The following is a 72,089-nucleotide window of genomic DNA, read 5'->3' as shown; positions in this document are numbered from 1 at the left end:
AAAGTCTCATTTGACTTAGTGTTTGGGTATGGGATTGGTGCTAATAGCTAAGTAGCTCTAAGAGCTACATGTGGACACTTGAATCACTCAAATTGGATATTGGACAGTGAAATGACATGCTCCAAAAATTAGCCCAGATGACAATGGTCACGTGTCACGGCACATTGTCCATCATGCCACGATGCGAGGCACAGAGAGGGGGCGTTCCCTTCTGTGCAGTCTGCCATGGCGGATGATGCACTGCCTTGCAACGTATCGTGCTTTTAAGGCTATAATTTTTTTTATATATTATAGCCTGATGAATTTCTTATGTTTCTGTTAGCTTAGTTAATTTGTTTTAAAATATAGTTTGAGTTTAAACAATTTTTTAAAAGGGTTTTTCTTGAGATCCCATTTTCTCAAATATTTTTTAACCCTTGTACTATGATAACCATTCACCTTAGGATTAGACTAATCCCAATTTTCATAACAGTGTTCTATATTTAGTATTCTGTGTGTTTGGTAATGTCAGGAATGCCATGACACATTGATTTAGGCTTAAAGCTTTGAACACTTCTTGATAATTCCATGTGTTGGTATTAATGGTTGAAGTTGTGAAATTTGTCCTTCATTTTTTTTTACTAGCCGTGAGTAGTATGATGTTGGAAATTATATTTTCTAGGAGTATTTAGATTTGATTTTTTGATTGTTGAAGAATTAAGATCTGAAAAGTTGGATTATTTCACATGTGGATATTAGAAACTTTAGGGAAATGAAATATATAGAAAAGGAAGCTTGGTTATGGTTAAATGAATCATGCCTACAAGATGTTTGATATAATGCCCATCAAAACCCATCAAAAGATTTTGCTTAAGTATGTGTCTATAATATTGTTGAGTTCTTAAGAAACATGGTTTGGATTGGACATTGTTATTTTTAAATCTAAATTGGGGTATTTACAAAGTAGTTTATTTAAGAAGTTTTTGAGATCTTATCTGAGCTATGAATTATTAGAAGTTATATGATTGATGATTTATAAAGTGTAGTGCAGTTTTAAAAGTCATACGTTGAAGCTTGGAAATGGTTGGGCAAGAGAATTAAAGGTTACAAGTTTTATTAAATGGTTTGAAATGTTGTATGTTAGGTGTTTGGTAAAAAGCTTAAGAAGAGACCAATATGTGTGAATTTTGTTGCTGGAGTTTTAAAGTTATTATTTTAATTCTGATTGAGTGGATTCTCTTGAAAAGAGACTTGGTTCAAAAGTAAAGTTTATTAAAGATCTTGTTATATATTATAAGGTGATTTATGTAGGGTGGCTCGATTGGAGTTGTAAGAAGTGAGTTTTGAGCTTAAAGGTATTACAGATAAGTGGATAGTGTCCTAACTGATTATCAATAAAATTATTTTTTTGAAATATTATGTTTTTATGTAGACTATGTTAATAACAACTTTTGTTATGAGATATTTTGTAATTTAAATTTCTTTATCTGGTGAAATTATTTTTATCAGCTTTGGTAAGTTTGGTTTCTCAATAATGTAAGCATGAACATTAGTTTTGAAATTTTATTTTGACAAGTTTTGATGCTTAAAACTATTCATGTGAGTTTGATTTTGAGAATAAAAACTGTATTTTAATAGTGATGACTTTCTTGTATATTTGAAAATAGATTTGGAGGGGATTTTGTATAAAACACTAGTTTGTAATGACAGTTCCATTAGCTCTTTGCGCACCATTGTCAATGACTAGCTAGTTTGATTTTCATGAGCTTTATGCTTATATTTTTATTCGTAGGTCTCGTACTCACATTTGTTTTTATGGCTTTGAGCCACATTTGGTTAGCATTACCCTTGTGAACTATGTATCCACATTTATTTTGTAGCTTCAGCTACGTTTGGTTACTTATCCTCGTGAACTGTATATCCACATTTGTCTTCATAGCATAAGCCACATTCAGTTATTTACCCTTATGGACTATGTGTCCACGTTTGTTAATTGTTTTGATAAATCCCCAGAAATGTGATTTTTAAATTATTTGGTGATTTCATACTCTGTTGTTTTAAATTAGTAAATATTACTCTATTTATTTATCTTAATTATTTATATTCTTGAGATCAAGTGATAAGAATATTAGATATTATAAATTTAATACTTGAAATTTATTTAAGGCTATATAGAATTTTTATTTTCAAAATTTGTGAAATATTTAATATAAGATTGTGGTCTCTTTAATTTTATAATCTTTGTTATTTATTCATTTTATTCTTTTAAATGTTATAAATATTGGGATGTTATTCACTAAAAAAATATTTTGTTTAGTCTCAGATGGCATAGCTAATATGGTACCTCCTGCTGAACTTTGATGGGCTCATTGTTGAATTGACTACAAGACTAGTTTATGAGTCTATGTTCCTTTTTATGAAATTTCTAAGCTTTATGTAGTATATCTTGGAAATACAATTTAGAGTGATCCACATTAACATAGTTGGGGTCCTAATTCTGTTTTGTTACGTTGTCTAATTGTTGCTGAGGAGTAGAGCTCCGTATTGCTAAATGTATATTGTAAAAATTTCTATTGTAGAGATTTTTGGGAGATCTTAATTTTAGAGGAGGTGCTGTCAAAATTTAAAAAAAAAGAGAGAGAAAGAAGAAAGAAAGGAAGTTTGAAATTTTGATTTATACATATAATCCTTCTGATACTGTGTCAAATGTGTTAATTCAAAAATTTTCTTAAGTAAGGCTTTAAGGATGTATGTTTGTGCATGTATTATGTGCTAGTCACTTCCATATTTCGAGCATGACAATAATGCTAGAAATGAGGCTGTCCTATTGGATGAAATTCTAGAGCTAAAGGAATGAATCTAGATGTGACAAATGAAGAATGAAGATGAAGGAATGGGTGTGGAAAAATGGAAGAAAAATATGGAAAAAAAATTGAGAGAAAATGAGGAGAGAAAATATGGAAAAGCTGAAAATAGGTGAAGAATGATGTTGAAAAATGAAAATAAGGCTTATTTAGGTGAGGAAAATGTGAAATGTGATAATAACAACATGAATGGTGACAAAAACAAAGTCGTCCAAATCTGATTTGGCTTGAATTTCTAGTTGGAAAAATGAATTAAAATGGCTGAATAATGGACTAAAAATGGTGCCTAAATGAGCTAGAAATTAGGCAAAGGAAATGTGACTAAAGTGTAGACAATGTAAATTATGCTCCTTAATTAGCTACCACCTAAGCTTCTTGGATTCATATTATAATTCCCACACAAAATGCTCTTCCCTTGCCTTATGATGATGTCATCCAATATACTTCCCATGCTCCTCAGCTTTTATTTATTTATATAATTCCTCCAAATGATTATGAAATTGACACCACAGCCTTTCCTTTCTTCATTTTTATTTATTTATCATCTCTTTAATTCTTCCAAGTAAGTTGACTTTGATCATTGATTCCAAGATTGCCTTCACAAAATCTAAAAATAAAAACACAAGACTAAATAAATTCTAAAAAGAGAAGTAAAAAGGAATAAAAGAGAATTAAAGCCTAAGATATCAATTTAGGGTTTGGAAGTGTCAAAACACTCATCCAATGGTAACATTAGGATTTACAAGATCACTATATAAAAGACAACTCAAAACCAAGATAAAATCCTAATATAGACAATTCGATGCTAAAAAAAAGTGTTTTAGTATATTTCATATGTGATACATTAACACCGTAGTTGTGAGTTATTGTGAAAAAGGAGTAAATTTTTGTAAAGGGTGTCTAACTTTTGATAGCAAATTAATTTGATTATGAAAATTGTGCCGTTAGCTAGAGTTAGGAGAAAGCTCTTTGTAGATATTTAGATTACCTCAATTAAATATCAAATGGAGAAATAGGACGTGTCAGATATTCATCTTGGGTGTTGTCATATGACAACAACATTTATTGTCAAAATTCATGTAATGCATCACAGCACATGTCATAGGGGCAAACACACCACGATGCACTTGTAGTAAGTTGCAATGCATGTGCTATTTTGTATATAGTTTAATGATTTGGTGTTTATATGAAAATGTTTAATTCTTTTTTATTTCCCATGCTTTTGAACATGTTTTAAACTCTGATTTATGAAAGTTGAAAGTTCATAGAAGTATATTTTAAATTGTGAAAACTTAGGATCCCTATTTATGTAACTTGATAAATGTGGTAATCCTTTTACGATTAAACCCTTGATTACCTTGGATGTAGTAGTTTATTAGGATTAAGTAAATCAAATCTTACATCTCATCAATAGGGCAACAACATCTTCACATTCTTTGGTTTCTCTATAGTTCATTTTGTATCATTTGGTTGCATTTGTCATTCCTAGTCCTTTTGCCTTTGGTGCATTATCATTGCTATGACTAGTATTACAGAGGACACAATCACTGCTTATGATGCCTTGCCAACTTCAAAAGCATAATCACTATTTTCCTTATGTCTTTCAATAGGGGGTTCTGATTCTACCATTGAAGACCACACTCCTATTATGTTGCTTACCTTTGCCTTTGAGAGTTTTTATAATTCCTTAGTGGTGCTTTTGATAGGTGTTAGTGAGCCAAATAACCTACTACTTATAAATGGCCTTAGGTTGGTGAAGGATCACTTGATTGTTATCCATATTGACACTGCTAGCCTGCCTTTTTCATTTGTGGCTATTACTAGTATTAGTTTGCATGATGATTTGCTTGATTTCCTAATTCTACCTTTCATTTTGACATCATTAGTTCTCTATGTTTTACTTGTCCTCGATTTAGCTCTACACCTCATGACAATGGTAGCTATATTGATGGATTTCAATTGATTACATCATTTGTCACTATTATTATGAGGTTCTGTCTTACTCTTATATGTACATTGAAGCCATCTCATGTCATCTTCAATAAGATGCAAATTTGTGAAATATTATAGGTTATTGTTTAGCTTATTTATTTTGGATTCACTAGATTGCTTGTAAATGTGATGACTTGATTTGTGATAGGAAAAAAGAAAAGGAATGCATATACATGAATTGATGACTCACATAAAACTAATGTCTCCATGGAATAATAGGATTTTTTACTATCTCACTATCAAGGAAGAAACATTTTTGTAGTGGTTTTTAAGCCACTTTTGTCATGGATTTAATAGCTACAAGTGGTTGTTAGATTAAATGGTGAAAAAATTGAGTTATATTTATAGGTATATGATGTAACATTGACTAAATTACTACCAACACCTAACCATAACTATACATTACCATGGTAATTAGGGAATAATGACCCTAATAATCTTATCATGATAAAAAGGAATTAACTGCAACTAAAAATAACTAATCATAATAGAAAATGAAAAGACTTAATTTTGAAAATCTACTATGGTTAATAGAATCAAGCTTATAAAGTTTTTAAAGAAAGGGATCATACATAAATAAAGTAGTTTAACATGAAGAAGTATGGGATACTAAACTAGGTTTAAAGCATTGTAAAGTAACATTTTTAAAAAGTCATTTTTGGATAAAACAAGCCATATCACCTGTGACCAACTAGAGATTTTGCCATGGTTGATAGCATAAAGACTATTAGCCTTGGCCAAAAGACTAATGAGCGACAACTTGTGAGGCTTTGTGTCGTGTTCTACAACATACTGCACAAAGATAACAACAACTTTGTTATTGTCAAACTAGATTTGAGCCGAATTTTCAACGTGCCTTAAATCTTTGTCCAACATCCAATTAAGTTGATCTAAGTGTCCACGAAAAGCTCATCCAGTGTGCTAGATAATAGCACTAGTTTCATATCTAAATTACATTTTACTACAAGGTTGGGCACCTAGAACTAAAACTACCATATTTTCATAATTTTCAAATCTCCAAGATATCCAAACTAAAACAAAAGTTCCAAAAGCCTACAAAACACTTAGACCATACTCAAGGGATTTAGGATAGCCTATACAATGCACCACAACGTACATATAATTGATAATTCCTATTTTCACTTCTAAACCCCAATTTCATAAAAAAAATCACAAGGGGAGGTAAACAACATGAAATCTCCAAAATCATCATTACAACCTATAAAATAATCATAAATCTATTTGTACTAGTATTTTAAGCCCCGTTTAAACAGTAATCCTCATATGTATAACTTAGGGCACAACATACATTCAACTAACACAAAGTAATGCAATGGTACAAGCATTCCAAAATAATTGTTCTAATTAGCAATATCATAATCAAATACACACTTAAATAATCAAGATAAGAGGCATATAGTAGGAATACATATTCCTAAGCCTTTGGTACCCTTATCTTATCCTTTTCAGAGTTAGTGCTTATAAAATGTTAAATAAGGGTGAGTACAATCATTTATTAACCAAGAAAACCCTAAATCATGAACATGCAAGTCAACTCAGTTAAGGCATGAAAAATGGGTGTTTAAAATCAATTGACTTTACAAAAACGTCACATGATAAATAGGATTCATAATCAATTACTCCTTATCTCCTCCTTATATTACTAACTGAATTCGGGGGCTAGCAATTCAAATAGCATCGTGTCCATATGAATGGACTAACTCAAGCTTACCAATTGTGATAAGCTACCTAGCTAAAAGTGCTGCACTCACTCTCGGATTATAGATTCCCTTATTTTTGAATCTCAGGGTGTTGTAAGCCTTGCCTTACATTCAGTCTAAGGTGATGTTAAGGGCTTAAGGGCTCATGTGACTTATGTTTACACCTATTAAATGGTAAGGTTTAGGAAGACCTGACCCTAAACGAAATACCAATGCCACCTATGGTATTGGTAACATCTATGTAAACAAAAATAGCACTAACTCCTAGGCCGAACTCCTACCTTATATATGATCATGCCAACATACTCAATGCAACAAGAATGCATCATTAACGTGCATGTTAGAGTTCATATCACAACTTAACTTTCTAAAATTGTATATTCAATTCAATATTAAATCATTGCTTAAATTTAAATTTTTCCATACTTGTAACATTTTTCAAATCATACAAATATCAAATTAAACATTAGAATTACTATTTCAAGTTCATAATAACCACTGATCAATTTAACAAGCATTAATACAAAGTAGAATCCTTAGTTACCTTAAACCTTTGATAACTTAAAGGTTACTCCTATACCACTTGCTTTTCAAGCTAGAGTTGAGCTCAAATAGTGTACCATAAGGTTAATCTATAATTAATAACCATAATCATCATTAATAATCAACATAAACACCACTTTCAGCTTCTAAATTCACACTTGCTTAAGCCAAACTCCTAACTACAAGTGCAATCTCACATCTAATAGTTTTAGTAACTCTCATTAACTTAAATAATAACAATCATAGAACCTCACAACCTAAAATCAAACTTAAAGTATCTAAGGTTGATCTAAAACCTTAGACCCAAGCTCTCAACCCTATAAAAACTTCTAATTTAGGTATGAAATGCTTAAACAACTCCTATTAATCCAATTTAAACTAATGGGTTTGGACCCATAACCGTAAGTCTAAAAATCATCATCTTCTAACCCCAAAACTTTTCTTCCAAAATGTGTAAAGAGAAAGAGAAGGAGTAGGGAAGATGTAACATCTTAAAAATTTAACCACCTATTACTCAAATTAATTAAGGATAAATAGGTGAGATTAGTATGGTGTATGGGTAGAGAGGACTAATAAGTGTTTTAGGTTGTGTTCTTAGCCCTAGATGTAGGTCTGGAGAGAAGTCGAGTTATCCGAACCTTAAAATGGGAGAAAAGTAAGGAAAAGTAAGATTGAAAAGGGGGTGATATTGATAATTGTGGATTTGATTAATTGTAGGTCAATCATCTCGTGCACCAATTTGACTTGGGAGAAAATGTTGGAAGCAATTATTGAGGAGTAACCTTTAATCACTTAAAGGTTTAAGGTAATCGAGAGAATCTATTTAGTATAATTGGATGTTAATTTATTTGAATTCCTATGTGTTTTAATATATAAAGCTGAAATTTCTAATTGCCATTATGAAATTTGTTTTATAAAGCATAATTGAGGCTATGAAATGGTATATATGATGATATGTGGAGGTTTGTGTTGATCATTATGATAGAATGAGGTGTATCTGTATACAATGCTTACATGTTAAAGCTTGATGTAAATCTATAAATGAGCTTACTATTATAAATTGATAACATACTATATATGAGCATGAGTGATTGCATGATCGTATTGGAAGGAGTTTTCTTAGAAAGAGGAGCAGTGACAAAAATACATGTGGTATGGGCTGCTTATAGTTGGAATTGAAAGCTAGCCTAGCTACCTACTGTTAGAATTAAGAAGTAGCCACTATCCTATTATTTGTCGAGGAACTGTCTAATTGTTTGTCAAGGGACTCTAATCTAGCTATCTCCACCTGTTTGTTGAGGAGACTAACTTAGGGCTTTACAACACCTTAGAGATTTGAGAATGGGAGAAACCATAGTTTGAGAATGAGTGTAGTGACCTTAGCTAAGTCACTTCTTACAATTAGTGAGCTTGGGTAGTCCATTTACACGGATGGAGCCCTATTTAATTGATAGCCTATAGTTTCAGTCAAAAGTTATAAGGAGGATAAAAAGTTGTCTTGATCATGTATATTATCTAATGTGTCATATAGTTATTAAGTTTATGGCAAGTCATGATATTCGAGTTGGCCATTGTCACATAGTTGTTATTATTGTGGCAATGTACATTGTATATTTGATTTGACCATTGTCACATGGTTATTAGTATTATGGCAATGTGCCTTATTATTTGACACGTGAAAAGATGAGATCATGATGATTTATACAAAATAACACGAGTTATATGTGAAGTTGTGATATATGTGATTACATGCCTCATATAAGCAATGCTTATAAAATTTCAATTAATTTGTAATTACATAGAATAGAGGAACCTTGGTTCCTGAGTGGTTATACTCACCCCTCTCTCTTAACATTTTTTAGGCTGTAGCCCTAATTTTAGAAAGGAAAAAGCTACAAAGGTTTAGGAATCTTGTTCCTCTTGATATTATAATGTGTAATTTATGATGCTAATGCCAACTAGGATCACGTTTTGATTCTTTACTTGCAATTTTTGATTTACATGACAAAATTTATTGTATTTTAAGGCCCTGGAACAAGTGTTTAAGTTTTAGTAAGCTTCCTGTAAGGAGAGAATATTAGTACAAGTGTTGAATTGAATTAGAATTTATTATTTGAGCAATGATTATCATGTTTCATGAAATGTTGGATCTCCCCTGTCTATTTTGATATTAAGGGTTTAAGAGTTGAGAATGATATATGTGAGTTATATTGTGCATGTGGTATTGCACAAGTAATCTTAAGCCTATTGAGTGTGTTCTAGGTGTTAGTTGTAGCTTATAGCATAAGTTTTAGGTTTTAGGCATCTTATGTATTGTGAAAAGTGTGAGAATGAGTTTAGGTGTTCCACTCCTTTGTGTGAAATTATTTGGGAGTAAGACCCGTGCCACTATCTGGTGTGTAAAAAGAGCTTTTTATAGCCACCTATTTTACCTCAATTTGATGTCAGATGAAAAATTGAGGCATATCATGAGTTGACCCCTGCTATTCTCAATCCTATGCAATGCACTGTAGTGCATAGTGTTTGCATCGTGGCACATACATAGAGAGGAGCATGCCAAGGTGTGTAGATGCCATGGCTCGACGCCTACCTTTGTTTCTTGCTGTCTAATTTTTCTCAAATTCTTGCAATGCTTTTAGTGTAAAGTGGTATCACATGCTTCTATAAATGTTTTAAACTCTATTTTGGTTTGACTGATATCCTTGAAAATAATTTTGAATGGCTTGAAAACTTGGGATCCCAATTTGTGAAAGAATACCATTTGAGTTCAACAGTGTTTTGAAGATGATTAGTTATGGTAACTCCTTGGGGTTAATCCCACGACTACCTAGAAGTGTTTGATATGTGGATCAATAAGGGAGACCTTACGTACAAAAGATATATCTAGATGGAACTAAACTCAAATCACTCCTAAAAAGCCATAGTAGAGCTTTCTTGCTCTCTCATCACTCTCCCTTTCTATTTCTTTCTCCCTTTGTTTTGCAGCTCACAAACGAGATGATCTTTAAAATTTTGACCATCTACCATGGTGCAAAGTGCATACAATGGCCAAGTGTGAATATTCACTCAATTTAGGCCTAGGTGGCTCAATACACCTCTAGACCCAATCCAAATACTATTACCATAACCAATAGACCCATTAGTCTTCTCAAACAATCCTCAAATTTTTTAACATCTAAATTCACATAATTAACCTCGATTAATTCATTAAATCTGGGAGTTAAATCCAAGATGTTACATCTAAGCATGATGATGTGGTGCATTACGTCCATGCAAGAATCTCTCTCATTGAATGATAAATTTATCATTTTTCAATTGAATTGACCAATTCATATTTTCATTTCTAATTACACCTAAAATTTGTGATACAAATATCTTTTGTGATGATCATATGGTTTGAAATGAATTTTTAATGTCCTAATCTAGTTTAAACCAATTAAAATGATTTTTCAAAAACATTTCATCATACAATTTTTTTTTTGGGTGATGTAGGAGATAGTCAAACACCCATATATATTAGTTTTATGTGAGTCATATGAATTTTTGTGTATGTTTTCCTCTTCATTTTTCTATCACAAATCAAGTCATCGCGTTTACAAGCATGTCGTGTGAACGAAGCAATGCTTGGTGAATCCAGAATAAGATAAGCTAAATAGTGAGCTACAATATTTCACAAATCAACATCAACATCTCATTCAAGATGCCCTTAAATATGGCTTCAATGTACATAAGAGGACGATAGAACCACTAAAGTCAATTGAGATGAGAACAAGTATGAACACCCCTACTCATAGTTATGGGCCAGAATAATGATAGGACCTAAATGCATAAAATCTATTGACAAGATGGACATCATATGCTTCATTGCTTTGATGAACTTTCTTATCCAAGGGATCAACTTGGTTGCCTTTTTCATCTCCATAGTTTTGATTGATTATTCCTCCTTCTTCACCAATCAAAATATCATTCTTTCCATAAAACAAAACAAGAATAATCCTAATAAAAAGAGCTCCAGCTTGACGAACAAAAGGAAGGCAAATTCCAAGTGAGAATCTTCCCAAAATACGAGCAAAATAGATGAAGAAAATGAAGATGAATCCAATGACACTTAGAATACATGTGAGTGATATATTATTTCTTATCGTCAAGCATATAGCAGCTAGAAATGCGACAGGCATGGTTAAAAGAGCCACATAAACGAAAATCTTAGCAAACCGATACACTCCTTCAGCAAAATGACGATCACCTAGTTGGACCCATAGAAGAATAATAGAACCCAAGGTGGAACTGTACATAGCGATTGTATTGAAAGTCATGAATATGTCGAATAGTGTTTGAGAACCAAAAACTGCCGTGCCTCTTTCTTTTGGGATTTTATCATCTGCACCATGTATGCCACCTGGAACTGAGAAACCAGCAGCAAATGTAACTGTGACTATTAGTATAGCCACAAGTATGAGTGCGTTGGCTGCTTCTTTTACGTTCCATTCTGTATTGATAGATGCTACATGCCTTGCACCCAGTATATTTGTCTTCAGGGGGACACCAGCACATTTCAAAATCACATCTGCTAGGAACTACATGGTAATAGAATCCAACAATTATATCTTTACTTGAGACGTATATATCATCATATAAAATAAGGAAAATATAATTGTTGGTCTTTATCCTTTTAGTGTGTTTTTGGTATCAGTCGTTATATTTTTTTTCGTTGTTTCTAGTCCCTTAAGTTTCATCCATATGTAATAGTAGTCCCTTGAGTTTTAAATATGGCCATAAGTAGTTTGAAATGCTAACATACACATAAACTCCATTACTTCTTATTGTGACTTGTTAAAATTATGATGAGTTATATCAGAAACTGAGTAGAAGACAAAAAGAAACAAGCAGGACATTAAATTAGAATCTTTAAATTTGCAATGGGTGATGCTTCAGAAGGAAGAAGACGGTTAGGAAAAAAGTCACAAATGTTAGTAATCCTTTTGCTCATACAATGTCTAACTCATTATAGTTTTATAAACTCAACAACATAATTAATAGAGTTATTTACATATTAGCAGATTTTACACTATCAGTCACAATAAGGACGAACACTGCAAATAAATGAAACTTAAGAGACTAGAAGCAACAAGGGGAAAAAAAAAAAAAAGGTATACGAAATAAAACCAAAACATGTTAAAAGTATAGGGATCGAACCAATTGTATTTTTTCTATAAAATATAATTAAAAAGTACGAGGACTATAAATAGTAGAACTAATCTAACAGTTTATGTTAAATATAATCAGTGTATTCTCTCCGGTTCCCTCCCTGCTGCACTTACGTGGGCGGGTTGGTTTAAAAAACAAAAAACAAAAAAAAAAAACAAGAAGAAACCTACCTAGAGGTGAGGGTAGAAGGGAGGAAGCTAGTGGGAAACAAACCTACTCAGTAAATATAAAACAAGCATTTGTTAAAATATTTTGTAAGAAATTCTTAAAAAAAAATTAAGAATACTTATAATCATACCTCTTGACGTCTCATTGGGATTTTACATTGCACTCGAACAATATCTCGAGCTGTGAAATCTTTATTATTGACGAGGTTCACATCAATCTTTTTGTCTTGTGACAGAAGGAGCAAAGTCCAAAGACAAAGGTTTCTTGAAGCCAAATGAAGTGGGGTATCACCATTAACATCTCTCTCATTCATGATTTCACCATGAATAATCTTGGGGTTTCTCAACAAGTGTTTCACCACATTTTTTTCTCCATTCATTGCTGCAATGTGAAGCATGTTTTGGCCATTATTGTTGAGCCAAAGTCTAACATCATGCCAAGGAAACTTTTCTTCAAGTAATTTTTTGACCACCTGAACATGGCCTCCCTCGCAGGCAAGATGAACTGGAAGATTGCCTTCTGAATTCTTTTGAAAGGCTGTCAAAGTAGATTTGTTTAACAGTATGCTCACACCTTCCAAGTAACCAACGCGTGCTGCACAATGAAGAGGAGTTTCTTCATTTTCATCTCTTAGATACATTAACTCTTCTCTTACGTTGAGTATCTCTTGCAATACATCTGTGCATAAAGGCAAACATATATCAAGTGAAAGTGAAAAATAAAAACACAAAATATTAATTAACAAGGAAAACTTAATTATTTGGTCCCAATAGTTTTGATTTAATTATAACTCAATCCCTGAACTTTGACTTGTATATCGGTTCTTATAGTCTTGAATCAGATGCAATTTAGTCCTTAAACTTTAACTTAGTAAAACTCAGTCCTTATAATTTTAACCATTTAAAATATTGGTCCCGTATTTTTGAAAATAAAACTAAAAATATTAAAATTATTTGAAAGTTTATGGACTAAATATTCTAAGTTACATTTAGTCCATAAACTGTCAAATAATTTTAATATTTATAGTTTTATTTTCTAAAATATGGGGACCAATATTTTAAATGATTAAAATTATAGGGAATGAATTGTAGTGAGTCAAAGTTTAAAAATTGAATTACCAAGTCAAAATTATAAGGATAGAGTTACAATGAATTAAAGTTTAGACATTGATTTACAATTGATATAAAACTATAAGGATCAAATGATTAATTTTTTCATGTTAATATCACAAACACATAAATACAAAGCACATACGAGGTTTGCGTTCTAATATGGCGGCATGAAGAGGAGAGTTTCCTCGGCACTTTGAAATGGACAGATTTGAAGGGAATGGAATTTGCAAGAGACGACGAAGAATTTCCACATCGTCTGTTAGGACTGCCAAATATATTGGCGATTTATTAGGATAAGGGTTGTTCCAATAAATAGCCAGAGCAGTATCATCATGGGCATTTAATAGTATATTAACACCTTCAAGATTTTTGCTCAGAACAGCTTCATGCAAAGGTGTGTTCCCAAACTCGTTCTCTGATGTTATCAAGTGACTTGTATCAATATTTTCAAACGTCAAGAGAATGATCTTCATCACTTCATTATTCTTGGTTCTAGCTGCAACATGAAGTGGAGTGTCGCCTTTTATATTTGCCTTGTAATGGAAATAAAGAAGACGAAGAAATATCACATCTAGAAATTGAAAGTTAGATTATGAATAAAGTTTAGGATATGTTTAATCAAATGATTTAAGTTATTTTGATGAAATAGATTACTCTCAAGCATACTTAATAAAAAAAAGAATTTAACATGATATCAAGAATCATTTGATCAGACACAAAAAACATTAAAAACAAAAACATGAGAAAAAAGAAAGAAATAAAGAAAGAGAGAATGAATGAAAGAAGAGAAAAACGAGATTAAAATAAAGAGGGAGAAGAAGAAGAAGAAAAATTGAATAGAAAACTCTTGACACTGAAAAAAAGTATAAGCCTAGATTTCTAGACAATATAAAGACTTGAATATATAAAACTTTAGATGTACCAAATGGTTTAAATTATTTTGATAAAATAAACTACCTCAAGCATAATTAATACCTTATACAGAAGCTTGGGAAAGAAACAAGCTACTAGCTCTCCGATCTCTTTCCTCCCAAATTCAGCAGCAACATGAAGCAACGAATCACCAGCAGGTGTGACTTGATCGACAATAATGGACAAGTCGATCTGCTGTTGTCCACAAACTTCGTCCAATACGCCGACAAAGTTGAACACATCTTGGTTCTCATCACGAACAGCCTTGTACAATTCATAAATCATAACATCATCATTCTGGGACGCAAATAGGAAACGATTGTCTGCAGAACCAGACCATCTACGTACCATCAGTTTGTCTACTCTTTCGTAGCATCTGGGTCTCCATCTTGCATCCAATTTTGTCATTGTAACTCAATCAAATGCAAATATATCAAAAAATATTGTTGAGGCTTGTAATTGCTTACCCAAGTTGAAGTTAGATTTATAGGCAGTAAGAAACTCAGGTCAATGTCAGTCTACTGAGTAATCAGGACACGGTTTCCGCTCTTCTTCCTTATTTTCTCAATGTAATTTCTACTCACAAACGTATACATAGTGGTGGACCAAGAATTCCGTGTTCATATTAATTGAGGGACGTGACAAAAGGGTAGCCCCTCCCCTAAATTTTCTGTAACTGAACCACAAGTTTCTTATAAAATTTCACACTTTTCCTATGTTTATTTTTTAATAGGTGTCTCAATTAGAAAATATTATTAATAACATGCACTTTGTAATTGAGGATATTTTTAAAATATCTTATCAATTGTATTTTGAAAGATTCAAAATGCTCTATATTTTTGGGAGAATTTCATTTAAGGACCACCGTAGAGATTTAATTTCAAGTAGTGGATCCAAAAAAATTCTAAAATGTCAGATCAGTTCAGTTCAGGAGAAAAAGTTAAAAGAATTTCAATGGTGAAAAGACCAAAATACCCTTCACTTATTATGCAGAATCACTAGTTGTTTATTTTCTTACTACACTTGTTAATTTACCAATATCACTTGTAAATTACATTCATTTATCATACAATCAATAACATTAGTTGTTAATTACTTTATTTATTAATTTACTAACATTAGTTGTAAATTACAAGATCTATCAATAATTTATAATTGATATTAGTAAATTATAAGACTTGTCAGTAACTTACAATGGATATTAGAAAATTAACAAGTAAAATTAGCAATTTAACAATTGATATTGCTGCTTATGATTGAATAGCTGATGCCAAGTTTTATGTAATTATTAACAAGTTAACTCATATAATTTGCAACTCATATTTGTAAATTAATAAATGAAGTAAGAAAATTAACTAGTGATTCTACATAACAAGTGAAGGGTATTTTGACCTTTTCACCATTAAAATTCTTTTGACTTTTCTCCCTCGGACTGAATTAAAATTTCATAATTTTTTTGGACCCACCTAAAATTAAGTCTCTACTATGGTCCTTAACTAAAATTCTTCCTATATTTTTTAACATGATACTTTAATTTGACAAAATGTCTTATATTATTAAATTGAGAAAGTATATATGTATTGTGTGTGTGTGTGTGTGTTTTTGTAATTTTACAAGTTGAATGTATCATTTCAATAACCAAGTTATCACTTTTGGTATTGTTCAAAAAACTATCCCAACCCTTCAAGGGATTATTTAAAGTTCATATTTGACTTTCATGATTATTGACTGATATAAATTTTATATAGAGATGCTTGATTATTATTTTCTCTAGAAAATAAGGAAGGAGAGGGAAAAATCCAGCACTGCATTGACTCGTAAAAAAAAAAGTCCTTAATTATTTGACTTCGTCATCTAACTACCCCAAAAGTTCACATTGAGTATTCAACATGCCAACGACTTTGACTCCCTTGTGGAACGCTGAAAGATTGTCTAATCCCCAGTTGCATTGACTTGAGTTGTACAGTGAATACATAAAGGATCTCCTTTGGCTGAAAATATAATTATAAAAATTCTCTTTATCTTATTTGCTGCATTTCATTTACTCCGTAAATTTCCCTGTGCTATCGGTGAATTGGAAAGCTAATGATGCTATCAGAGGATTCATTGCATTTGTATTAGTTATGTCATTGGTACATGGTTATATCCATTGTTTAAAAATACTTAATGACATATTCGGGAAAAATGAAAAGATTATATAAGAATATTCTACCATTTACTCTCACAACATCATTTTCTAGTAGGTTCTGTTCCTTTTTTCTTTTGTAAACTGTATTCTCTGCATGCATTTTAAAACCGCCTGCTTTATAATAATAAGAGTTAAAGGGCATTTTTATTCCTTAACTATTTATTCAGAAGTGTCTAATTTTTTAAATTTACATGAGATGTAATTTTTTGTTTCAACATTTGAAAATGATGCTCTAGACAGTCACACCTTAATAAAGTTGACTTTAATCATTAGTTGACTTGGAAAATTATAGAAAATAATCCATAAAAATTTAAATTAGTACCTTATAAAAAAATTAATATCGATTAAGTCAAATAATGTGATCATTTATAAGCTTTCTTCCAAAATTTACAAGTATCCTTTCAAAAATTTATAGTTAGTGTAAAAAGCACATTTATTTATAAATAATAGATAGTTGAGTTGTAAATTTCTAGAAATATATAAATTTCAAAAATTAACTTATAAATTATGTCTGAAGATTTGTAAAACAACTATAATATATTTTTAATTATTTTTTTGTGTTGATGCCAACAATTGTGATTTGTTAATTACCAAGTAGCTGGTTAAATTGGTTAGTCAAAATTGTATTCTAGCTTTTTACATGAATAAGAAATAACATTTGTATCATAAATAGGGTACTTTTATATAATTTTTTAAGTCATTTTTCTGTAATTTTTAACGTCTTTTTTTTTTGCAATTTTAACTAATGGCAAGGGGGACAAAGCACCATTTTTAAATGTTGAAAGAAAAAATTGTACTATATATAAGTTTAGGATATTAAACATTCTTAAGTGAATAGTTGAGAGACAAAAATGCCTTTTAACTCTAATAATAAAGCTAGTTTTGCTTAAAATATTCTCTTGTAAACCATACATTTTATTCTCTTGGAAAGTTAGTATAGTATATAAGGCCTTTTTGCTGGGAGAAAATTAAATACAATGTGAAAATATAATTTACAGATAATTAGATATTAGAGTCACAGTGGAAGTCCTTTATGAAATATCTCTCGTCATTGCTTATTGATCTAGTATGCAAAGTGTCCATAAGTAGCAACTTCAGATAAGAACATAGAAATCAAATAAGTTTTGTCAACAGAAAGATTATCTGGGTATCTTATGACTAGTCAGGGAATTCTCAGAGAGTAGAGAGTAGGTTTTCTAATAGACACTATACTTTCACTCAAACAGTTGTCATTTACTTACAGTTTCCATCTGACTGTTTTTACTTAATTAAATAAATGACTAATAATATCCTTTAACCTAGACTTAGTCAACAACTAACTAGTGGGACACATCCAAAACATTTTATTTAACTGAAAATAGAATAATTAATAATCAAATATATTGTATAATTTAATAAAATATCTAACACTTTTATCTATCTTTTTCTCAATTTAAGTTCATGTGAATGTAGAAAATATTTTTGAAAGAGCTGAGCCTCACGATGCTTAAATCTTACACAATCAAATAACTATATATAAAAAAAGAAGCAACAGAAAATTTCATTGGCTCCAATCCCGTACATTAAAGTGTGTGTAGAAACATGCACATGCTCGTTACTAATTCAAATTAAAAATGACAAAGGTAGGATGAGACATAAATATTGTAACGCCCTCCAAAAAAAAATTATAGAAAATATATATTTTTCAAATATAACCATGTTTTGATTTTATACAAATAACATATACATATATAGGATTATATAAGTAATAAATAGGTACAGTATAATATAATTAATAAGTATACATGCATAAAAATATGTACAAGAAAAGGAAATGCATGATAAGTAGTTGTAATAATATTTAATAGTCATAATTTATATATTAATGTATATTTAGTATGTTAAATAGGTTAATAGTGATATACATAATATAATTACCATTAGCAGTTAGTAGATACTGTAAATATGTATTAAAAGTTTTTGTTGGTTTTGACTTTTCCATTACTATACACTATTACAAAATTTTAAATATTTGATGATATTATATTTGACGGTTATTACAATGATTGTCAAATAAGATGAGGTGAAAATCACGTACCAGTTGTTGATATGACAAATGACGGTTGAGAGAATAACTGTCAAATTTAAGAAATAAAAATTTGACAATTGTTTACATAAACCATCATACTAATCAACAAATATAAAAGAAATTTAAAACTTAAAAATATATATTTACATAAATGACAGTTTAGCTGAAAATTGTCAAATTTATATTATTTTACTTGACGGTTCATGTCTTAACCGTCAGATAAGAGATTTCAAAATCGTCTTCCAAATTTCATATTCTAAGTTCTCCTCTCGGTGCCCTCAACATTCTTCTTTTGTCTTTCCCTTTTCTTTGTAGCCTCACCTTCCCCTCTCTTCTCTTTTCTACCAATTAGTGTATCTCTTTGATCAAAACCACAAACCCATTGGAATTTTGCCTCGAAAATAGCTAAATCTCGATGCAGCACCCACATTAGAACCGATCATGGCAGCGTACAAACGAGCATTGTAATGATTCAGGAAAATAATGTGAATAAAAATCGATAATTACATAATTCAACTGTATTCATATTATTGTTGGTACAGACTTCTTAAAATTTTCTAGTAGTTCATTCGTAACTACTATTTATGCTTATCTTCAGGTCCGATGTTCGAATCCTTGTGGTGTACAAAAGGAGTCTTTATTATTTTGTTTTTTCTTGCTTTTGTTTATTTTGTCTAATCTGTATGATATTACCGTTATTCCTTCCAAAAAAAAAAAGAGAGAAACAGAAATAGAGTCAGACATAAATCGCACGCGCACACAACTCTTCATTTTTTCCATTTTCAAATCTTCAAGAATCCAGTGAGAGAGGGAACCTTCTGATCAAACCTCCACCGTCTTCTCGCCTCCTCCATTTCAGTTGATCACTGGCATGGGTGTCGAGTTCACTATGAGTTCGCTCAAGATCTACCCACTCCATCTCTGTTCAAGCTTCAGCGTTGATTCCTTGTTTTCTCTTTCTCGTTGGCGTCATCTGGGTGCTGTGAGTGGAGTTCGTTTCTCTCCCTCTTCCTTCGTGCAATAGCACCTTCTCCTTCCTCCACCACTGCGTTATCGCTGACAACTGTGCTCCCCTTCCTCCTCTGTTCGAGTACGTCGTGGCAGTGCTCATGGGTAGCCATGGAAGCTTGATTCTATCCTCTCTCTAGTTTGATTCTGTGCACACATATGTATTGGTGAGTGAGGTACAAACTTTCCATTTCTCTCCTTTCTTGGCTGTCGTAGGTCTGTGGAAAAATAAAATTGAGCTTAACACTGGTTTGTATGAAAATACACACATATGTGTATACATATAATAAGAACAATAATAAGGAAGTTTGATGAACTCAAGTCTTGAATAGAAAGATAAATAAAAAGTGTAGTAGAGATTGAATAAATGGAATTGAATAGAAAAAAGCTTGACATTAGTTTGAGGATCAATGCTTGAGAGGTATTCGATAAAATGTCTAAATGTAAGTTTTGACATATGATGGCAAAATATGTGTAGTGAAAATGTTGTTGATTAATTAAACAATTATTCTTTTTAGTGAATGTTGGGAAAACAAATTACGTATGACCAAGTTTTTGGATAGAAAGTAATTACATAATTGTTGAACGGATCGAAGAAGCTAAGGCATATAGTATATGATTTGGAACTTAGTTTATTATGTTGTAATGACTTTGGAAGGGAATTTGCGTGATATGAGCAAAGACCAGTAATTAATTCTTTAAATATTTTACATAGGGTGTTGAGAAGAAGAGAAACTTTTTAGGAGTTGTAAGAAGTAAATCTTTGGATTTGGAACTATGACAGATAAGTTGACAGTGTCCCAATTAATTTATCAATTAATACTTTTTTTAGTTATGAAAATTTATATTTTTGTGTAGATTATTTTAATAATAATTATATTGAATAGTGGATACTTTGTTGACTAAATTTCTTCATTTTTAAGTTATAAGATGGTGATGAAGAACATTTACGTCATGACATATGAATGTTTTATCCCTTATGAGATATACTTTCAAGGTTGATAAAAATTATTTTTTCACTAGGATTGGTAGTTTTTTATTATTCAATAAATGCAACCATGAGCATTGGATATGAAATTTTATTCTAACAAATTTTGATGCATAAAAAGTATTCATGCGAGTTTAATTTTAATAATAGAAGTTATATTTTAATAGTGATGACTTTCTTGCATGTTTGAAAATGGATTTGGAGGAAATTTTATACAGAACACTGGTTGGTAACAGCAGTTCTATTAGCCCTTGGCACGTCATAGTTAATAACTAGCTAGTTCGATTTTTGTGAGCTCTGTTCTCACGTTTGTTGTTCGTGTGTCTCGTGCTCACATTTATTTTCATGGCTTCAAGCAGCGTTTGGTTAGTATTATCCTTGTGGACTATGTATACATGTTTGTTTTGTGGCTTCGATTGTATTTGTTTACTTATCCTCGTGGACTATATATCAATGTTTGTGAATTATTTTGATAAATCCTTTAAAATTTAAATTTTTATTTAATTGATGATTTCACACTCTAATGGTTTTTAATTAACAAATGTTATTATTTTTATTTATAAATTTATTTAATTATTTTGATTTGTCAATATCAAATGTTAAAGCTACTTTATTATTATAGATTTAAATGTTATTGTTATGAAGTTCTTTAAAATTTTTATTTCAAGTTTACAAATTTGTTATATTGAATTGCTTTCTCATTTAATTTATGTAATGGTTATATTTTATTTATTTGATTCTACAAAATATTATGGTTGGGACGTTATTCATTAAAAAATATTTTTGATCTCTAGATAGCCTATACCTTTGTCAAATTATTCAAGGGGTTTTGCTGCTGGATTGAAGTTGAGACGCCATTTTGTTTAATCTTTATATTTTTTATGTAAAATTTAAAATATATATATATATATATATATTGTACTTTTATAAATAATGTTATAGGTGCTCCACATAAGTTATAGTTGGGATCCTTGTTTTGTTAGATTCTTTGTTTCCTAGCTGGTAAGAGCTGAGCTTCTAGTTGTTATAATATTTGCTTGAATACTTGTATTGCAGAATTTTGGAAGATCCCGTTTACAAAGGAGATTCCGTTGGAATTTTCATTAAATATTAACGCTACATTTAAATGAAAAGTATATTAAAAAAATTTAAATTAGACTTAAGGGATGCATGTTTAGATACGTATCCCATGCCAGTCACTCCCATAAATTGAGGCATGACAAGCATCTCTTCAAAATCAACTATTCTGAACCGTTACTCATTCGAATCAACTACCGAAGGGTTAATAGGGACTTAGGCATATCCTATCTACTCACTGGGTTTGGGTATTTGAAGATAGACTCGAGTTATTCAAAAGAGCATAATTCCTATTATCTTCTTCAATTTTCCCATCTGCTGAAAGTAAGTTTCTCGTTTCCTATTCCTCTTCTTTTTTTATTTTGGCTTTGAATAATGCTGTCCATCGAGGTTCTATATTGTGTATTCATTCTATTTGAGACTTCTTATTGGTTTTCCCAAATGTTGCTCCTGCTATGGTGCTTTTTGTTGGTGTTTTGTAGTGAATATGATGATATAAGTAATTTGGTGCGTGACTTATTAATGTTAAAGTAGATATATTTGACATACATAAGTGTTGATATTTGTCTGTCCTACTTGAGAACAAACTAGGTAAGCTGATATATAAGACACGTATATAACCCCACAAGAGGCTTATCCTTATTGGTGATTATTTGAGATCTTTTTCAGGCATTGATTGGACTCTCTCTTTCAACTGTTTACCTCGCATGAATTATAAATATGAAGATGATGATGAGCATGATATTAGTTTGTTGTATCAATGTCTTAGTGGGTATGTTTGTGGGTTAATGGGTCCATTATTGTTTGTCAATGTTTAGTGGTCCTGATTTTTTTCATTTGTTTGTTAATACTTTTTCCATTTAAATGCTCCCTTTTGTCACATATTGCTGCAGCGAAAATAAAATGAATTTTTATAACCTTTGCTTTCTCCTTGTATCTATCTATTTTTCCACCGAACAACATTTATTTTCTATTTGGTAGATAGTATAAGTTAGTTGTTATTTCCATTTTTATAAGCACTTATCATCATTCATCATCCCCACTTTATTTTGTAAAGATTTTTCCATAGGATGATCATTTCTATCATGACCACTATTAGTCTGAAAAGCGTTACTTTAACCTACAAGATTCAACCTAAAGTGAGTGTCTTTTGTACTCCCAAAGTGAGAGCCAGCCTTTTATGTAGTCATCAAGTATCCCAACATGTGTGATATTGATGTTTTGATCTATCTGAATCAGTTTTTGGCCAAAAAAATCTATTTAAATCAGTTAATTGATCTCATATAATAATATGGCCCTTTCTTATGATTACATGAAAAAATAATTACTCTTGCATGTTTTAGTTGTTAATAATAGGTTTTGGTAAATTTAAAACTATCATCTATTTCCATAAAATGAAATCTTAAGATTCCATTTAGAATTAGAATATATTCATTATTTTTCATTTAAGTATATGGATGACTTGCCTCATCTAAAAAACTCGACTCTTCTATATAGTGTTAGTTTGCATTTGCCAAAGTTGAATTTAGCTAAAAGCAAAATACTCAGAATCTGTCTATGGATTAGTAGAAGCAAGAATATATGGATAAACATAGGAGAAGACAAATTAAAGAAGGAAAATAATCAATAGACCAAATGATTAAGTAGTTGAATTGTTACTAATCCACTGTCAAAGTTCAAAAGTCATTGCTAAAAGTTTTTAGTGGTGAGTTTTCGCCACAAAAAGGTCATCACTATAATTATCATTGCTAATAGTTTTGGTGGTAATAAACATTGTAGTTGCCAACAATTTTTTACCACTTGACCACCATGTGCCATGTCACTTGCTGTGTGTGCCACCTCATGTGCCATGTTACACATTTGTTGCAGAATATGTTAAAGTCAAGGTTTGAGTCCTTGACCTCCTACCTTCAAGCCTTAAATTTTTTTTTTGTCAGTTGAACTAAAATACATCTGCAATTATTAAATGCAAAATTAAATATATGTTATTTAACTACACATATATATATACCAAATAATATATTATTAAAAAGATATACATATATTTTATTTTATTTTCAATTATTAATATGAAAAAATAATTTATATGAATATTTAAATTATATTTTTAATAAAATATTATTTTTTTACTAGTAAATATTATTTTTTAGGAAAATAAACTTAAAATAAAAAATATTAAATATTAAATAATATTCTTATATACATTGTAACCAAATTTTAAAATTTTTTTATTTTTAAATGAAAACTATTTACTATATAATTTATTTTTAAAAATGTATTATATTAGTTTATGTTAAATATCTTTTAATTTTTTCTTCTCCATGTTTTTCTAAAAAATTAATAAATTAAATGATTAAATTTTTATCTTCTCTCAAAATGGTTAAATTTCTCCATCTTTTATTAAAATATATGTTGTCAATAATTTTTCAATATATTAAAAAAAAGTATTTTAATAACAAATTAATTTCAACCACATAAATTTTGTTAATAATCATTTTGAATAATTATAAATTTTTAATAAATATTAATAACTTTGGCAATACAAGATAATTTTAAGAATCTCACATGTAATTAATTTAACTAACCTCTAATCATTCTCTCTATCTCATAGCAAGGTGGATTTGAGTAATTTTTTGTTCTTCTTAGTAATAATTATTTATAAAAATTTATTAGTAATTTCTTTTTTTATAACAATGAAAACCTAAATAAACTAGGCATAATCATATGAAATTCTTATCCAAAAGTCATTAGAGCTCAACAAAAGAAGTAAACATTGTGTGTGTACCAAGCTAAACATCAAGTGCATAATATACCAAGTAGTCTACATTATTATTTGCATTTCACGACATCTGTACAACTTTAATATTCCAATGTCATTTATAAATTTGTATATAAGTAATAATTTATGTATAACTTAACCTTATTATAATTGAAAGTAATAACCCATCAAGATCTTAATTTATCATGTTAAAATACTAGCTTAATAACATATTTTTAAAAAAATATGAGCTATATATGTCTAAAAAAAGATTATGAATAATAAAAAATTAAAAATGATTTAATAATTAAACTTAACATTTCTTCACTATTATTTTTTTTTGTTTCACAATCCTATATATCATTTATTTCTAATTATATATGTGAGAAAAGAAATTTAATTTCATAAATATATTTTGAATGATTTTATTTAAATTTAAATTTTAAAATAATTCATAAAAAATTTTGAATAATTTAAATGATAATTTTATATGTTATTTCATATAATTTAAAATTATTTTAATTTTTTAAAAATACTTTTAGTGGAGACAAATGTTGTCACCAAAAGTAATTATACAAATTATTTTTAATTTTTAAATTATTTTTTATACAAATACTTTTGGTGGCCACTCTTGGTGGCGACTGCTAAATGTCACTAGCAAAAGTCTACTTTTGGCAGTGACATTTAATTGTCGTCATCAAAAGTATATTCTTCGTGGTGACTTTTTGAATGAGCTTCCAATTAACACGTATCAAGCAAGACAAATGTTACATTCTATTGACATGAGCTATCAAGAGATTTATGCTTGCTCAAATGATTGCATAGTATTTAGAAATAAATATGAATCATTAACTAAGTATCAAAAATGTAAGGCATCACACTTTAAAGATAACAGTAGGAAGAATTCAAAGAAGGCATTATGGTATTTTTCTATTGTGCCTAGATTCAGACACTTGTATAGTAGTAAAGAAGATGCAAAAAATTTTACTTGACATGCGAATAAAAGGATTAAAGATGGAAAGTTACGGCATCATGCTAACTCTCCTCAATGGGGAACCTATGCCTTTTCATTATCTACTAACATAATGAATCTACATGGACTCCAAAGTAGTTCCCACAATATTTGGCTAGTGATTTTGATAATTTATAACCTACTTCCATGGTTATGCATGAAATGCAAATACATGATATTGTCCATGCTAATTTCAAGGCCAAAACAACCCAGAAATGACATAGATGTTTACTTAACTTTTCTAATTGAAGACTTGAAATTATTGTGAGAGATAGGTGTTGAGGTGTATAATAGATACATGAAAGAGAAGTTTAATTTGAGAGCTTTGCTATTTGGTACCATAAATGACTTTTTGTAAATAGTAATTTGAAATTTAAGGGTACGTGTTTAAACATTAATTATTCAATTATATATTAAAAATTATTCAATATTTTAAGATATTTATAGTTTTTTTTTTCACAAGCCCACGTCAAAGACCTAATTCCATAAACTGTGGATATTGTGTGATGAGATTCATTAGGGTCATCGCATTTATGCCAGGACTACAATCCTTGCCAAGGTTCATATTTAAGTAAACTACATTTTATATATAATAAAATTTCATTAGTTAACTAACTTTGTTGTGGTTATTATTTAAATTGCAATACTATAATGACACTTATTGTGAAGAATTTAGGGATGCTCACATCAATAAGTCATGGAAGAGTGGTGTTAACAAGTATTCCAAATATGGATGATGCAAAATGCACACTTTAATCCTCAGTGAGTAAGCATTTGGCTTAGGAGCAAAAGGAATAAGATTTGTGATTTAGGATAGGATTGTGATTTAGGAATAAGATTTGTGACTTTTTGAGCAAAAGGAAAAAGTTTTATGATTGAATTTGATTTTGGTTTCAATGTATATATATGTTCTATTAATTTTGAAACAACATTATTGATTATAATACTTGTTGGATTGTTTGCGTCCATTCTGTATGTAAGTTTGTAAATTTTGTTTCACGAGGCTGCTTAAAACACAACTCTCAGATTAAAAAAAATTACCACAATATATTTGATAGTTAATGAAATAAATGTCAAATATTCATGTATATATATATATATATTATTTGATGGTTATTTCAAATAACCATCATAGTTAGGCATATTTGAAACTTTCAAATATGACCTTCCAGCTAAGTGAAATGAGAATTACCACAATATATTTAACAATAATTGCAATATATATATATATATATATTTGATGATTATTTTAAATAACTGTCAAATATAATAAGACATATTTAACGATTATTTTAAATATTTTTTCTAACTTTGTGAAATAAGAATTTTTGGTATGTTATGCATGATGGTTGCTTAATAACCAGCAATTATATGATGGGATTCTATTTAATGGTTGTTAACTGTTGAATATAATAAAAAATAACCATGAAACGTAACCCTTGTCGCCGTAGTGATAACATATTTAAAAGAACTAAATTATGATGGTGAAAGTAGAGGTCACATCAAAGGAAAGGAAAGGGGAAGAAAGGATGTGTTTTGACAGGATAATGAATTTGAAGTGACGAGATATTATGTACCTCAATAATAATAATAATAATGAGTAGACAAAACTTGGCAGATAAGAATGGACGTGCGTGGTAAAATAATGCGTGGTAAACATAAAATCTTTCAACAGTAAGTGATGATTGCGTGAAACCCTAGCCATTCATTTTCCTCAATCATCCACTTAAACTCATCCGTATAAATAGCACCTGATAATGTTGGAGGGAATAGAACAGAAGAGACTGAGGAAAGGTTCTGGACAATAAAAATGATACAGTAAAATCTTTGTTTATACCATACACAACCTTAGAGTTAGAATAAAATATAATTTTATTTTTGTTCTTCTTCATGTGTAGCTGTACAAAGTACCAAGGTTAAGAACAGACCAGGAGGACCAGTTTAATCGGTATGATTGGGAACTGGCCGCTTGTCCGATCTCGTTGTTGCTGTAAAACTGTGGACCAGATGAACAGATCAACCGGACTAACAAACAAGAAAAAAGAAAAAAATCGAGCCCGTTACTTGTTCAAGCAGCTCAAGTGATCTGATCTTAAAAAAAAAAAAAAACAGAGAGGGAAGCCAACAAAAAAGCCAGAGAAAAAATGAAGATGAAAAATGAAAGATATTCATTCAAAATCAAGAAAATATATATTTTATAGTAAAACTACCATCTTAAATGTGTTTTTCCGTTCACAAAACTACTTGATCTGCCATGAAATTATCTGAATCTAATAAGAGGAAACTCATTCATATTCTTTTGGCAAAGAAACGAATTCACGGCCGCAGAAAAATGTGGAGAAGAGAAGGATTGGAGGAGGGGAAGAGAGTTAGGGTTATTAGAGCAGCCAGAAGTGATTGAAATGGGAGGAACATGAAAATATTTATTTGTTTCTTGGATAATGTAAAAGTTTTTTATGGAAAAATTCGCACTTATATCGTTAAATGGTGCTTCTGGTAGGAAAAAAAATCTTATTAAATGTTATCCATACTAAAAAAATAAATAAATAAATTAGGTGAACGAAATAAAATGTAATAAAATATTATTTTGATAAAAAATTAACTGAGAAATTTATAAATAATTTATACACTTTCTTTGTTTCCTAGATGATTTTCTTAACTTACATATTATTTTTATTATTTTGGATGAATTTATTTTGTAGTATATGTATATATTATTTAAAAATATTAAAATAACCATATCAGTTTTGACTCCGATTTGGCTAGCTACCTCGACCAGTTCAATGACTAATCTAGTTTTTAAAGTTAAAAAGGCACAAAAATGGGTAAGTTACACTTACATACCCATACACATATTAAGGATTGTTAGCAGTAATTAATGTTTCTTATATAATATTTATATGAAATTTGTTTTTGAGAAAATATGCATGTTTAATTTAATGGTTAACATTTATTTCTTTCTATAATCATTAATTTTATACACACATATTGTTATTTAATGTTTCGTTTTTAGTAATAATTGTTTATTTACTCTATCAGTTTTTCATTTAATTTAATACTTTATATTTCTTTCTTTCTAATCTTGTTAGTTATATATACATATATACATAATTATTTAATGCTTCAGTATTAGCAATAATTTTGTATATTATGCATTGTCTTCTTAAATTTATTTATAGTAGTTACTTATTTAAACTGATGATTAATATTTGTTTTTTTATAATTGTTAGTTGTGTGTGTGTATACATTGTTATTTGTCATTCAATTTTGGCAATAATTGGTTATTGCTTCACGTATCTTGCGTTTTCTCATTAAATTTATTTATTTTATAAGTTACTCGTTTAGACACTTGATTAATATTTATTTCTTTCTATAATTATATAATTGTTATTTAATGGTCATTTTTGGTAGTTGCTTTATTATTGTTTTAATATTTATTTCAGCCAACGGACCAATTTATCCTAATATTATTCTATTATGATTATTATTGATGAATGAACATATAATTATTGTGATATAATCACACATATTTTTATCAAGGGAATTCCTTTTATGGAAAAAGATTTGGGATAAACTCAATAAAATTTCTATTTGGAAAGAAGATCTAGGGAAGAAAACAATTTTGTGTATCTACCCTAGGGGACGTATCTTAATACGGTTTCTTATGATAAAATGTAGTTAATGTAGAAATGTTTATTTTCATTTATTTAATAATGTAATAATTGTTTTTGGTGCTGCTAGCTAATGTAATTAATTATTTATGTTATAGTTTGTTATGTAACTGATTGTTTAGTATTGAAAAAAAAGAGTTTTCTACACTTGAGGAAATTGGACCATTATTAATTCAAATATAAGACCTTACTAAAAATTTTAATTAGAATTTTATTTGTTTATTTTTGTAATGTATGCTGAGTGAGAGGATGACTCTATCTCCTAACCTATTTAAAAGATAGAGAGAGAAGAATTTTTTAATCTTATTTATAAGTCATGTCATTAAATTATCATCATAAGTTTTCTCTTTTACCCTCCATTGAATGTTGAGAAAAAAATATGTTAATAAAGTACGTATATTTAATAGGAGTAAAGTTAAAAGCTTATTAAATTTTAAGACAGAGTTAATAACTTTAAAAAAAATTAATACTGATGAAATATGTTAAAAGTGACTTGTTAGTAGAATTAAGAGAGTATAGACATACACAGAATCCATACACACGTTTTATTGATCCACACACCCACCATTAATCACCCATCAAAGAAAAATCATGCAACCGAGAGATGGAAAAGAAATTCCTCCATCGAGATGACACTTATCATCAACTTGATCAAATTAAAATCCCAACCCCTAATAGGGATTATCAGGACACAATCTTCTTCTATTATCAGGACACAATCTTCTTCTTCAAGGATAGGTCTCAACAGTAGTAGAGCAAGACCCGGAATTAGGGATGCAAGATAATTTAATAAAGAATAATATTTTTAAAATAATAATTTAATAATTATAGTAAAATTAAAATTATAATAATGTAAATTGATTGATAATCAATTTTTATTTTAAAAAAATTATTTTAAACAGATTAACGTACACACAGAAGCAATTTCTTTCAATCGGCCACCCACACACACTTTTGAGTCTTTTAATATCTTTCATCCAATCATCTTTCGTCCATCTGCTTTCGTGCCACATGCTTAATTTTTATCAATCTTCACGGTGTTAGAAGTAGGAATTGGTCTAGGTGCTATGTGTGGACCATCCAGATTCACACATTTAATTTAATTTTTTATTTAATATTTATTAAAATAGAAGTTAAGTTTTTTTTAATAAATCTGTCTTATCAGCCATGTTACACTCCAAAAATAAAGTGTGATTGGCAGATGATATATATATATATATATATAAGTTATATCCTATGAGCCTTAATTCAATAGACTTTTAATTTAATATTTTGAACTCATTAATAATAAGATTAAAAAAATGTTTCATGCTTTTTTCTGCACAAAAAGAATCATATACTCTTTTAAACATTCTATGGATCCTCTCAAAAATTTCTACAACAATAAATTTATAATAATTTAGCAACAAGGAGCTCCACTCCTTAGCAACAAACCGTTAACATATGCAACAAGTCAAGATTCTATCTATAATTAATAGAAAACACATGAAGTTGACTATAAAATAACACATAAGCTCACATTTAGATCAAGTTGATATTTCTCTAAAGAGATTCTTCTATTTTAGTTTAGTGATAAAGCTCTTAATGATCAATAGATGATATAGGTCCAGCTTTTATCTAAGATCAAAATATTTTTCACTAAATAACATCCCGAAATAAAATTAAAAATGATAAAAGAAAGAAATATAAACAGAATAAGCATGAGTTTAACTTAAATAATCATTTAGAAAAGCACTAGTGTATAACTCAAACCAAATATTTTCATTTACACATTTAATCCAAAATTTTCTAACAACATAATGGTCAAATTTCACTTTCTAAACTATTAGGCTCATATTAAACAATAATTAAGAAATGCAACTCTTTCATTACAAAGAAATCCATTTATGAAAATTAACTTGTCTAATAAGATTCGTTTAAAAAAAATTAATTTCAAAATATCCTTTAGCAGGACTTTATCAAAATGAATAACAAGCGTGAATACACAGTCTACGAGAATAAATAACAAATAAGCGTGGACATACAGTCCACGATGGTAAGTAACTAGTCAAGTGTGGCTGGAAGCCACGAAACAAGTGTGAGTACAATGCTCACAAATATCGATCCCTTCGTTTCACGTGTGTTGACCTACGTATGGGGTTAATACCTCCTACAAATACTCTGCTAATTAGGTGTATTATGAAAACTTTCATTATCAACCAACATTTTTCTTTTGGTCCCACATTTTAAATCAAGTATGCACAAGTCATAATAATAAATCATTCTTTAACACATAAATCAAACACTTTTCAATATAATAAATAATGGTAGATACCCAATCGTAAAATAATTTTAACTCATCTTTCAAAACTTAGTATATTAAAAGCATCTTTCTTCATAATAACAAACAATAATAGAAGTTTATCTACAATGATAAAATAGTCATTAATATGCTTAAACATTATTTTAGAGGAAATAAATTTATTAATAAGTCATTTGGAATTTTATTTACTTAGCTGCCATATTTTCCAAATGTAAAACTTACTCCTAGTTGTCACTCTTGCATCAATGCTTGGCCTCTAAGTTCCTAATACCCAATTAATATCATTATCATTTCCTCTTATATGCTTTATCATTAAAAATCTTTAATCCAAAATGATTTTAAAAAATAAAAGAGAAAAATCTTAACTTCAATCGTTCTCAAATACTACATCAAACACTCCAAAGGTATGCCAAAGATGAATATATAAACAACAATTTGGCCCTTGAATCATCAACAAAATATCTTTTACTAAGCATACTATAAAGACACCAATTAAGTTCACCTATTTAATAAATTTCTTCATACAAATAAATATACGAAATCATCCAATGATTAATCGCATTTAAAACATGTTTTAGCTATTCAAGAAACACCTTAAATGTAACACTTGTCCCTGAGTGTTAACAAAAACACAACACAACCAATAAACTAGTATGGTTAAGAAATTGATCTTAAAACCAACTTAGGCAACAAACTATTTAAATCACTAAATAATTTACATAATAGCAAAACAATCTGTAAAACCTCTTAAAAACTTTAAAGGATTAAAGTGTAGCATATGGAAGAAAATTGGGCAAATAGGGAAACTCATTGTTGTTATGACAGCATTAATATGCCGTTATGATAGCCCTCCCAGGCAAAATGTTGGGTGGCACCGTTTCTCTGTTTGATCTTCGATCAAAGTAACTTTAAAGCTCACACATCTCTTTTAATGAATACTAGTAGTGTTCCAAATTTCAAAATAATCCAATGGTCGGTTTAAAATTTAGACACTTTACAAGATTGGACAAAGTTGTTGTTATGACAACACTTCAAGACCAAATTCCAAAGTGCACCATTTTGTCGTTTGACATCTGATTGAAGTGATTCCAAAGCCCACACATCACATTCAAAGTATACTATTAGTATACCAGATTTTGAAAAGATCCAACTGACAGATTAAAATTTATGTGCATCCCAACCTTAGTAATTGTTATTGTCATGATAGCACCTCCAGACCAACTTCTAGAGTACGTCATTTCTTCATTTAACGTCCAATTGAGGTGATTCTAAATCCCACAAGAATACTATAAAAGGTTTTGCTTGTGACCTAAATTTTAGGAGAATCCAACAGTTAGATTGAAATTTAGACACCTGAATGCAAAAGTGTAACTTTTTGCTAAAAACCATTTTCAAAATTGTCCGAATCTTATCCTAAGGGTCACAAACCTGTGGGAACACTTTAAACACATTAAATAGGACTAGGAGTACCTAATAGAACATTTAAATAATGAAAAAAATCTCTTATATCAAAATTTAACCACCCGGGTGTCATTTCTCAAAATGGACCCTAAATCTCCAAAATTTACAAATCACACAAGAGTAGTCAAATATCATTTCAAACACCATATACACACATAAACGCACATGCTAAATATTTCTACTTAGCTCAAAGATTCTCGTGGGGCCCATGCAACCACTCTCTCTATCTAAGATATATGTTTACCCATAGCACACCATTCGCAATACAACCACTTTACATTTGCTTGTAGAATCACATATATTCATATATATACCAAAACAAGCATTTGTTTGTAGTAGAGGTCTACTAAATGAATCCATCAAAATCACACACCATAACTAAATTTTTGAGCCACAAGTCTACAAATAGTAAAAACTCATATATAAGTACATAATCCACACATATTTGCATATATGTATGGTCACATCTTACTGGCACCCTAACCTAAATATATTACAATAGATTTGCTTAAAAGAAAAGGTTTGTAATTCTTTATAGTTCACAAACAACCCCTAGCTCTGCTCCTTTCCCCATCCACCACTGGATTCTTCGCTTGGAGGTGAGACAATCACAATCTTAGTAACAGAAAAATCTATATTTATTACTACAAAGTAAGCCATAGTCAAATAAATAAATTATAGATTAAACATAACATATAATTTAGTCATTTAAAATGCATGAATGCATGACATAGGCTAGTATGACTTTTCTTAACCATAGAATGCCCCTTGGCACTAGTTAGCTTGTAGGTAAACTTTATACCTACTTGTACCTCCACAAGTATAAAATATAATCTAAGGCTTGATCTGATCCACCAAACTACTTGTGCCCCTTTGATGTGAACCCTGAGCAGTCGAAGCTAACTCCTTCTTAAAGTCAACCTGATTTACTCTCCATGTGAGGGCTACTTTGACTTAGGCACTCAACCTCACACTTCATATTCTAGATTCCCTCCCCCACTAAAAGGTGTTAAACACTCAATCCACTAACCACTTTAGTGTAATGAGCCCACAATACGAAAGGCAACACTAAGTACTAGCAGTGTGCCATAGAATATTACAAGTCCACACCTCCCTATTGGTGAACTCCCATCCAAATCATGCCTCTTACTCTTGTCTATCTTTCTTGAGTATTAACCACTTCAACACTTTAAGGTAGCATAACATATATCACTCCTCCCTTAAGTAATTCTTTAGCCTATCTAAAGTATCTAAACTAGTTACACTTTTTAAGTACAACTTCCATTCTCTATAATTACAATGCATGCAGACAGCCTTATTTTCATAAAAAAAACATTATTGTTAAACAAATAGAACACATATATGCACTATTATCCATGTAGTACCCCATAAGTCCTTATAAAATAAAATTAATTGTATTTAATCATTTAAAACATGTAATGCATGATAACTAGTAAAATTTATTCAAAAATAGCTAAACAAAGCAATAAGAAATATAAATTTTTCTGTTACCTCAACTCGATACCAAAAGGGTTTTTCCTTGTACAAAAATAAGACTTGGCTTGTCTCTTAACTTCCGAAAAAATTCCACCAACAATCCCTACAACATATAAGTGATCCATACAACTTATCATGGCAAATAACATAAAAAGGGACTGTAACTCATATCACACAACTTGGGTCAATGAGCTATAATCCATCCCAATGGTCTAGATATTAAACCAACTACTCACATAGTATTACTTAACCACTAAAACAATTTATTAGGCACCATAGGCCAATTTTCAAACTATATAATGTTTAATCAACCAAAAACTTTCACTTAGTGTTGGCAACTTTCACAATTAGTTGTTATAATAAAAAACAAAGCTTAATATAAATATTATTGGATTCAAATAGCACAATTATAACTAAATCGATAGGCTTAAACCATTAAAAAGTCAAACATAATCCCTTAGGGTTTAGTTTTTGCCCTAAAACTCCCTTTTTCATCCAATTGTCCACTCAAAACATTAAAGTATCATATAGAAACTCCAAACAACCTTTATAAGACCCAAGAAAACCAAAGCTTACAAGAACTAAGTTTTAAGGGATTAAAATCAAGAATTTTCCTCTTCGAAAAGCTCAAGAAAACCAAGAGGAAGGAAGAGAATTAAAGTAAGGAGCTTACCTAATATGTACCCAAGCTCGCAACCTCCATAAAAGCCTCCTAAATCTGAGCCCTAGCTCCCTTTCTTTTGGCCTCTCTTCGTTCCTTGCTCTTTGCTCTCTTTGTTCATTTCCTTTGCTTCTTTGTTTTCGTTTCTGCGTGTTTTTCCCTTTAAAAAACTGATCTAAACACATTGGAAAAAATTACAAGGAAGGGACCAACATTTTTTATTATAACACCAAAGCCTGGGCCGACTTTGATAATTTTTCTCATATTTAAAAATCAAATAAAATCAAACTTTTGTTTAGTAGAATTCAAACTCTGAATTTTTATCAAATTATTCTTAATTTTAATTTAATTATATATTTTTTATTTAAAATTAAATTCAAGTCTTAAAAAAAATTTAGAATGTTACATTAAAACTTTATCATATTCATACCACTTACCAACCATCTTGATCCTTAAAAAATTATTCTCACAAGGTCTCAACACACATCCTTCTAGTAACCATCTAATATTCACATTGACACAATCATTTTTTTTTTTTTGCAAAAGACACAATCATTTATTTAGTCGTGTATAATAGTACAAAAATAAGTGGCCCAAACATTACAATTAACTATGAATAACTTCGTCAAGTTTAGTCACTCATTTGAATAAAATTTTCACTTAAACATTATGACAAACACCTGGCGTACATTCAAAATTCAACCATGTAACAACCATCTTACTCTTTAAATCCCTTTCCCAACAATGTTTCAATCATCATCATTTACATTATTGTTTCCCAAATCCATTTCTTTACCAATAATAAATTTAAAACAAATAATGATGATGATGATGATGATGGTAGGATCTAAATCCATCACGCACCGCTGCAAGCAAAATATTAATGAAAGACCAAAATGCTGTACACTCATTTGCACACAGCAGCAAAGGAGATGTGTTTCTGAACTTACTCACTCCAAATGACGCCAAAGGAAAAAAAAAAAAAAAACTAAGCTCTCCCTCCCATGCACACCAGAATAGAGATGAAGCGAGCAAGGGAGGAAAAGAACTTGCAAGCTAAACGGTAATCTGCAGCAATGGTCAAACAGCAAGAAGGAAGAACAGCAAACGCCATATCAAGGAAGAGGAAGGGTCTGATGATGCAAAACAAGGGAGAAGAACATGCAAACAGAACAACACTCTGCACACACCTACTTGCCGGCGAATAGTGGAAGGATGAAAGGCGAAGGGGATGGCAAAAGATCCCTCCACGTCCCTCTCTCGTTTGTGAGTGACGGTAGTGATGGAGAAAACTGAAGATCAATCTCTCGCGCGCAGAGAAGAGGTATGGGAATCAGATGCAATATTACACTTATGCAAAGAGAGGATTTGAACCCAACAATTAACGTTATTTGTATTACTAAATTTAAATAAAAATTAAAAAAATCTCTTGTCATAATTTTGATTATTACTAAAATTCATGAGTTATTAAAAACTATATGAATAATACAGATTTAATTTAGACAGTCCAATTTTTATTTTTGATTAAAAAAATAATGAACATCCAATTTAATAATAAAATTTTTATTATTTATACAAATTTACTGTCCAGATGTATGCATAATAATTTGAATTTAAGATTAAATTTTTTTTATTTTTTTATTTTTGTAATAATAATATTAAAAATAAAGATAATATCTAAACTGAAATTTTTAAAAAAAATAAAAAAAATTTGTGAGTAAAAAATGTTAAAATTGGATTGTTCAAAGTAAATCTGAATAGTCAATTTATAAAAATTTTAAAAAATTTTAATATTAAATTGGACCATAAGATTGAATTTATATTGTCTAAATTGATTATAAAATAAATTTATTATTTTCTCATACTTTCTATTTTAATTATTATAAAATAAAAAAATATCTGGATGGTCCAGATTGCTCATCACATGATTTAATTAATCATGCAAGTTAATTAATAATTAATAATATAACCATATACGAGAGAAGTTAATGAGGAAAGAAGTCTAGCCACTCATGTCACCACTTCCAACGGGTCCGGTTTGGGTAATACAATGTATTTTTATTTGTTCCATTATTAGTACGGTTAAAAACATGTTGAGCGAGATATGCAAGCATAAACAATCAAGTGTATTGATTGCATATAAATATAGATCAAAGATGCTTTTGTCATATATAATTCAACACCACATTACTAGACCCAAAACAATGGTCATATATACCAATACAATCAATGACAAAGTGAACCATAATAAATGAATATTGAATTAATTATAAGCATGCAAGGTGATATATACATATTTTTTTTTTCAACTGGCCCATCCTCCTTACTTAGCATAATGTGACAAAGTGAACCATTATAAATGAATATTAATATCTTCATTTCTTATTGGAAAATATCTTAGTACTTTAGTATTTTTGCATTAAACACGATACAAACACGCTCATTAAAATATAAAGTATCTTTATGCATGATAATACCTATATAGGAGCAACATGCTCTTGAAAGACCTTGGATGATAATCCTTAAGTTGATCTACTATATCACAGAGTTTTCCCCTATGTGTTCCATTTATATTTGTGAACTATGCGCCTTTCATTCACTATCAAGAGCTTAATGTCCATGGAAAATCGATGGCTGCTCTAGTACTTTCTTTGGTGAACTTCCCTATGTTGAAAGCTGGTGATCGGAATGTGGCACAGGAGGACGACCACCTGTAAAGAAACATGAAGGAGGGTAAAGATGATGCAAGTGTGACTAGTTTGAATGGATCCTTTGTGGATGGACTGAAAGGAATAGATCAAAATGCTGTCAACCAAGAGAAGGTGAATGTGAAGAAGTTGAGTTTAGGCATAACTATAATTAAGCATGAGAGAGGGGGATCAAGATACTAGCTTTGTGATCTCAGAAGAGGGAAAGAGGAGGTTGTGTGCCCCTTACCAATCAATTTTGATTGTGAAACTGTTAGAATAGGGGATAAGGGTTAAAAAACTGGAACTAAAGTTGTAAAGTTTGTGAGCGAAGGCAGAGGTTATTTCAGTAGTGGATTTGAGGAATGACTCTTTTGTATTTAAGTTCTCTAACAGGGATGATTATCAACAGGCTCTATGTGAGGGACCTTGGTTGATTGCATATTGTTATCTAACTATTTAAGAGTGGAGAAGGAATTTTGATCCTATGAGGAAGGAAATTGAAGATATGCTTGTGTAGGTTCGACTCACTGATTTGCCTTTAGAAAACTATGATGAAGAATTACTGGTGGCTATTGGAGACAAAATAGGCCATACAGTGAAGGTGGATGTGGCAACCTTGATGCAATCTTGAGGTAAGTTTGCTTGAATTGGAGTTCAAGTTGATCTGACTAAGGCACTCTTACTTAGATTTATCATTGATAATCATGAATAGATGGTAGAGTATGAGGGCCTTCACCAGTTGTGCTATTAGTATGGAAAATATGGACATATTGAGAAGGAATGTAAGGAGAAGATTGTTGCTAAGGATCAAGAGCAAGGTAATAGTGGAGGAGATGTAAAGGGTTCAACGAGAATTTTAAGACCTTGGAATAAGGTTTAGAAGCCAAGAAAAGGGAGGAGGCTAGATTTTGATAATAACGAGGAAGGAGGAGTCAAGTTGGGAAAAGGGCAATCAAGTTTATGGTTTGAAGGTTTAGATGTTGAGGAGGTCCAGGATCCCAATGAAGATTATATAGAGAAAACACAAATGAATATGGTGATTGAATAGCCAAATTATCCAAAAAGTGCCAAAAAGAGGATAAAACTTGGGAGAAGTTGGTAAAAGAATGGCATAAAGAGAGTCAAATGGAAATTGTAAAGGAAATACTAGTGATTCTTTAGCAAAGAGAGAGGTAGATTTAGGGTAATATAAGGAGGAATGATAATAGGAGTGTGAATGTAGTGGATGAGAAGGTGATTATAATAGAGGATAGAGCTATATGTGTTTATAAAGAGCCCCTTGCATATTTCATAGATTAGGTAGGGAAAAAAGGAAGTTTACGAGTGGAGGAGGAGGCAAACCTCTTGATAATGGTCATATGAGTGCTGATGAGGAATTTAGACAAAGAATCAGTAAGAGGATTTTGATAACACTGTTATGTGTTTGGATTAGACCAGGGTTGTAGTTTTCCTTATTTTTTGGTTTAATATGACCAAAAATATTTTGGTTTGGATTACAGACGTGCAAGGGGAAAGGAGGTAGAGAAGGGTGTTAGAATGATGCTGAGAATGAGAAAACTAGCAATTATTGCTCTTTAAGAAACAATAGTTTCTTCTGGGAAGGCGAGAGATTTTTTTAGGAAGTTTGGGTTTCAAGACCTTATTGGTATTGAAGGGGTGGATTTTACAAGAGGGATTTGGTTGGTATGGGATGTGAATGCTATGGAGGTGAATTATATGAGAATTCATAAGCAATTTGGGCACTTTAAGGTTAGATCTGGTAGTGAAGATTGTTGGGACCTTGCTAGTGCCTATGTTAGCCCAAGAGAAGCAGATAAAAGAGTTTTTTTTTTTAGGATGAGATCATTAGAATGGCTCCTTTATTATTGGATCCTTGGTTATTGGTTAGAAATCTAAATGATATTAGAGGCCTTGTGGAAAAGATTAGGAGAGCAAAGGTTAATTTGAAGAGGTGTGAAGTGTTTGATGACATAATTAATGCTTGTAATTTAATTGAAATGGAAACTTGTGGTAATAAGTTTACATGGAAAGGCCCTCTTATACCAAGGTATAAGTGGGTTTTTGAGAGGTTAGATCACAATCTTTGTAATGAAAAATGGAAATTGAGTTTTAAGAGGGAATTATTAAGGTGTTACCATGCCTGGGATGTTCTGATCATCATCCTTTGCTAGTAAGTCTTAAAGAGGTTGATGTAAGGCGCTCTAGACTATTTCATTTTAAAGCTACTTGGTTGCTTCATGAAGAGTTTGATAATGTTTAGAAGAGTAATTGGATGAGTAATGGTAGGGTATAAGAGAATTTGAAGAAGAAGTGGAGTTCTTGATGTGTGGAATAAGCAGGTGTTTCAAAGCATTCAAAAGAGGAAAAGAACTTTAATTGCAAGATTGGATGGTGTGTAAAAAAGATTAAATCTTTTAAACGACCATATGGGTACTTGTTTCATTTGAAGAGGAAGTTACAAAGGGGATTAGAATAACTGTTGAGGTAGGAGGAGTTGCTTTGGTTTTAGAAATCTAGGGGTGAGTGGAATAATGATGGTGATAGGAACACTAGATACTAACACCTTAAGACTATTACTATAAGGAGAAGAAATAAGGTGTCCATGATGAAAAAGGATGATGGAAGTTGGGAGGAAGATCCAGAGGAGTTAAAATATATGGTAGTAGGCTTTTTCAAAAAATTATTTATAGAAGAGGGAGTGTAAGTGGTAGGAAATTTATCTAGACATAATTACCTAATTATTGAAAAAAGTAGTGGATGTGTAGACCAATTTCGGATGGGGAGATCAAGCATGCTATGTTTTCTATTAAGGCTTTTAAAGCCCCAAGAGTAGATAGATTTCTTGCTAGTTTTTCATAATGAATAGGATATTATTAGGAAGGGAGTTTTTAATATTATTAGGGATTATTGGGGAGGTATGAAGGATATGAAGTGTATTAATGGTACTTTACTGGTGCTAGTGCCTAAAGTGGAAAAACCTGAATCATTAAGGTAAATGAGGCCGATTGCTTTGTGTAATGTAATTTACAAATGTATTCCTAAGCTGTTAGTGAATACATGTAAGCCTTTTCTAAGTAAATTAGTGGCTCCTAATTAGATTAGTTTTGTACTGGGAAGGCATATTTAAGATGACATTGTAGTTGCTCAAGAGCTAATTCATGGTATGAGGAGAATGAGGGAGCTATTAAGATTAACCTATAGAAGGCCTATAATTGAGTTAGATGGGTTTTCTTGAAGGAGATTTTAGGGGAAATAGAAATGAAGGAGGAGATAAAGGAGTTAATCATGCCCTGTGTTAATATTGTTTCAACCTAGGTTCTTTGGAATAGGTCTAAAATAGAATGTTTTAAGCCATCTAGAGGAATTCGGCAGCATAATGCCCTCCCTAACATTAACATTTAATCTTTTGTGCAATCTACCAAAATAGTTTGAAAACTATTTTGTTTAAAAGGATTGAGATCCTAACATAAAACTTTTAAAAATCATTTACAACACTTCTAATTTTTTAAAAATAGTAGACAACAAAAGCATTCAAATATGTGCAAGAAACCATAAAAGAAAATTGATTTTGAAAAATAAAATTAACCAAAAATGTGAGCCATACGCCATGGCTCATGCCACTGTACCAGGCATGTGGCACAGAGTCACTGGCATCATGCTCTATGCTATGCGCCACAGCATGTTAATACATGAGCCGTAGTACACATACTAGATTCTACTGTCAAATAGTAGATTCTGGTGTAAACTTCGGATATGCATTGCTTTCACATTTAGTGTTCAATTGGGGTGATTTAAGCGTCCACACGAAGCTTGTTTCAAAATCTAACTAATGATACTAGTTTTATTCAAATCTGATACTCCATTTAAAAGTTAGACACCTAAGTGAATTTTAATCATTTTAAGTCAAAATTCTCTACTTGAGGGTCACCATTTGAAACCACAAGTCATTAGCCACTTTTAGGCCCTTGACCGCATCCAAAAAGACAATTGACACTTGATTAAGCAATTATTTATGCAATACACTACACATACAAACATTTGGCCATTCAATTGCCCTTTTTTAATGAACTCAGGCATAATAATAACATTACTCATACTTGGCCAAACTTTCACATTTATCATTACATTCATTTTCTCCCATACACATATACTCAATCACTAGCCTGTAATGTCATATAAGTATAAACACATATACATGAACCACACTGGGCTAGGATACAAATTCACCATACACATTAACATTCACAACAATATACACATGCACCAAATCCTATGGCAACTTATATATATATATAAAACTTATATTTTTAAGTCATTGCACCAATTCTTACAAAGGGCATTATGGAGAAATCATTATTCTTGGCCCAATTCTTTTCCCTTTGCACCACTACTACCAAAACCTGAAAAATATAAATAATCATGGGTGAAATCAAAATCTTAGTAACTAATATAGCTCATTTAATATTCATTAACATAAATAACCATGTTAAAGTATTTAATTTAATTTAGCTTTGTGTTTAATTTAATTTAACATAGATATGTATTTCATATAGACTTCCCTTATGATACCAAGCAGAAAAAGTAGCAATAATTCGTTGGGGACAATGGTATTGGCACGAGTTAATCTTGATTCTCCTGTACTAGATGACAATGAAGGAACTTCTTGTTATTTTTATCTAGAGAATCAAAAAAAACGTGTTGTTGTTGAAGGTCAAGTATACAAGCTTGGGTCCACAATTCATCATCAGAAGATTCGAGGGGACCAAGTTAGGGTAACAATTACACGTGTTCAAAAGGGTGAGAATAATGTACAATTGTCATTTCCCACTTCTAAGTTTACAATAATAAGCCAAGCAAAAGGTTCTTTCATTCTATGGCCTAAAAATCTTGTGTCAAAAATTGACACAACATCACTAGAGGTAAAAAATAAATTAACATTATGTTATTTTCTTTAAGTTATTTAATTACTTATATAACTCCTTCATTTCATGTTTTAATAGGAACCTAAAAAGCAATTAAATTTCCTTGCCTAGCACAACTACATGAAATTTATAAATATATGAAAGAAGGCATTACTATTAAAATGTCACTTGGATTCATGGCTATGGAAAGGGGATATGATTTTGGATTTGATAAGACAAATCTCAAGGAGTTCCTAAATTTAAAAGAGCTAAACATATTATGGGCTAAATTGGGAATCTTGTAATTTTTTTGTCTACTTTTTTAATTTAGTTCATTTTATTTTCATACTACTAACATTTTGATCTCATTTCAATGATAGGTACCTCTATAATATTTGCTGTGCAATGGAAAAACAAAACACATTTGAATTTTTGTGCCCAGAAGCTGTGCAGAAAGCTCACGACATAGTACATAAAAGAATGACATTTGTGATAAATCATATGTCAGATATGAAAATGCCATATTATCTAGCATCAATTATTGATGGGCAAGTATTTTTTTTTATTTATGAATGTGTATTTGTGTGTGTGTGTGTGTGTTATCTATTACTCATTTAAATTTTTATATGCTGCAGCTACTATTGGTCACTTTGTGTTATTTATCCAAATTAAGGTGTAGTATATTAGTTTTCTTCTCTAGGCAGAACACCAAGCAACGAGTTAATATGGATTTTCAATAAGTAAGCTTTTATTTATATAAAATTTTACTTCTACATATATTTATATTTTTGTAATGTTTTTTTATTTACAAATAATAATAGTGTAATAGTGTACTTAAGATCTATTATATGCTTACTAGGGAACGCAAGCAAAAATCATTAGTAGAATGGATTTACCCAAATGTAAGTAAAAACCTCTAACTTTCATATTTAATTATTCTTTACATGTTTTAGTTTAATTTTAAAATTTTCATTTATTTTGATGCCGTAAGCAACCAGAAAGCACAAAATGTGGATATTATGTTATCCGTTACATGTGTGAGATAATTCAAATTGAAAGTATTGAAAGATTACAAGAGGTATTTGGTTTTGTTATTTTAATTCAAATTCTTGTATTTAATTTCTTTAAATTATTAGTTTGATTAATTTTATTGTCTAGATTTTTGATAATACGGAGCCTTATAATGAGGAAGAGATCGATGGCATTCGGGATATTTTGGCTGAACAACTTCTCCAAGAATACTTTTCAAAATGATTGAACATATTCTATAGCTTTTAGTAGTTGCACAAATATATAGTGTAGTTGTAACTTGTATATTGATTGTGGTTCTACTGATAGGCTGTTTATAATCTATGCAGTTTTCATTTTATCAATTCTGGATGTACAAGAAATCAAAATAAAATATTTTAAAAAAACTTTTAACCACAATTTCTTAAAAACCATTGTTGAAAACCACTTTTAACAACAGTTTTTAACAACGGTTAACATAAATAACCGTTGTTAAAAAGACTTTTAATAATGGTTTTTTAATAACTGTTGTTAAAAGTCTAATTTTTGAAAAAAAATTGAATTAAAGTTTTACAATTTTTCAACGTCGATTGTACAAATAACTGATGTTGAAAGTGTTGTTAATGTTGATAAATTAACCAACGTTAAAAGTTTACTTTCCAATTCGCATTTTTCCACTTTGCCTTAAGAACCAACATTAAAAGTCTAAAATAACCATTGTTAAAAGTTCATCCTGCAGTAATGTAAATAACCAAACATAGCTTATGCTACAAAGATAAACATAGACACACAGTTCATAAGAGTAAGTAATCAAACACAGCCTAAGTTGTGAAACAAACATGGACATATAATCCACAATGGTAATACTAAACAACATGGCTTGAAGCCACAAAAACAAACACAGGTGCAAGACCCATGAATATCAAACGTGAAAACATAGCTTATGAATATCAAACGTGAGAACAGAGCTCATGAAAATTAAACTAGCTAATCATTAATCAAGGCGTGCCAAGGGCTAACGGAACTACCATTAGCAACCAGTGTTCTGTATAAAGTCCCTTCAAAATCCCTTTTCAAACATGCTAGGAAAAATAGACATTCTTGAAATAGAATTTTCATTCTTAATACCAAACTCACATAATTCATCTTAAACATCAATTCAATACTTGTCAAAATAAAATTCATAAATAATGTCTATTTTTGCATTTATTTGATAACCAAAATTTTCAAAGCTAATCAAAATAATTTCATCATCTTAAAAATATAATTCATAAGAAAAAATACATGTACATGCCATAATTTTTCTTTACCACAAATTTTTTTGTTATATTTTCACAGGATAAAATAATTTAACTAGCAAGTACCCAACACTTATCATACTAATTAAAATAATTTACATAAAAATATAATATTTTAATAAAAGAAATTTTATTAATAAATTAAGTGGAATGTTATTCACCTACCTAACATATTCCACAACTATAAAACTTACTATTAGTTGGCACTCTCACGTCAATGATTGGTCCCTAAGTTCCAGTACATCAATTGATGCTAAACCAGGAAAAAGAATAATCTGACATTCGGAAGGAAGGGAAACGAAACTCAAAGCTCATGCACACAAACTAACATGCATCACAGACAGAGGAGGGGAAAAGATCGAGGTTCCCCCTCGCCACACAAACATGGCGGCGAGCAAAATAGGGGAGGAGAGTTGAGTTTTAATGTTGCACGAAAGGGAGGGAAAGTGAGGCATCGACTGTGAAGCCAGGGAGACGACAAACTCATGGCTTTGATCTCAATAGTGGCAAATTATCCACAAACGCAGGCACCAGTGGCAAATTGAGCTAAGTGGCTGGGGTTTTTGGTTTGAAGCCTGTCTCGATCTCTCTGATCCTGAGGAATGGGAAGGAGGAAGAAGAAGGTAATTCTTCAACTCTCACTCTCTGACTCTCTCTCCACTGAAAATTGCAATTCGAACGCACCAAAAGGTCAAAAGAAGAGAGAGGAAAAAAATCTTTAGGTGTAATCTTTTCTTTAAGGGGCATTTAGTAATTTTGCAATTAAAAAAAAAAAATCTCCCTCACCAACGGAAATTGCCATTGAGGTGCCCATAATTTGATAAATTTATTCCATAATTAATTAAAAAAACACTTGAAATATCTAATTACAAATTTTAGTTTACTTCATTTTTTTCCTGAGTCCTTACAACAACCTGTAATAACCCATGAGTTTAAATTAAATTAAAATTTATGATTACATATTTTAATTTATTTTTTATTAATTTTTGGGGCAAATATATTAAGACAAGATCATGGTCAAGTATAAATTTTGTTGACAATTAATCCCTCAAGTCATTGGTTCAAATCTTGCAGATGCATGAAGAGTTTTATTTTTATTTTGGTCTTTGAATAAATGACCATTACGCCTCTCTGGGAAAAACAAAACAAAATAAAAGGAAGGAATGATACATATGCATATAAGAACTGCATATTTCCTTCCCCTTTCATATTTTTTCCTCGGCCGAAATTGATATTGCGAGTTAGTTCCACAAGCTTCATCCACCTCTCTTCTCCCTTCTTTTTGTTCATCAATCATCGACAAATATAAAGGTGTGCCGTTCGTCTGCCGCTTTAGTGATTCTGTGGAGTTGTATTTTTTCCTCCCTCCCCTGTTTCGGCACCGTTAGTCCTGCTTTCTTACTCTGCTGCCAGTCTGTCGCTGATCAGTGTTTGCCGTGGGTTCGTCGCTATTGAGGACGTTCTTCTTCTTCCCCTTTCATGTCCGCATGACTTGTATTCTGCGCTCCCTGATTCTAGTGTTATTGAGATTTCAGGTGTGAATCTTTTAGTCCTTGTCCTCTGTGCTGAATCTGTGCGTGTGGGTTTGAATGTGTTGTTGTGAAATTTATTTTCTTTCTCTGCTCTAATTGTTGTGAATGTGAGGAGCTTCGAATCTTTCCCTTCCTTTATGATTTTTGTGTGCATTTTTTTAAATGGCTGAGATTGTAAAAATTTTCCCCTGTTCAGCATCGAAGTCCTCTCCCTTCATTGTTGTTGTTACCCGAGGCTGGTATGAGGGAGCTTATCCTCCCATCTTCATCTCTGACGATTTTGTGTAATATATATCAATATATATATTGTGTGTGTGTGTGTTGGCTTTCCTTACTTGCTTGTTCGGCTGTAAATGTGTCGTTTAGAATTGAAATTTTTTTTTTCTTGAGTTTAATTTGATTTTTGTTGAGGAAGTGGACCGGAAAAGTAGGATGAATTTAATGATAGATATATGGAAATTATCGGATAAGAGATTGAGGCTGACCAAGTTTTATTGAATGGCTTAAAAGTTGTCCACATAAGGTGTTTGGTATAAAGCTTGAAAGAGAATCATGTTCCAATAGAATAACTAACTACATCTATAATATTATGAAAAAATTGTGATATAAATGATGAGATTTGGGACAACTTTGAATCATTTAGATGGATTATGATTGTGTTAAGGACCAAAAAAAAAATTTAAATTTAGAGTCATGTTTTGCTCTTATAGGAAGTCAAATCTTGTTATCAAATTGAATCTATGAAACTTTATAAAGAACTTGTTGATGCTTGAAGATTGTAATGGTTGGCAATTTATATATTTTGGTATCCATGTATGATTTGATTTTAGAATGCATTTAATATGTTTGATGAAATGTTGTGGGAAGAGTTTAAATGTAAACAATGGTATTGTTTAGTTAAAATGTGTTAGTAGATTATTGTGACTTGGGCTTTATAAAAGAATGCAGAGGTTATGAATTTTTTTAGAATGGAAACTAAAAGATTGGTGTCCAAGAACAATGCGAGAACATACTATAATAATTACGTGAGTGAACAATTATGAGTGTTATAAAATTTTAGAGGTTCAATTATTATTATATTAGATATTTTAGGAATAAACCTTATTGTGAGAAATACTAAGGGATAAATTATAATGTTGGGATTGCTTCAGATAAGTGGATAATATCCCAATAAATTTGTTAACAAATTTCTTTTCACTGAAATATTATTTTTCTCAAATATATTTCATGTACTATTTCAAGTGTTTAATATTTTGATAATTATATTGCTTTAAACTCTTGCAATGGTAATTTGTATGGTAACAAGAAATCAAGTTATAATATTTCTATATACTCATTGTAAATTATACTTTGAAGGCTAATGAAAAGTTTTACTAGCTCAAATAGTAAAAAAATTTTATGTGTGTGTATATATATATGTATTTGATAAAGGCAAATGTGGAAATGGTGAAGAATTTTATATTGAGAAGAATTGAGTTTTTAAAAGGTTCACACGAGTTTAATATTAAGAGTACAATATTTTATTTTGAAAATGATTAATTTCTTCCATGTTTAAAAAAGTGATTTTAAAAGATTGTACGCAAAACATTAATCACTAACGATAGTTCCGTTAGCCCTCGATGTGTATTGGTAAATGATTAGCTAATTTGATTTTCTTGAACTTTGTTCTCAAATTTGTTATTCATGGACTTTATAGTCCTATTTGATTTTGTGGCTTTAACTGCATTTAGTTATTTACTCGCATAAACTGTGTGTTCACGTTTGTTTTCTTGGCTTTAACCACGTTCATTTATTTACCCTCATTGACTGTGTGCAATGTTTGTTACTTGTAATGCAAAGCCCTCAGATTTAATTGATTTGTGAATATGTGTATTTATATACACTTCACAGATTTTAAACAATGAATGTCATTATTTTTTTACTTAATTTATTTCATTTTACAAGATCAATTACTAAAGTTTTGTCATTGTAAAATTACTGGTTCAATATTTTCGAAACTATATGAAATCTCTTAATCTTCAAATTCAGTCTTGATATTATATTGATGTTCTCTTTTAATTGTGTACCAGTTTACTTGTGAATTTAATTATCTTGATTTTTATAAATTTTATTATTGAGATATTATTCACTGAAAAATATTTTTAGTCTCAGATAACTTATACCTCTATTAGGTTATTCAAGGATTTTGCTACTGGATTGAAGTTCTGACATCATTTTGATTAATCTCTATTTTTTTAATGCAAAATTTTAATCTATATATTATGCTTTTATAAATAATGTTATAGGTGCTCCACATAAACCATATAAGGATCTTTGTTTTGTAATATTTTATCTGCTGGCTAGAAGTAGCTGAACTCCTAGATGTTATAATATTTCTTTAAAAAAAATTGTATTGTAAGATTTTAGGGAAATCATATTTTTAAAGGAGATCTTGCCAGAATTTCTACAAAAATATTAAGGCTTCATTTAAATAAAAATGTTTTTAAAATGGAACATCTCTTGAGTTAGGCTTAAAGGATGTGTATTTAAGTGCACATCCTATACTAATCACACTCATATTTCGAAGCATGACACTACCAATTTCATTGTGTCAAGTCTATTCCACAGCTCATAAAAATACAATCAAAAAACATTATTATATATTTTAATTTTATTTAATATATGTTGGTTATTACATGACTATTCTCTTTAATAAATACAAGAAGGACACTTGTAAAATAAAATAATTAATGTTCCATCAGAAGCTTTTAAAATGTAAAGTGAAGTTAAACTAAAAAAAAGGGACTTAAATAGTGCATAAAAGGACCGGAATAAATAGTAAGAAAAATGACAATAAAATTTCACCGAAGAATATAAATAATAATTAAATAATAATTAGGTCTTTCAAAATGCTACAACTCCTTTAAAGTTCCTTTGTACCTTTCTAGCATTAATTATTTTAAGTTAAATGACTAAAGAGTCTTCTTTATCCAAAAAAAATAACTAAATTATACTTTGTTTAAAATAAAAGCAATGAGTGTGGATCATTTTTTTCAATCATGATTTTTATTTAAAAAATTATAAGTTTTATTCTATAAATCACAAAAATTAAACAAAAAATCTCAACTCCTCATGTTGATTTTTTTTTTAATGATTGATAAACAAGTTTTGAAAATAACCAGTCCCACTCAATTTTTGTTTAAACAATTACAATTTAAATTATATGATTTGCAAAAATTGAATATGAAATCACAACTTTTCAAATGAAATTTCTTTTATCATAGAAGTCCAAGTTCTTAAAATAACCAATCATAATTTTATTTAATAAATCACAACTTTTAAATAAAATAATTAATGTTCCATTAAAAAATTTTAAAATGTAAAGTGAAGTTAAATTAAAAAAAAGGGATTTAAATAGTGCATAAAAGGACTAAAAAAATATGAGGAAAAACAACAATGAAATTCACTGAAATATGTACATGACAATTAGATCCCTAAGAATGCCAAAATTCCTTTGTACCTTTCTAACATTAATTGTTTTAGATTAAATGACTAAAAATTCCTTTATTTAAAATAAAAGCAATAAGTCTGGCTCTATTTTTTTTATTACAAATTTTGTTTAAACAATCACAAGTTTTGTTTTGTGAATTATAAAAATTAAATAAGAAATCATAACTTCTCACATGATTTTTTTTAATGATTGATTAATAAGTTTTGAAAATAACCAATCCCAATTATAATTTTTGTTTAACCAATCACAACTTTAATTCTATGAATCACAAAAATTGGACAAGAAATCACAACTTTTCAAGTGAAATTTCTTTTATCATTGAAGTTCAAGCTCTGAAAATAATCAATTACAACTTTTGTTTAAGAATTCACAACTTGTATTCTATAAATTGTAAGAATTAAATAAGAAATCACTATTTTTCATGTAAAATTTCTTTTATCATTAAAATTCAAATTCTAAAATTAACCAATTACAACTTTTATTTAAGTAATCATAACTTTTATTCTATGAATTACAAAAATTGAACAAAAAATTACAACTTTCTATATGAACCCATTTTTTTTATTTTAAAAAGTGGGCACTTTAATCATTTTATTTAAAATCATTAATGTCAAAAGGATACATAGGAACTTTGTCGTTTATATATTTTGGTTTATTGTCATTTTATTTAAATATTACTTGCTCCCATCTTTTATAAATCGCTTTCACGATTTTCACCACAATCATTGACACTTAAACTCATCAAGGTTCTAACTAGGCTTCTAACAGAGGTTATTATCCTTGACGGTGGCATTATAACAAAAGAGAGAAGACAAATCATTAGCTTCGATTGAATTATTTGTGCCATCAACTGGATCCCATTTTCATATGACGAATAAGAAATTCATACTTCATACTCAATATTTTAATCTCTCGACCTCCCATGTAACGCGCAACAATCACGTGCCTCAACTATAGTTCATTGACTTGAGTCGTTCAATGCATATAAATTAATGGGGAGGCTACAGCTGGTAGCCACACTGTCAATTTAAATGGTGATGCACATTCATCAGATCCAATGCATTATATATATATATATATATATATATATAAGTCATGTCCATTTTAAACAACGAAGAACAAATCAAAATACACTGATATTTGTAGCATTATAACCAAATATAGAAGAAACATTACAACTAGGCATTCTGCTAAAATATTCATATCATTTAATGCAGTGCCATGATCGATCACATGCTAATGTCTTCTAAATTGTTATAAAAGAAAGAAAAAACTACATATAGGTCTCATAGAGCACACTAATTTATAGATAAGTCCGTCACAATTCTAAAACAACAACTAGATCCCTTGAGACCAGAGTGTAACTAGAAATTGAGATACAAAGAAAATAATACCTTTATTAAAAATACATTACATTTATTAAATAATTTATAGCTATTTCATTAGTACTTTAACTATCGTTTTAAATTTTTATAACTGTAACTTCACATATTTAATAGTTAAACTGGTCATGTGTTACTAATAAAGTTTAACACTAATTATTTACAATTATCTCATCAATAATTTATAATTATCACTTTAATATTTTACAACTATTGCTTTAGTATTTACTATCATCTTTGTACCTTAATTTCAAATTACACCAAGATTTCTAGGGACATTGCTGTGGTTTTTAATTTTGTGGGACTCATTTGTAAATATTTTGCTCCACGGGATTAGCACGTAATTTCCCTGAAATAAATGACTTCATATATGATGCAAAGACCGACCATAGTCATCCCCACAAACATTTTGAGCCTTGTACAATTGATTATAGCACTAGTTGTAATGAGCAATTCGGATGATGTTGAAATTCATGCGGAAGAGAAGAAGAATGTGGTAAAGAGATGCGTGAACTGGTGGAAAATAAGTTCAGTTCGTCACATGATGATAAGAAGCAGTCAACTGGAAGCATGATGTTAATGAAGCCGCAATTTTCATCCATGTTCTATAAATTGTATAAGGCTATTCGCGATCGGGAAAAAGATGCAGATGGCTTTGTTTCACTCTTGAAGTCAACATGTACAGTAAATAAAGTTGATTTGGCCACCATTTTTAATAATGTAACTCCCACTGGTGATTCGTTGCTTCATGTTGCAGCTGAGTTTGGTAGAGAAGAAGTTGTGGAGCTGATTGCTTCTCACTATCCCAATCTTCTGAGTAAGGGAAATAAGAAAGGTGATACTCCACTTCATGTTGCTTCGCGAGCAAAGAATGTTGAAGCGATCAAAGTTATTCTCCTCGTTATATCAAAGAAGGCCGAATTGATAGATAAAGCCGAATTCGTAATGTTAAGAAATAATTATCAGAGGACGGCTTTGCACGAAGCTGTTTTGAGCAAGCATTCAGATGGGGTGGTTCTGCTTTTAGATGCACATAGGAGAAGTGATTTGGCTGCCTATTGGACTTGGAACAAGAATTATGGATGCAAATCACCAATGTGTTTGGCCGTCACGATAAAGAATATGGTGATTCTTGGTCATCTCCTAGAGAAAATTGCAATTCCTTCAGATGACCAGGCCATTTCAAGTGGAGACTCTCCGCTTCAAGCTGCGATATTAGAACGAAATACTGGTCAGTACATGTATTTATATTTACTCATAAGTTATAACATGCTTGCTGCTTTTGATCAGTTTGTTTTTCTTTCACCTAATATGTGTTTGTTTTTTAGTGAAGAACTATTGAAATACATAGTGAGACAAGGACCAGAAGAGCTCATGTATCAAAAAGGTGAAAGACATAATTCTCCCTTCCATTATGCAGCATACGCTGGTTTCTTGGGAGGTTGTTCATATCATGTCAAAATATTCTTCTCCCTTGTTTGCTTTTCAGCAAAACTTAGACGGCAATCTTCCAATCCACCTCGCCTGCGAAAAGGGCCATGTTCAAGTGGTAAAAAAGCTGCTTGAAATTCGGTGGTCTGATGCTGGATTTTGCCTGAATAATGAAGGACAACATTCTTCACGTTGCAGCAATCAAGGGACATGCAAATGTGATAAAATACTTATTGAAAAATCCTATGATTCATCGTGACACTGTCAATGAGAGAGGCTTGTATGGAGATACCCCGCTGCATCTGGCTTCAAAAAAATTACATCTTTGGACTCTGCTCCTTCTTTCACAAGACAAAATATCAATGCGAATCTGGTCAATAATGAAGGTTTAACAGCTCGAGACGTTGTTCGGATACAATGTAAAACTCCAATGACACGTCAAGAGGTATATATGATTAATACGTATCTATGATTAGCTGTGTCTTCTAATTTTATAGAAGAATACAAGGTTCATTTTCTTGCTGAAAGGATAGAAATGGAATGGATTGGAGAAACAAAGACAAAAATAAATTGAGGAATATGTGAAAGAGAGGTAGTTCAATCATGTTCATAATGAGAGAAGGATAATTTCAGTCATAAGGTTGAAAGTCTTGATTTTCATGAAAGTTTGTGAAAGATGTGATGTTTTCTATATTAATAATATTTGGTATTGGGTTTTATCATACTTACGAAGACAGGAAGGATAACATAGTTCATTTTTATTTTATTTTTTAATTTATTTCATTCACATCATTTCTAGCCACCAAACAGCTCTATGTTATGTCACGCATACTTGTTTGATTCAATTATGATGCAGTTCTTAGCGGATGTGATTTTAAGAAGAGCTGGGGTGCTGCTCAAGGCAAATATGCTAGGTGTGCCCTGGGAAGTATCAGCCAACGAAGATTGGAAAGTGAAAGACGCAGCTGAAACACTCATACTTGTGGCCATACTGATAGCTACAGTGACATTTGCTGCTGGTTCACAGTACCAGGTGGGTTTTACTCTTCTGATGACCCAATCACAGAACAAAGAGGCTTGGCACTTTTAACTCACCAAACATTATTCAAGGTATTCATGGCTTTCAACACAATAGCCATGTACAGCTCCACCATTGGTTCTACTATTCTTCTTTGGGTCCCGCTAGGTGATCTTCGTTTTGCAGAAAGAGCGTACGGACTTGCTAAGATTTTTGTTTATGTTGCTCTTATAACCATGCCTGTGGCATTCCTAGCTGCTATACGTTTGGTTATCAGCAATAACACGTTGCTTGCAGATGTCATCAGTGTCATTGGATTCATCTCCATTTTCTTCATCATATTTGTTCGCCTCTTAGGAAGGTTTCCTCTTGGATGTCGTCTTCCCATTTTTCGTCAACTTGGAGATTTCTTTATGTGGATTATTCTTATTTTATTTTATGGAAGCAATGACATTTTTGTTGAAGATGATGGTGAAATTGATCGAGAGTCTCAAGATGATGAAGCCAACCAAATCAATCTAGTCCGTAAATATTATTCCCTACTTTCTCGTTTTGTTGCTTTCCATCTTCCTCGCTTTGGTTTGCCTCTATCTGCTGTGCGCACGTAGGAGCCTCTGGTGAAGGGGTAGTTGCTGTTTTGATTTGTTACTTTCGTTACTGTTTTGTTAGTGATTACAATTATGGTTGTAAAGCCGACTTAGTTGTGTGTTTGTTTTCAGGCTACCTTTTACAAAAGTCCATTTGAAAATCCAACTATCTATTAGATTTAGTAAAAGTATATTCCAAATGTAATTTGAAGGTGTTTTTTATGGTTACCCAAACAAGCTTTAAGTCTTCTTTACCATTTCAAAATATTTTTACCTTCAAGATGGCCCAAATGTTAAGTTTTAAGTAAAATGTTATAAAAAGTTATGGCTAAAGTTGTCACACCTCAAAAATAGAGAGTGATCGGCACTGGTGTGAACCACTCACACATCTCGGTAAGCCTTGAAATGAAAATTTATTCCATTTTTATAAAAGGAAGAAAATTAATCAAATTACATGAGAATTAAAAGAATATATATATTTTTTAAGCTAATTGTCATAAGAAAGTGTCAACGTTTATGTAAAAATTTCAGTAGAACCTTCCCTGTAATTAGGATCTCCCGAAAATTCTACAACAAAAATTTCTACAGATAACGATATAAATCAAGAGCATATCTCCTTCTAACCAACAACCAATGTACAAACCAAAATAAAGTCTACCAACAATCCATGTGGAGCATTTATTTTTCCTTTCAAACAAAAAAGACATACAAATTATATATTTACATTAAAAGCAATAGTACCAATCAAAAATGTCCATCCATTATAGTTAATTGCCCTTTAGAGGTTGATGGTGGGATTGGCATCAGCTAACAAATCTAAAACCAAAATAATTTTTTCAGTAAATAGCATTCCCATAATAAAATTCTTAAAATTTAAAATCAACAAACTCTAATAATGGTGTCAACTAATTAAAATAATTCCTCAAAGTTTTATAGACCAGTAGGTCATAACCATAATTGTAAAATATGAGTAAGTTGAAAACGATTTATGCTATCATACTTGAAAAAAAATTTTACTCACATATAACTCAAAGTGGTAAAATTGTTAGCCAAAATCATGTAAATTTTGAAAACATATTAATCAAAATTTAAAATTTTGAGAACACAACAGAACAGGCAACAAATGTGGACACATAGTCCATGAAGATAAATAATCAAACACAGCTTATGCCACGAAAATAAACGTGGACACCCGATCCATGAGGATAAGTAACCAAACGCAGCCGAAACTACAAAACAAATGTAGACACACAGTCCACGAAGTTAACTAACCAAACATGACTTAGGCTACAAAATCAAACGCGAGTATAAAGCCCATGAATACCAAACGTGAGAGTACAACTCAAGAACCAAACTAGCTAGTGTTTAACCACAGCGCGCTACAGGCTCACGGAACTGTCGTTAGCAGCAGTATTTTGTTTAGAGTCCTCTCAAAAATCGCGTTTCAAACATGCAAGAAAAATAATTATTTTTGAAATACAATCTACATTTTCAATACCAAACTCGCATGCATCATTTTAAATTTCAATTTAAGATATGTTGAAAATAGTCTTTCATAAAATAATATACGAGCTTGCGTTATCTAAATAATCAAGGATTTCAAGAGTTTAATAAACGAAATAATTTCATAAATCTTTGAAACATATTCCCTGAGGAAATAAATGCATATATCATCCTTTAACCATCCCACATCGATTTCTCAAAGTTTCAAAACTAATGTAATTCACAAGAATAAAATATCTCAATGAAAAATTTATTAAAAAATAAAAATACCAATAAAAATAAATTAAATGGAATGCTATTTACTTACTTGTTGCACTTTCAAATCTCTAAAATATTCTTTCTTTAATTTCTATTAGGATCCTCTTCCTCCACACGTCCTATGAAGATACTAGTAGACAAAATTTAATAAATCATCTTTTAATTTACAAAGGCTTCCTTCCAAATTTTAGCTTCTACCGATATCCAGTTATTTTTAATTGAGAATTAAATCCACACTATCATCATCTCCCTTTTTTTATTATATATTTCAACTTAATTCAAGTTTTTTTTCCTCCATACAACACACATACAGTCACGACAGCAACACAAAAGAGAACAATTTTCAACATCCAACTCTATTATTCCATCCATTCACATGCACAATAGACCAACAATTGAAAGAATACAAAATTTCTCACCTTAGTTAGCGGACAGTGCACACACACGTAGGGAGGAAGAAAACTGAATCTACAACTAAACAGGGAAAGAAGAATATAGCAATATTTCAGCCTCAACTCACGAATTAATTCTTCCATAACACCATATCAGCTCTTCCTTCACTTCCCAACCACAAACGGACAAAATAAAGGAGGAAGAGACCAAGAGGCTGTCAACCGAATAGGAAGAGAAGATGAGATTTTTGTCTGAACCAAAAAGAAGGAAAACAAAGCATCACTCACAAGAAGAAAAATGAACTCAGCGCTGATTCAAATTCGTAATCAGTACACCCACTCCAGCGACCTGATTTCTTCCATCGACCAATGACCCAGATGTGCACAACAAAGATAGAACAGTAACATGAAAAAGAAAATGAACAGAGGTAGGGAGCATGAAGAAGGACCTGGACATATCAAAACAGTGATAAGCCTCCACTTCTATTGTATCGGTACCGAGCTCAGAACAGAGCAGAGGATGATGATGGGCAGTGACTTTCTTTCGGCTGAACCTAGAAGCTTTACAAATGAAATTTCTAAGTCCCTCTTTAGCTTTGTACACGTGTATTGGAAAGGAGAGAAGAGAATAACAATCAAATGGAAGAAAGGGTTGTTTAGTAATTTTGGAGGAGCTGAAACCAAAAATAAAATCCTATTTAGCATTAGGAAATTTGAATTTGGGATCTTAGTAATGGGTATCATACACACTCCTACTCTACCAATACTTCATATTGTCATAATGGTCCCAAAAATTAATATAACTATAATTAATACACCTTATTATATATTTAATAAAATTTTTTTCCACAAAACTTTATAGGTTATTACAAAAGTAATACCTTTCATTCTTTAACTTTATATAAAGTTTTATTTTTATCATTTAATTTTACAAAATATCTTTTCAATCATTTAACTCTAATACCATTAATTTCATTATAATAAATTTTTAAATTAAAATTTAAAATATTAATAAAATATTCTCAAATATTGACATATTAAATTTAATTTTTTTCAAAATTATAAAAATAATCATTTAAAACTAATAGTATTAGAATTAAAAAACTGAAAAGGTACTTTATAAAATTTAAAAACTAACTTAAAATCTTATATAAAATTAGAGGATCAAAAGTATATTTTAGTCAAAAAATTATCATCTACGTTCAATGCATGACACAGGAAAACAAAATAGAGAGAATGACATAAATCCCAAAATAGAGAATTAAGAACTATTAAGTCCCTGATAGAATTTTTTGAAAAATCAACTGCAAATATTGATTTAGACAGTTTTAAATTTAAGAGTTTCCATTGCAAATAAGAGATTTAAATTTTAAATATAACTCTCAATTTGTAATTGCAATTCTTATTTACAGAATCAAAATTTGTAATTTATTCTTTAAAAGATTTGGTCAAGAACCTTATTGTCATAAATTTCTTATTTAATTACCTTTTTTGGTTAGTCTTTCTCTAATATTTTGGCTTGTCATCCTTATTTAATTTCAGTATTCTTTCATTTGTAAACTAAACAAATGATCACTCCGAATGTTTTATAAATTTGTTCACCTGTTATTACATTTAAAAGTCCATCTTGGTGTTATTTACAATAAATTGGGTTCATTTTTAAAAGAAATTGAGGAAATTACTAATTAAAGGTTGAGTGGATAGTGCTCAATTTTGAGTTGGATTTTGGGCCCAGTTCTATACTAATTAATGCATCATCATGTTTAAGGCTTGGGCAAGTCCAAAAGAATGGATTGGTAAGAAATAACATTTAGATGCCTTTGCTCCAGCAAAAAAAATTCACTGTAGTGTAAATTTTTAGCATAATGCAAAGTTTTGAAATCCAAACCAATGTGAGGGTTTGAGGGTGTTGAGTTTGGATATCTATCAATTCGTACAACAAAAATTCATCCTCACAAGGGAAAATGATATCAAAGAAAAGTTGGAGAAGGATTAATTAAAATTCAAGGGTTTGGCTAGAGCCAAGAATTTGGATTATTTTAAATAACTGTCAAATATAATAAGACATATTTAACGATTATTTTAAATATTTTTTTCTAACTTTGTGAAATAAGAATTTTTGGTATGTTATGCATGATGGTTACTTAATAACCAGCAATTATATGATGGGATTCTATTTAATGGTTGTTAACTGTTGAATATAATAAAAAATAACCATGAAACGTAACCCTTGTCGCCGTAGTGATAACATATTTAAAAGAACTAAATTATGATGGTGAAAGTAGAGGTCACATCAAAGGAAAGGAAAGGGGAAGAAAGGATGTGTTTTGACAGGATAATGAATTTGAAGTGACGAGATATTATGTACCTCAATAATAATAATAATAATAATGAGTAGACAAAACTTGGCAGATAAGAATGGACGTGCGTGGTAAAATAATGCGTGGTAAACATAAAATCTTTCAACAGTAAGTGATGATTGCGTGAAACCCTAGCCATTCATTTTCCTCAATCATCCACTTAAACTCATCCGTATAAATAGCACCTGATAATGTTGGAGGGAATAGAACAGAAGAGACTGAGGAAAGGTTCTGGACAATAAAAATGATACAGTAAAATCTTTGTTTATACCATACACAACCTTAGAGTTAGAATAAAATATAATTTTATTTTTGTTCTTCTTCATGTGTAGCTGTACAAAGTACCAAGGTTAAGAACAGACCAGGAGGACCAGTTTAATCGGTATGATTGGGAACTGGCCGCTTGTCCGATCTCGTTGTTGCTGTAAAACTGTGGACCAGATGAACAGATCAACCGGACTAACAAACAAGAAAAAAGAAAAAAATCGAGCCCGTTACTTGTTCAAGCAGCTCAAGTGATCTGATCTTAAAAAAAAAAAAAAACAGAGAGGGAAGCCAACAAAAAAGCCAGAGAAAAAATGAAGATGAAAAATGAAAGATATTCATTCAAAATCAAGAAAATATATATTTTATAGTAAAACTACCATCTTAAATGTGTTTTTCCGTTCACAAAACTACTTGATCTGCCATGAAATTATCTGAATCTAATAAGAGGAAACTCATTCATATTCTTTTGGCAAAGAAACGAATTCACGGCCGCAGAAAAATGTGGAGAAGAGAAGGATTGGAGGAGGGGAAGAGAGTTAGGGTTATTAGAGCAGCCAGAAGTGATTGAAATGGGAGGAACATGAAAATATTTATTTGTTTCTTGGATAATGTAAAAGTTTTTTATGGAAAAATTCGCACTTATATCGTTAAATGGTGCTTCTGGTAGGAAAAAAAATCTTATTAAATGTTATCCATACTAAAAAAATAAATAAATAAATTAGGTGAACGAAATAAAATGTAATAAAATATTATTTTGATAAAAAATTAACTGAGAAATTTATAAATAATTTATACACTTTCTTTGTTTCCTAGATGATTTTCTTAACTTACATATTATTTTTATTATTTTGGATGAATTTATTTTGTAGTATATGTATATATTATTTAAAAATATTAAAATAACCATATCAGTTTTGACTCCGATTTGGCTAGCTACCTCGACCAGTTCAATGACTAATCTAGTTTTTAAAGTTAAAAAGGCACAAAAATGGGTAAGTTACACTTACATACCCATACACATATTAAGGATTGTTAGCAGTAATTAATGTTTCTTATATAATATTTATATGAAATTTGTTTTTGAGAAAATATGCATGTTTAATTTAATGGTTAACATTTATTTCTTTCTATAATCATTAATTTTATACACACATATTGTTATTTAATGTTTCGTTTTTAGTAATAATTGTTTATTTACTCTATCAGTTTTTCATTTAATTTAATACTTTATATTTCTTTCTTTCTAATCTTGTTAGTTATATATACATATATACATAATTATTTAATGCTTCAGTATTAGCAATAATTTTGTATATTATGCATTGTCTTCTTAAATTTATTTATAGTAGTTACTTATTTAAACTGATGATTAATATTTGTTTTTTTATAATTGTTAGTTGTGTGTGTGTATACATTGTTATTTGTCATTCAATTTTGGCAATAATTGGTTATTGCTTCACGTATCTTGCGTTTTCTCATTAAATTTATTTATTTTATAAGTTACTCGTTTAGACACTTGATTAATATTTATTTCTTTCTATAATTATATAATTGTTATTTAATGGTCATTTTTGGTAGTTGCTTTATTATTGTTTTAATATTTATTTCAGCCAACGGACCAATTTATCCTAATATTATTCTATTATGATTATTATTGATGAATGAACATATAATTATTGTGATATAATCACACATATTTTTATCAAGGGAATTCCTTTTATGGAAAAAGATTTGGGATAAACTCAATAAAATTTCTATTTGGAAAGAAGATCTAGGGAAGAAAACAATTTTGTGTATCTACCCTAGGGGACGTATCTTAATACGGTTTCTTATGATAAAATGTAGTTAATGTAGAAATGTTTATTTTCATTTATTTAATAATGTAATAATTGTTTTTGGTGCTGCTAGCTAATGTAATTAATTATTTATGTTATAGTTTGTTATGTAACTGATTGTTTAGTATTGAAAAAAAAGAGTTTTCTACACTTGAGGAAATTGGACCATTATTAATTCAAATATAAGACCTTACTAAAAATTTTAATTAGAATTTTTATTTGTTTATTTTTGTAATGTATGCTGAGTGAGAGGATGACTCTATCTCCTAACCTATTTAAAAGATAGAGAGAGAAGAATTTTTTAATCTTATTTATAAGTCATGTCATTAAATTATCATCATAAGTTTTCTCTTTTACCCTCCATTGAATGTTGAGAAAAAAATATGTTAATAAAGTACGTATATTTAATAGGAGTAAAGTTAAAAGCTTATTAAATTTTAAGACAGAGTTAATAACTTTAAAAAAAATTAATACTGATGAAATATGTTAAAAGTGACTTGTTAGTAGAATTAAGAGAGTATAGACATACACAGAATCCATACACACGTTTTATTGATCCACACACCCACCATTAATCACCCATCAAAGAAAAATCATGCAACCGAGAGATGGAAAAGAAATTCCTCCATCGAGATGACACTTATCATCAACTTGATCAAATTAAAATCCCAACCCCTAATAGGGATTATCAGGACACAATCTTCTTCTATTATCAGGACACAATCTTCTTCTTCAAGGATAGGTCTCAACAGTAGTAGAGCAAGACCCGGAATTAGGGATGCAAGATAATTTAATAAAGAATAATATTTTTAAAATAATAATTTAATAATTATAGTAAAATTAAAATTATAATAATGTAAATTGATTGATAATCAATTTTTATTTTAAAAAAATTATTTTAAACAGATTAACGTACACACAGAAGCAATTTCTTTCAATCGGCCACCCACACACACTTTTGAGTCTTTTAATATCTTTCATCCAATCATCTTTCGTCCATCTGCTTTCGTGCCACATGCTTAATTTTTATCAATCTTCACGGTGTTAGAAGTAGGAATTGGTCTAGGTGCTATGTGTGGACCATCCAGATTCACACATTTAATTTAATTTTTTATTTAATATTTATTAAAATAGAAGTTAAGTTTTTTTTAATAAATCTGTCTTATCAGCCATGTTACACTCCAAAAATAAAGTGTGATTGGCAGATGATATATATATATATATATAAGTTATATCCTATGAGCCTTAATTCAATAGACTTTTAATTTAATATTTTGAACTCATTAATAATAAGATTAAAAAAATGTTTCATGCTTTTTTCTGCACAAAAAGAATCATATACTCTTTTAAACATTCTATGGATCCTCTCAAAAATTTCTACAACAATAAATTTATAATAATTTAGCAACAAGGAGCTCCACTCCTTAGCAACAAACCGTTAACATATGCAACAAGTCAAGATTCTATCTATAATTAATAGAAAACACATGAAGTTGACTATAAAATAACACATAAGCTCACATTTAGATCAAGTTGATATTTCTCTAAAGAGATTCTTCTATTTTAGTTTAGTGATAAAGCTCTTAATGATCAATAGATGATATAGGTCCAGCTTTTATCTAAGATCAAAATATTTTTCACTAAATAACATCCCGAAATAAAATTAAAAATGATAAAAGAAAGAAATATAAACAGAATAAGCATGAGTTTAACTTAAATAATCATTTAGAAAAGCACTAGTGTATAACTCAAACCAAATATTTTCATTTACACATTTAATCCAAAATTTTCTAACAACATAATGGTCAAATTTCACTTTCTAAACTATTAGGCTCATATTAAACAATAATTAAGAAATGCAACTCTTTCATTACAAAGAAATCCATTTATGAAAATTAACTTGTCTAATAAGATTCGTTTAAAAAAAATTAATTTCAAAATATCCTTTAGCAGGACTTTATCAAAATGAATAACAAGCGTGAATACACAGTCTACGAGAATAAATAACAAATAAGCGTGGACATACAGTCCACGATGGTAAGTAACTAGTCAAGTGTGGCTGGAAGCCACGAAACAAGTGTGAGTACAATGCTCACAAATATCGATCCCTTCGTTTCACGTGTGTTGACCTACGTATGGGGTTAATACCTCCTACAAATACTCTGCTAATTAGGTGTATTATGAAAACTTTCATTATCAACCAACATTTTTCTTTTGGTCCCACATTTTAAATCAAGTATGCACAAGTCATAATAATAAATCATTCTTTAACACATAAATCAAACACTTTTCAATATAATAAATAATGGTAGATACCCAATCGTAAAATAATTTTAACTCATCTTTCAAAACTTAGTATATTAAAAGCATCTTTCTTCATAATAACAAACAATAATAGAAGTTTATCTACAATGATAAAATAGTCATTAATATGCTTAAACATTATTTTAGAGGAAATAAATTTATTAATAAGTCATTTGGAATTTTATTTACTTAGCTGCCATATTTTCCAAATGTAAAACTTACTCCTAGTTGTCACTCTTGCATCAATGCTTGGCCTCTAAGTTCCTAATACCCAATTAATATCATTATCATTTCCTCTTATATGCTTTATCATTAAAAATCTTTAATCCAAAATGATTTTAAAAAATAAAAGAGAAAAATCTTAACTTCAATCGTTCTCAAATACTACATCAAACACTCCAAAGGTATGCCAAAGATGAATATATAAACAACAATTTGGCCCTTGAATCATCAACAAAATATCTTTTACTAAGCATACTATAAAGACACCAATTAAGTTCACCTATTTAATAAATTTCTTCATACAAATAAATATACGAAATCATCCAATGATTAATCGCATTTAAAACATGTTTTAGCTATTCAAGAAACACCTTAAATGTAACACTTGTCCCTGAGTGTTAACAAAAACACAACACAACCAATAAACTAGTATGGTTAAGAAATTGATCTTAAAACCAACTTAGGCAACAAACTATTTAAATCACTAAATAATTTACATAATAGCAAAACAATCTGTAAAACCTCTTAAAAACTTTAAAGGATTAAAGTGTAGCATATGGAAGAAAATTGGGCAAATAGGGAAACTCATTGTTGTTATGACAGCATTAATATGCCGTTATGATAGCCCTCCCAGGCAAAATGTTGGGTGGCACCGTTTCTCTGTTTGATCTTCGATCAAAGTAACTTTAAAGCTCACACATCTCTTTTAATGAATACTAGTAGTGTTCCAAATTTCAAAATAATCCAATGGTCGGTTTAAAATTTAGACACTTTACAAGATTGGACAAAGTTGTTGTTATGACAACACTTCAAGACCAAATTCCAAAGTGCACCATTTTGTCGTTTGACATCTGATTGAAGTGATTCCAAAGCCCACACATCACATTCAAAGTATACTATTAGTATACCAGATTTTGAAAAGATCCAACTGACAGATTAAAATTTATGTGCATCCCAACCTTAGTAATTGTTATTGTCATGATAGCACCTCCAGACCAACTTCTAGAGTACGTCATTTCTTCATTTAACGTCCAATTGAGGTGATTCTAAATCCCACAAGAATACTATAAAAGGTTTTGCTTGTGACCTAAATTTTAGGAGAATCCAACAGTTAGATTGAAATTTAGACACCTGAATGCAAAAGTGTAACTTTTTGCTAAAAACCATTTTCAAAATTGTCCGAATCTTATCCTAAGGGTCACAAACCTGTGGGAACACTTTAAACACATTAAATAGGACTAGGAGTACCTAATAGAACATTTAAATAATGAAAAAAATCTCTTATATCAAAATTTAACCACCCGGGTGTCATTTCTCAAAATGGACCCTAAATCTCCAAAATTTACAAATCACACAAGAGTAGTCAAATATCATTTCAAACACCATATACACACATAAACGCACATGCTAAATATTTCTACTTAGCTCAAAGATTCTCGTGGGGCCCATGCAACCACTCTCTCTATCTAAGATATATGTTTACCCATAGCACACCATTCGCAATACAACCACTTTACATTTGCTTGTAGAATCACATATATTCATATATATACCAAAACAAGCATTTGTTTGTAGTAGAGGTCTACTAAATGAATCCATCAAAATCACACACCATAACTAAATTTTTGAGCCACAAGTCTACAAATAGTAAAAACTCATATATAAGTACATAATCCACACATATTTGCATATATGTATGGTCACATCTTACTGGCACCCTAACCTAAATATATTACAATAGATTTGCTTAAAAGAAAAGGTTTGTAATTCTTTATAGTTCACAAACAACCCCTAGCTCTGCTCCTTTCCCCATCCACCACTGGATTCTTCGCTTGGAGGTGAGACAATCACAATCTTAGTAACAGAAAAATCTATATTTATTACTACAAAGTAAGCCATAGTCAAATAAATAAATTATAGATTAAACATAACATATAATTTAGTCATTTAAAATGCATGAATGCATGACATAGGCTAGTATGACTTTTCTTAACCATAGAATGCCCCTTGGCACTAGTTAGCTTGTAGGTAAACTTTATACCTACTTGTACCTCCACAAGTATAAAATATAATCTAAGGCTTGATCTGATCCACCAAACTACTTGTGCCCCTTTGATGTGAACCCTGAGCAGTCGAAGCTAACTCCTTCTTAAAGTCAACCTGATTTACTCTCCATGTGAGGGCTACTTTGACTTAGGCACTCAACCTCACACTTCATATTCTAGATTCCCTCCCCCACTAAAAGGTGTTAAACACTCAATCCACTAACCACTTTAGTGTAATGAGCCCACAATACGAAAGGCAACACTAAGTACTAGCAGTGTGCCATAGAATATTACAAGTCCACACCTCCCTATTGGTGAACTCCCATCCAAATCATGCCTCTTACTCTTGTCTATCTTTCTTGAGTATTAACCACTTCAACACTTTAAGGTAGCATAACATATATCACTCCTCCCTTAAGTAATTCTTTAGCCTATCTAAAGTATCTAAACTAGTTACACTTTTTTAAGTACAACTTCCATTCTCTATAATTACAATGCATGCAGACAGCCTTATTTTCATAAAAAAAACATTATTGTTAAACAAATAGAACACATATATGCACTATTATCCATGTAGTACCCCATAAGTCCTTATAAAATAAAATTAATTGTATTTAATCATTTAAAACATGTAATGCATGATAACTAGTAAAATTTATTCAAAAATAGCTAAACAAAGCAATAAGAAATATAAATTTTTCTGTTACCTCAACTCGATACCAAAAGGGTTTTTCCTTGTACAAAAATAAGACTTGGCTTGTCTCTTAACTTCCGAAAAAATTCCACCAACAATCCCTACAACATATAAGTGATCCATACAACTTATCATGGCAAATAACATAAAAAGGGACTGTAACTCATATCACACAACTTGAGTTAATGAGCTATAATCCATCCCAATGGTCTAGATATTAAACCAACTACTCACATAGTATTACTTAACCACTAAAACAATTTATTAGGCACCATAGGCCAATTTTCAAACTATATAATGTTTAATCAACCAAAAACTTTCACTTAGTGTTGGCAACTTTCACAATTAGTTGTTATAATAAAAAAACAAAGCTTAATATAAATATTATTGGATTCAAATAGCACAATTATAACTAAATCGATAGGCTTAAACCATTAAAAAGTCAAACATAATCCCTTAGGGTTTAGTTTTTGCCCTAAAACTCCCTTTTTCATCCAATTGTCCACTCAAAACATTAAAGTATCATATAGAAACTCCAAACAACCTTTATAAGACCCAAGAAAACCAAAGCTTACAAGAACTAAGTTTTAAGGGATTAAAATCAAGAATTTTCCTCTTCGAAAAGCTCAAGAAAACCAAGAGGAAGGAAGAGAATTAAAGTAAGGAGCTTACCTAATATGTACCCAAGCTCGCAACCTCCATAAAAGCCTCCTAAATCTGAGCCCTAGCTCACTTTCTTTTGGCCTCTCTTCGTTCCTTGCTCTTTGCTCTCTTTGTTCATTTCCTTTGCTTCTTTGTTTTCGTTTCTGCGTGTTTTTCCCTTTAAAAAACTGATCTAAACACATTGGAAAAAATTACAAGGAAGGGACCAACATTTTTTATTATAACACCAAAGCCTGGGCCGACTTTGATAATTTTTCTCATATTTAAAAATCAAATAAAATCAAACTTTTGTTTAGTAGAATTCAAACTCTGGATTTTTATCAAATTATTCTTAATTTTAATTTAATTATATATTTTTTATTTAAAATTAAATTCAAGTCTTAAAAAAAATTTAGAATGTTACATTAAAACTTTATCATATTCATACCACTTACCAACCATCTTGATCCTTAAAAAATTATTCTCACAAGGTCTCAACACACATCCTTCTAGTAACCATCTAATATTCACATTGACACAATCATTTTTTTTTTTTGCAAAAGACACAATCATTTATTTAGTCGTGTATAATAGTACAAAAATAAGTGGCCCAAACATTACAATTAACTATGAATAATTTCGTCAAGTTTAGTCACTCATTTGAATAAAATTTTCACTTAAACATTATGACAAACACCTGGCGTACATTCAAAATTCAACCATGTAACAACCATCTTACTCTTTAAATCCCTTTCCCAACAATGTTTCAATCATCATCATTTACATTATTGTTTCCCAAATCCATTTCTTTACCAATAATAAATTTAAAACAAATAATGATGATGATGATGATGATGGTAGGATCTAAATCCATCACGCACCGCTGCAAGCAAAATATTAATGAAAGACCAAAATGCTGTACACTCATTTGCACACAGCAGCAAAGGAGATGTGTTTCTGAACTTACTCACTCCAAATGACGCCAAAGGAAAAAAAAAAAAAAACTAAGCTCTCCCTCCCATGCACACCAGAATAGAGATGAAGCGAGCAAGGGAGGAAAAGAACTTGCAAGCTAAACGGTAATCTGCAGCAATGGTCAAACAGCAAGAAGGAAGAACAGCAAACGCCATATCAAGGAAGAGGAAGGGTCTGATGATGCAAAACAAGGGAGAAGAACATGCAAACAGAACAACACTCTGCACACACCTACTTGCCGGCGAATAGTGGAAGGATGAAAGGCGAAGGGGATGGCAAAAGATCCCTCCACGTCCCTCTCTCGTTTGTGAGTGACGGTAGTGATGGAGAAAACTGAAGATCAATCTCTCGCGCGCAGAGAAGAGGTATGGGAATCAGATGCAATATTACACTTATGCAAAGAGAGGATTTGAACCCAACAATTAACGTTATTTGTATTACTAAATTTAAATAAAAATTAAAAAAATCTCTTGTCATAATTTTGATTATTACTAAAATTCATGAGTTATTAAAAACTATATGAATAATACAGATTTAATTTAGACAGTCCAATTTTTATTTTTGATTAAAAAAATAATGAACATCCAATTTAATAATAAAATTTTTATTATTTATACAAATTTACTGTCCAGATGTATGCATAATAATTTGAATTTAAGATTAAATTTTTTTATTTTTTTATTTTTGTAATAATAATATTAAAAATAAAGATAATATCTAAACTGAAATTTTTAAAAAAAATAAAAAAAATTTGTGAGTAAAAAATGTTAAAATTGGATTGTTCAAAGTAAATCTGAATAGTCAATTTATAAAAATTTTAAAAAATTTTAATATTAAATTGGACCATAAGATTGAATTTATATTGTCTAAATTGATTATAAAATAAATTTATTATTTTCTCATACTTTCTATTTTAATTATTATAAAATAAAAAAATATCTGGATGGTCCAGATTGCTCATCACATGATTTAATTAATCATGCAAGTTAATTAATAATTAATAATATAACCATATACGAGAGAAGTTAATGAGGAAAGAAGTCTAGCCACTCATGTCACCACTTCCAACGGGTCCGGTTTGGGTAATACAATGTATTTTTATTTGTTCCATTATTAGTACGGTTAAAAACATGTTGAGCGAGATATGCAAGCATAAACAATCAAGTGTATTGATTGCATATAAATATAGATCAAAGATGCTTTTGTCATATATAATTCAACACCACATTACTAGACCCAAAACAATGGTCATATATACCAATACAATCAATGACAAAGTGAACCATAATAAATGAATATTGAATTAATTATAAGCATGCAAGGTGATATATACATATTTTTTTTTTCAACTGGCCCATCCTCCTTACTTAGCATAATGTGACAAAGTGAACCATTATAAATGAATATTAATATCTTCATTTCTTATTGGAAAATATCTTAGTACTTTAGTATTTTTGCATTAAACACGATACAAACACGCTCATTAAAATATAAAGTATCTTTATGCATGATAATACCTATATAGGAGCAACATGCTCTTGAAAGACCTTGGATGATAATCCTTAAGTTGATCTACTATATCACAGAGTTTTCCCCTATGTGTTCCATTTATATTTGTGAACTATGCGCCTTTCATTCACTATCAAGAGCTTAATGTCCATGGAAAATCGATGGCTGCTCTAGTACTTTCTTTGGTGAACTTCCCTATGTTGAAAGCTGGTGATCGGAATGTGGCACAGGAGGACGACCACCTGTAAAGAAACATGAAGGAGGGTAAAGATGATGCAAGTGTGACTAGTTTGAATGGATCCTTTGTGGATGGACTGAAAGGAATAGATCAAAATGCTGTCAACCAAGAGAAGGTGAATGTGAAGAAGTTGAGTTTAGGCATAACTATAATTAAGCATGAGAGAGGGGGATCAAGATACTAGCTTTGTGATCTCAGAAGAGGGAAAGAGGAGGTTGTGTGCCCCTTACCAATCAATTTTGATTGTGAAACTGTTAGAATAGGGGATAAGGGTTAAAAAACTGGAACTAAAGTTGTAAAGTTTGTGAGCGAAGGCAGAGGTTATTTCAGTAGTGGATTTGAGGAATGACTCTTTTGTATTTAAGTTCTCTAACAGGGATGATTATCAACAGGCTCTATGTGAGGGACCTTGGTTGATTGCATATTGTTATCTAACTATTTAAGAGTGGAGAAGGAATTTTGATCCTATGAGGAAGGAAATTGAAGATATGCTTGTGTAGGTTCGACTCACTGATTTGCCTTTAGAAAACTATGATGAAGAATTACTGGTGGCTATTGGAGACAAAATAGGCCATACAGTGAAGGTGGATGTGGCAACCTTGATGCAATCTTGAGGTAAGTTTGCTTGAATTGGAGTTCAAGTTGATCTGACTAAGGCACTCTTACTTAGATTTATCATTGATAATCATGAATAGATGGTAGAGTATGAGGGCCTTCACCAGTTGTGCTATTAGTATGGAAAATATGGACATATTGAGAAGGAATGTAAGGAGAAGATTGTTGCTAAGGATCAAGAGCAAGGTAATAGTGGAGGAGATGTAAAGGGTTCAACGAGAATTTTAAGACCTTGGAATAAGGTTTAGAAGCCAAGAAAAGGGAGGAGGCTAGATTTTGATAATAACGAGGAAGGAGGAGTCAAGTTGGGAAAAGGGCAATCAAGTTTATGGTTTGAAGGTTTAGATGTTGAGGAGGTCCAGGATCCCAATGAAGATTATATAGAGAAAACACAAATGAATATGGTGATTGAATAGCCAAATTATCCAAAAAGTGCCAAAAAGAGGATAAAACTTGGGAGAAGTTGGTAAAAGAATGGCATAAAGAGAGTCAAATGGAAATTGTAAAGGAAATACTAGTGATTCTTTAGCAAAGAGAGAGGTAGATTTAGGGTAATATAAGGAGGAATGATAATAGGAGTGTGAATGTAGTGGATGAGAAGGTGATTATAATAGAGGATAGAGCTATATGTGTTTATAAAGAGCCCCTTGCATATTTCATAGATTAGGTAGGGAAAAAAGGAAGTTTACGAGTGGAGGAGGAGGCAAACCTCTTGATAATGGTCATATGAGTGCTGATGAGGAATTTAGACAAAGAATCAGTAAGAGGATTTTGATAACACTGTTATGTGTTTGGATTAGACCAGGGTTGTAGTTTTCCTTATTTTTTGGTTTAATATGACCAAAAATATTTTGGTTTGGATTACAGACGTGCAAGGGGAAAGGAGGTAGAGAAGGGTGTTAGAATGATGCTGAGAATGAGAAAACTAGCAATTATTGCTCTTTAAGAAACAATAGTTTCTTCTGGGAAGGCGAGAGATTTTTTTAGGAAGTTTGGGTTTCAAGACCTTATTGGTATTGAAGGGGTGGATTTTACAAGAGGGATTTGGTTGGTATGGGATGTGAATGCTATGGAGGTGAATTATATGAGAATTCATAAGCAATTTGGGCACTTTAAGGTTAGATCTGGTAGTGAAGATTGTTGGGACCTTGCTAGTGCCTATGTTAGCCCAAGAGAAGCAGATAAAAGAGTTTTTTTTTTTAGGATGAGATCATTAGAATGGCTCCTTTATTATTGGATCCTTGGTTATTGGTTAGAAATCTAAATGATATTAGAGGCCTTGTGGAAAAGATTAGGAGAGCAAAGGTTAATTTGAAGAGGTGTGAAGTGTTTGATGACATAATTAATGCTTGTAATTTAATTGAAATGGAAACTTGTGGTAATAAGTTTACATGGAAAGGCCCTCTTATACCAAGGTATAAGTGGGTTTTTGAGAGGTTAGATCACAATCTTTGTAATGAAAAATGGAAATTGAGTTTTAAGAGGGAATTATTAAGGTGTTACCATGCCTGGGATGTTCTGATCATCATCCTTTGCTAGTAAGTCTTAAAGAGGTTGATGTAAGGCGCTCTAGACTATTTCATTTTAAAGCTACTTGGTTGCTTCATGAAGAGTTTGATAATGTTTAGAAGAGTAATTGGATGAGTAATGGTAGGGTATAAGAGAATTTGAAGAAGAAGTGGAGTTCTTGATGTGTGGAATAA

The 72,089-nt window shown here is 30.5% G+C and overlaps 3 protein-coding genes across 4 annotated transcripts; 2 read left to right on the top strand and 1 right to left on the bottom strand.

Annotated features, from left to right (window-relative positions):
• Positions 1–10,893: 10,893 nt before the first annotated feature.
• Positions 10,894–14,907, bottom strand: LOC129289145 (protein ACCELERATED CELL DEATH 6-like). Its single transcript, XM_054925954.1, has 4 exons — positions 14,563–14,907; positions 13,730–14,120; positions 12,606–13,153; positions 10,894–11,676 (listed from the first exon to the last, which is right to left on the bottom strand). Exons 1-4 carry the CDS (start codon positions 14,905–14,907, stop codon positions 10,894–10,896), a joined length of 2,067 nt encoding a protein of 688 aa, XP_054781929.1.
• A 37,144-nt stretch (positions 14,908–52,051) lies between these two features.
• Positions 52,052–54,404, top strand: LOC129287498 (ankyrin repeat-containing protein C6C3.08-like). Of its 2 annotated transcripts, none has more exons than XM_054923681.1 (3): positions 52,052–52,722; positions 52,825–53,367; positions 53,779–54,404. In XM_054923681.1, the coding sequence occupies exons 1-2, from the start codon at positions 52,062–52,064 to the stop codon at positions 53,055–53,057; spliced, it is 894 nt and encodes a 297-aa protein (XP_054779656.1). In that variant the 5' UTR covers positions 52,052–52,061; the 3' UTR covers positions 53,058–53,367; positions 53,779–54,404. The 2 variants fall into 2 exon arrangements, with proteins under 2 accessions (XP_054779656.1, XP_054779657.1); XM_054923682.1 differs by having other exon boundaries at positions 52,820–53,367.
• On the top strand, positions 53,093–54,548 carry LOC129289144 (protein ACCELERATED CELL DEATH 6-like). The gene is made up of 3 exons (XM_054925953.1): positions 53,093–53,308; positions 53,779–53,955; positions 54,033–54,548. The coding sequence occupies exons 1-3, from the start codon at positions 53,093–53,095 to the stop codon at positions 54,546–54,548; spliced, it is 909 nt and encodes a 302-aa protein (XP_054781928.1).
• The last annotated feature ends 17,541 nt before the right edge of the window (positions 54,549–72,089 follow it).

Source organism: Prosopis cineraria, unplaced genomic scaffold (genome assembly GCF_029017545.1).
Source record: "Prosopis cineraria cultivar Desert tree isolate PC_DT_omini unplaced genomic scaffold, ASM2901754v1 PC12, whole genome shotgun sequence".
In the NCBI taxonomy this organism is placed as follows: Eukaryota; Viridiplantae; Streptophyta; class Magnoliopsida; order Fabales; family Fabaceae; genus Prosopis; species Prosopis cineraria.
This window is presented reverse-complemented; position numbering and strand designations above follow the sequence as displayed.

What these genes read in the sequence shown, in the direction of transcription:
- LOC129289145 (XM_054925954.1), bottom strand. Translation starts at nt 14,907, where the DNA reads ATGACAAAATTGGATGCAAGATGGAGACCCAGATGCTACGAAAGAGTA. An exon ending in CATATTAGAACGCAAACCTC is followed by an intron (nt 13,154 to 13,729) that starts GTATGTGCTTTG and finishes CTTTATGCACAG; the next exon opens with ATGTATTGCAAGAGATACTC. An exon ending in TCCCAATGAGACGTCAAGAG is followed by an intron (nt 11,677 to 12,605) that starts GTATGATTATAA and finishes ATTACCATGTAG; the next exon opens with TTCCTAGCAGATGTGATTTT.
- LOC129287498 (XM_054923681.1), top strand. Translation starts at nt 52,062, where the DNA reads ATGATGTTAATGAAGCCGCAATTTTCATCCATGTTCTATAAATTGTAT. An exon ending in GATATTAGAACGAAATACTG is followed by an intron (nt 52,723 to 52,824) that starts GTCAGTACATGT and finishes TTTTTAGTGAAG; the next exon opens with AACTATTGAAATACATAGTG.
- LOC129289144 (XM_054925953.1), top strand. Translation starts at nt 53,093, where the DNA reads ATGAAGGACAACATTCTTCACGTTGCAGCAATCAAGGGACATGCAAAT. An exon ending in GAATCTGGTCAATAATGAAG is followed by an intron (nt 53,309 to 53,778) that starts GTTTAACAGCTC and finishes ATTATGATGCAG; the next exon opens with TTCTTAGCGGATGTGATTTT. An exon ending in CTGCTGGTTCACAGTACCAG is followed by an intron (nt 53,956 to 54,032) that starts GTGGGTTTTACT and finishes ACATTATTCAAG; the next exon opens with GTATTCATGGCTTTCAACAC.